This window comes from Gossypium hirsutum, chromosome D06 (genome assembly GCF_007990345.1).
Source record: "Gossypium hirsutum isolate 1008001.06 chromosome D06, Gossypium_hirsutum_v2.1, whole genome shotgun sequence".
In the NCBI taxonomy this organism is placed as follows: Eukaryota; Viridiplantae; Streptophyta; class Magnoliopsida; order Malvales; family Malvaceae; genus Gossypium; species Gossypium hirsutum.
This window is the reverse complement of record NC_053442.1, coordinates 9,953,596-10,025,014: the sequence shown is the minus strand read 5'-3', so window position 1 is coordinate 10,025,014 and position 71,419 is coordinate 9,953,596. Positions and strand designations below refer to the sequence as shown.

Here is a 71,419-nt window from a genome sequence, read left to right as displayed (position 1 = left end):
GTTTGATAATGAATAATGAAAGATATGTTTTAGATTAATATATTTTGTATTGGAATTTTTAGTGAAATTGAGTAATTAGGGCTAAATTGCAAAAATAATATTTTTAGGGACTAGAATGTGAAATAAATAAAATGTGTGAACTTAGATGGACTATAGGAAGATTCGGCATAGATATGGTATACACAAATTTTGTGTATTTTGTGTTTTATGCAAAAAGGATTAAATTGCAAAAAGTGTAAAATATTAGGGGCAAAATGGTAATTTGCCCATTTATGTGTTTTTGGATTAAATTGAATGTGTTAATAAATAAATTATCTTATTTTGAATATATTTAGATCGAGAACCAAAGAAATCGGAGTTAGATCGGGGAAAAGCCAAGTTAGTCGAATAATCGTCCGATTTCGATTTTCCATCGTCCGAGGTAAGTCTATTAGCTATTTAATTTTATTAAATCAGCATATGAGTATGTATATCAATGGTATGTGTGTTGAGTTGAATTTAAAAGTATAAAAATTGGAATTGAAAGTATAAAATTATGTATATACATATATATATATGTTAGATTCGAATGACTATGAATATGCAAATATGCATATGAATGTCCTTGAAATAAATTTAGGTATGAACATATATGTACAAATTATATTCGAATATACATGTATATACATGTATAATTTGTTGTATTGAAATTAGGTATGAAATTACAAAGGTATGAGTATATAGGTATATGTTCTTGTTTCGAATATAAGTATAGAGTAATATATGTTTGTTAGATTCGAATATGCATATATGTACATGTATAAGGTCCTGTATTCAGATGGTATATGAAATTGTATGGGTATATATGGAATTCAAATGTTAAAGGTACCTAGTATATTATAAGTTTAATTTTATGATATTAGAAGTGGAATCTAAAGTATGAGGTTATATATACATAAATGTGTTTCGGTTGAATTATTGAGTTATTTAAGTTAGATTTGATGATTGGGATTTATATTTATCCATGTTTTTTTTAAGATATAAGTTATGAATATTGAGCTGAATTTTGTGTGGATTTTATATAAAAATAAGAGATACAACTTCTGTGAATTGAGATTCTTTTGTTAAAGCTCAGTATCAATCGGATTTATTGCCAGTGAAATTATTCAGGCTATAAGCCTAGCAGGCTAAGTGCCGGTGAACTGAATCAGGCTATAAGCCTAGCAGGCTAAGTGCCGGTGAATTAAATCAAGCTATAAGCCTAGCAGGCTAAGTGCCGGTGAACTGAATCAGGCTATAAGCCTAGCAGGCTAAGTGCCAGTGAACTAAATTAGACTTTAAATCTAGCAGATGAAGTGCTAGTGAATCTGTTTAAATTAAGTGATTATATGCATTGGGTATAAAAATATATATATGCTTTTGATTATATGTAATGGACAAATATATGAACATTTGTTTCAATGTGTTTGATGAGTGTATAAACGTTTGAATCTTTGTGATTATTGAGTATGTACATATATTGGTTGTCATGAAATTGTTGGATATATATATATGAACGCATTCGACATATGTGGATTATAAGTGTATATGTGTATTCGGCACTTGTAATTGATAAGTATAAAAATATGCTATTGGTATATGTATTTGGAAAATTATATATAAATGGATCCGATGAAGTGCGAGCGAAAAATACACTAGAAATCAGTATATGCAGTTAATGATTATGTTAGTAACTTGATTATATGCATATAATGCCTATACATATGTCTGTTTATGTGTATTAGTTAAATATACATTCTTTTATATGTATTTTAGATATGCTATAGACTTACTAAGCTATGAAAGCTTACTATGATTGTTTTTGTCCATTTGTTTCATAGATTTTGGAGACGCGTTACGAGCTCGGGGATCATCAGCATAGTCTATCACACTATCGACTTCTTTTGGTATTTTGTTAAAATTTTGAACTCGACCTTATGGCATGTATAGGTTTGAATATGATTTTGGTTAGATTTGGATTGTAAAATATAAATAGCCATGAGAAAATGGTTTAATTTCCATGTTTGCGATCAGTTTGGTTTTTTAAAAAAATGGTTGTGTTTGTTTGGTTATGCCACGTAACCCTAATTCGACGACTGATACGGGTTAGGGGTGTTACAATTCTTCATCATCAAGGTTTCAAAATCATGTCGTAATGATTGCAATTTCACCACTATAACCTTTGAATCACCTTGATACTCTTTCTGCAAAATTGACCATGCTTCATTCGATGTGGTTGCTGCAGCAATTCGTGAGAAAATAGAGTCATGAACCGCTCTTGTTGGATAATGAACAATGCCTTAGCATCATTTTTCTTGGTTTCTTTCAATCTCTTTTCTTCTTATTTATCAGGTTCAAGTATGTTAGCAAACTCATACTCAACCAAGTCCCATAGCTCTTGTGATCTGAGCAATGTCTTCACCTTGATGTTCCACCACTCATATTTCTCACCATTGAAAATGGGTATGAGTGGTTGAGAGGAAGAAAAACCAGCTGATGCCAATCCAAGAACACACACTCTCTTCTCTCATGTTTCCCAAAGACCCAAAAAGGTGTTTCTCTCAAATACCCAGTGGACCAAACCTAACTTTCACTCAATTGCCTAAAAGATCAAACCTTGCTCTGATGCCAAATTTGTTGAAGAAGGAAACGTGAAAGAGACAATTACAATATGCATCAAAGTTTATTCTATTACTGATGAACACTGAATTGATAAAACAAAACATAAATGTCTATATTTATAGGCTTACAAAAAAATTACTACCTTAACAAAAAAATAACTAACAACTTATTCAATTAAACTAAAAGTCTGAAACTAACAAAGATTCTACCGAGATACTTGGTCAACTAAAACCCACTACTTTGAATTAATCCTCAACACTACCAAATCTTTTCTATCATTTATTTAGCCAAAAACTTATATTATTACTCTTTTTTTTTAATTATTACTATCCCCACCAATAAAACTCCTGTAATGTAATTTTTAAAATATAAATATTATTATATACTCAATCATATTTAATATTTCTTTTTAAAATTAAAAAAAATAAAAATATAGGCATAATGACTTATTTGACATTCTAACTTTAAAAAATATTATTTCAGTTATTCATTTAATTTTTAAATTAACGTTTGTTTATTTTACTAATGTAATATAGACGTGGATTGCCACATGGATGACATATCAACATTTAATTAATTTTTAAAATTTAAAAATAATTTTACATATTTTTTAATTTTTTAATGGTGACAGGAGAACCAAATCAATCTTCACGGAATTTTGTCTTGGACCGTTTTACCTCCTTATATTCTTGTTCAAGAACAGCAGACTGCTTGGTTGGAAAAGGTTTAATAAGGGGTTTTTAATTTGCTATTTGAAGATTTTTTAAGATTTTTTTGAGAATTTTCGAATTATTTTTGGGATTTTTTCGAAGAATTTTCGGAGTTTTTTTTTGGAGTGAGGAGTTGTGTAAAGGGGCAATTTACACAAAAAAGCCCTTTTTTTAAAAAAATTTGCCGAAATGGGCCCATTATTTAATTATTTACCAGAATTGTCCATTTTCCGACAAATCGCGTCCACATCAACGCGATGTCAGGGGACGCGCCAGCAAGTCGCGGCCACGTCAAGCGCTTTGCTGACGAGGCCGCGATTTCATGCCACGTAGCGCGTTCCGAGGGACGCGATTTTGCCGTTTTTCCCATGTTAGGTTTTTTTGGCTTTTAGGGTTTAGGGTTCAAGCTTTTTAGGGTTTTTAGGTCTTGGAAGAAATAATTTTGAGTTGACGTTTGTGATCAAATAGTATAAAATCGCTTCTAGTAGGATGTTATTTGAGAAGAATGGTAAATAAATTATATTTATTTGTAATTGTAGCAGGATGCTATTTGTAGCCGTTGGTACAAATAGTTGAATGTAATTGTAAATAAATTATATTTTTTCAATTATTTATTGATAATTGTATTAATTGTTAGTAACAGTTAAAACATTTTTTCAAATCTAACATTATGTGAATGTAAAAATATTAAGTGATAATTGTATTAATGGTTAGTAGAATTCTCAAATAATATCGAATAATATCAAAATAACTCAAAAAAATTTCTATTTTATTACATCAAATAAACTTCTATTTTATTACATCAAATAATATCAAAATAACTCAAAAAAATTTCTATTTTATTATATAAAATAATATCAAAATATTCAAAATATTTGTACAAATAAATTTAAATACGGCAATCAATGTCTATGCCCGGGGGATTCAGTGCCACATGGCGGCCGTCGACGGTTATGCGCTGGATTCCTCCTTTCTCTAGCTTCCGGTGGTGGTTGTTATTCCTCCGGCGGGGATTCTGGTTCTTCCGGTACGGCATCTGGTTGTCGGACTTGGGACGATGATCCACCTTCAAAAAATAGTGTATGTGGAGGTGTTTGCATCACGAACGGTGATGATGTTTGAAACCCATACGTTGGTGGGGATTGGTAAAAAGGAGAGCTCCCCGATAGCCCCTTTTGTGATCCCTCGTGCGCCGCTAGCCTATACATCGGCGGTCCACTCGGCATAACAAGAAATGGAGCTGAACCGGGCATTTGGCTCCAACCTGCCATAGGACTCGGAAAAGGATACATATAAGGGTTACGATTTATATAAAGGGCTAAGAAACGCACCTGGCATCATCTGAAAAGGCGGTTGCGTGGGTATCATCGGTTGAACTGTTGCGTCGGGTGACTGTGTCGGTGCTCTCGTTGGGCCTCGTGATTGCATGGCCGCTGATGATGAGCCGGGTGAATGTCTAGGCCTCGTTGAGGGGCTGCCTTCGTCGTCTTGTCGTCTTGGATTTAGAGGCCCGTGCCTTTCCCTTTCGGCACGTATTTGCCACTGCCTCTCCTCTGGCGTCAGTAAATACGACTTGCCATGGATCCTAAACCATGGCATGTATTCTGGAACGCACGCTAACTCCGGAACGATGATTGGTTCCCGAGTAGGTATATATTCATACCGATCTTCCCACATTTCCATGTACTCAGACCAGTATCTCGGCCAATCTGTATTCAATTGCCGAAGGTCAACTTTGTGTTAATCGTCAAACACCTTAGGATCCGCGAGAATCAATTGTCTACATGCAAACTGTCGTAGCACTCTGTCTGACTGGTGCGGCTCCACGATTGCGTAGTTGATCAACACGACTTTCACGTGCCAAGCTTGTGGATTTTGTAAGAACTATTCTGGAATTACTGCTCGAATTATCGGATCCTCGTATGGTGTCCATTGAAACTATATGAACATGATTGAAATATTAGTTATATGCATAATTAATTGTATGGAAATATCTATTTTATTTAATACTTACTTGTGCTTCCGCCCGTTGGTCCAATAGAAGTCGAATACTTCAAGAGAGGTAGGTAATCGAGCATGACTTACCGGATGGTTCCACCTAATTAAATAAATTTTTAGCATACTTTTATTTTTAAAAATCTACATAATAATTGTAAAATCTAATATAAAATTTACCTCGTTATGGTGGGAATGTATATGGGTGGTCCACTCGAGGACGTAGAAATGGAAAGCGAAACCGTGCCCATGACTGCAGTAGTAACAGGCAACCTCCAATTTTTGCATTCCTCGGTCGCGTCGCCCCGCACATCTCCCGATATAACATTGCCAAAACGGCAGACCCCCAACTCAATTCACCGGCTGCTCTAAAATCAACGAGTTTCAGCAGCCATCTTAGATGTACGCGGCTCCGTGACGTGTCGGGCATCAGATAACCTCCAATTAATTGAAGAATGTATGGCTGAGCATATCGGATTCTTTCAATTTCTGTTGAATCTTCATCCAGATCAAGGAATGTGTCACGTAACCAGCCCATCTCGATCTTACCTCCCTCCATTTTCTCCGAAATAACGCCCAAAAGCTCGTAGCACACTGCCCCCCAATCGCTAGATTGGGCAGACCCGGTGACTAGGTACCCGTCCACCGGCAATCCCAATTGCAGACTGACATCTTCTAGAGTGATAGTGCACTCTCCACATGGAAGATAGAATGTTTGCGTCTCGGGTCTCCACCTCTCGATCAACGTACTGATTAGTTTCGGGTCCACCTTGCATCCCCGGCCTACCGTCGCCATGTGCCAAAAACCCGCTCCCGCAGGTAGTTCTCTACCAACGGTGATAGAGGACCATGCATATTCCGGATATTGCATTCTAATACCCGATCTACAGACTTTTATAACAAATAATAAATTAATAATTATCTAAAAATGTATAAATAAAAAATTCTTAAATAATATTTAAAAATTAAATTTAATACTTACCATTTTCATTTGCACCACCGATATGTGATGCTTATTAAGACGTGTCAATTCTCCGGCCATTGTTGAAATTGTACAAATTTTTATAGTTTAAAAAAATTTAAAAAAAAATTTTAAAATTATTTAAAAAAAGGGAGTTAAGAGAAATTTAAGAGGAACTTGATAGAAAATTGAAATTAAATATGGATTTGAGAGAATTTTAGAAGGAAATTGAAAGGAAATTTGAGTGAGAATTAGTTTTTGAAAAAAAAAAGGTGGGGGTATTTATAGTTTTTTTTTTACCGTTGGGGGGCAACGGTCAAATTTTTGACCTTTGCAGCACTGTTCATGCGCGGGACAAATCACGGCCACGTCAGCAAAGTGCGTTGACGTGGCCGCGATTTGTCGGAAAATGGACCATTTCAATAAATAATTAAATAATTGGCCTATTTCGGTAATTTTTAAAAAAAATAATTTTTTTGTGTAAATTGTCCGTATAAGGGGTTTAGGGTTGGCGGTTTATATAGTGGTTTAGGATGGGGGGTTATTAATTAGGGTTAGCTTGGGCTCCCCAGGGCCTATGCACCCCTGCTCCCTTACCCACTGGCCCATCAACAATTTGTAGGCCAACATTACCACCAACAAATCAGAATTGGGTCGTAAAAAAGTCCAACCCATATTATTTTAATAAAATGTAATGAAATGCTTATATTAGGGCCTTAAGGGATGGGATAGCCTCACGTTGTGCGTCACTCCTGTCTTAACCTTAGCCCAGCGAAAATCTTTTAGGTTCCCCAAAACCCAAAGAACACAATAAAGCCTGCCTTACTACAATCCAAATTCCAATGCAACGTCACCTCACATGCCCACAGTGTAACCACTGATTATTGTTATTATTTTATGATTCTAATCAGAAAAGGCAAGAGGAAACAAAGGAAAACACCAGATTCCATCAGCCTGTCTGTCGATGCCACTGCTCATTGATTTCAGCTACGTCCAAATCCCCATTATAGTAGTACCCAGTCATCAAAATTGTCGTGCTACACACTATCAACCAAACGCCCTCCCCACTGCCCGCTACATCGCTTTCAGGCTTCAACGTTGGAATTGGATAACAACTGCAGTGCCTGCCTCTTTTGGAAAACGCCCAAACTCTGTTTAGATTATGGTAACGCTCTCCAAGAGTAAAGAGATAGGATGAGATTTTTAGTCACTCTCAAGCCCATGCACTGCCTCATCCCCTTTGCCAATCCAAAAAGCTTATTTACGTGGGTTAGATTCCAGTCAAGACCTTCAACATCTCAAAGCTTCAACCTTGTTGAAAATTCTATGCTACTATCATTTTACCAATTGATATGTCCCTTTCGTATTTGGTTGTGAATATGGAATAACTGATCATAGATGTAACTAAACCCCAGATCTTTCCAGTACCATGGTTAAGAATAAAAAAAAACAAACAAAGGTGAAATTACACAAAGGGGAACGACCCACTTGGTTTATCCATCCATTGGCTTCTTTGTACCCTATCCAAAGAGTGACAACATTTGAGTTTTGCCTTAAGTTACACATCTTGTCCTATATAACCAAGGCCTCATCGCTTCTTCACGTTTGCCCCTTCAACCTGCTTTTTCTCCTTTATTATTATATTCTCTCTCATTTTGCAATGGCCTCCCATGGAAACATAACAGTAATAAGCACCTCCCCCAAAGGATCAGAAGCAGAAGTGGCACCCAATTCAGGCAAAGGAGGGCAATGTTTGTGCTCACCAACAACTCACCAGGGCTCGTTTCGATGCAGGTTTCATCGATCTAAGTCATCAGCCTGGATGATGAAACGGTCCAAATCTATGCCTGCCAATAATTCTCCCACCGCTTCTTTTTCTCCCAAGTCTGTTGAATCTACGTAATCCCTGAAAAATATCACCAAATCCTCACTCTCCCCTCTATATGTGAACTATATAATATGCACATAGAGGTATGCTGGGGTCTCTGTATTTGCTTGGGATGTGATTATCTAAATATCTGCAACTGCTTTAAATCAGACACCTTATCACCAAGAGCTTTCCTTCCCTTCATTTTTCTTTTTCTGGTAAAGCTCTTTCTGTTTCAGGCTACTGCGATTTTCGTACTATTAATTCAACACATGTCATATATATATGTGTGTGTGTAATCGATGTTCCAAGTTGAAACAAATTCAACACTTTGTTGTTAACTCTGATTCGATGAAGAAAAGGCTCTCCTTTATCCAGAAACTGACATGTTCAAAATCAAATTAAAGGTAATATGATTACTGAGCTGTACCTACCCTTTCATGGTTTCCAGCTGTTTATTGCAAAATATCACTTCAGCTACAGATCAGGAACATTCTAAAGAAATTAAAATTATTTCATCAATATCTACTTTTTGACTCTTTCTTCTTCCCTTAAAAGATAAGTGATGATCTCGATCCACATAAAACTGTGTTATTTATTTCTTCTTTTACCTGGACTGAAATGCAATGAGGTATTTTTATGAATAATAATAATAACTTAAAGCATATTAGATAATCTTAAAAACTCATTCAATAATAATAATCTGATTCACAATGTGGATCCTATTTTAATTTATTCAATCTAAAATTTGATTTGCTCATGAATATTAAATTTAATAATACTTTTACCTTCAAATAATAATCTGAATTTTAACCCAATCAATATTTTAATTCAATTACTTTTTATTTTTTTATTTAGAAAAAACTAAAAGATTTATTAATATCAAAATTTTCTTCCTTTTTTTGTTTTTTAGAAAATTAAAGATAAAAAATAAATATTTTTAAGCCAGAAACACATGAAAATTTCTTAAAATATAAAAAAAAATTACATATTCTAATCTGTTTTTTTTTTTTACTTGAGTGAATCAAGGCTGGAGTTGCCTCTTCACTTTATTGATATAGTTTTAATGTGCTATTGTTAATTCTACTTAACCATGGTTCGTGAGTGGGAGGATATTTTTGGTCCATTTCTTTTTTTACCAAAATTTTAATCTTCAAATCAAAATTATAGGGACCAAGAAGCAAATAGAATAATTTTTAGCATTATCATAAATTTTAGCTAAATTTGAATTAAAACAGTGAAATTAAAAAAAAATCTTGGACTAAAATTAGTATATGGTACATATGGATTTATGTTTAAAAATGTAATATTTTATTTAATATTTCTATTAAAAAATTAACAATTCGATTATTTTTAAAAAGTTAATAGTCAAATTTAACTCTTTTTAAAAAGTTGATGGTCAAAATTAGCTCGAAAAAAATATAAAAGTCAAATTAACAAAAAAAATATAAATGTTAAGGGCTAAATTTATCACAATGCTATTTTTGTTTATAAGATTGACAATTTTATGTTTAAATTTGACAATTTTGTATTCTCGTAAATTTAAAATGTTGTTAAATTTAAAAGATTTTCTTTTAATACTATACAATTAAATGGTTGGAGTACTCACACATAAGAGAGGGACATACCTACACAGTATGTCAAAAGGGATTTACTTAAATAAAGACTTGCCAATTGCTCCTTCAAAAGCTGGATTCCATGATAAACATAATTGTTAAAATTAATATGATTAACATACCCATCTAAACTCTTTGAAAAACTATGACATGACTATTTTAAATAAAATCTTAAATGACATCAGTTTTTTAACATCATTCTAATAAAAATAAGGCTAAATCACATTGGTAGCCACTCAATTATTAGTAAAAAATATATATATCACTCAACTTTTTAATTTTGTCTTTTTTTTGTTACTATTTGACTAAAGTGACAACTTTTAAAATTGGCATAATAGCAACTTTAACTTTTAAATTTTATAAATTATATCAATTTAGTCTTAATTCTAAAAAAATTAACTCTCAACATTTATACATTGTGTAATTTGACTCTCTCTTCTTCTTTTTTTTTTTTTACAGTTTATAACTAATCAAAACTAAATTGAGTACTATAAAAGCAAAAGTGTAAAAAAAATTAAAACGATATGTAAATATGGAGGGTTAAATTTTTTAATATCAAGACTAAATTAACACAATGCATAAATATTAAAGATTAAAGCGGGTATCATGTGAGTTTTAAATATTATAACTTTTCAACGAAATAATAATAGTGAAAAATAAGTTTGATGCCAAAAATGCAGTGGGCCTTTGATAAAGACAGTGGATGAGTATTTTCTACAATGGGAGCTTGATTGGAGGTTACATGCCTTATTTATTACTCTTCTATTTTATATTAGAAAAACTAAAGAATGTCATTTTATTGACAATTTATATGTTCGAATATTTTATAATATAGAAATTTTTTAATAATTTAATGCTTTTTGTTCTTATCTATAATCTATCTATTTATAATATATATGAGTTTGAAATTGTTTTATTTTTCATCATATTATTAAACTTACATTTTAAAATTTTAAAATTGACATAAAATAAAAGTTGTAATAACTATATATTTAGAATAATTATAATTTAATAGAATTTATTATAATTATTACACATTTAAAAATTTAAAATAGAGTTATTCAACATAAAATATAGGGAAAAAATAGTACTATTCAAGATTCACTACAATTAAATAGGGCTGTAATAGTAGTTTAGTTAGATGAATAAATATTATAATAGCATAAAAAAAATTCTAAAACTTTAAAGCCCAAAATCTAAAAAATTCACCTTTTAATATTTTTTATAAAATATAAAATAATAAAATATTTATTTATTTATTTTTATTTAAACCAGTAACCCTTCCTAGTCCACCAAATATTGTTGTTTAAGTTATATATTTTTACAAGATTTAAATGGGTTCAATCTTAAATTTGTACAACTGCAATATATTTATTTTGGGGAAGGGATTACACCATGCGGCAATATGGTAAACCAAAAACGGGTCAACTCCTTACTTTTGTCCACTTCTAATTGACAACCTCCGCCAAAGGCACCACCAAACCCACCGACGACGAGGACAACAAAAATGTCGAAACAGGATTTACGACACTCCTCCGCTCCCTACTCCCGTCTCTCTCCAAACCCTAACCATCAAAACGTCGTCGTTTTACCCGTCTATTACCCCCGCCATAACGATAACTACCGTTGCCTCCGCCACTGCCTCGCCTTCACCTCCGCCATCCTCCTCTCCGCAGCCCTATTCTTGCTTTATCCTTCCGATCCAACTCTCGAACTTGCCCGACTCCAACTCAACCACGTAGGAGTCAACACGTCGCCCAAACTCACACTCGACCTCTCATTTTCTTTGACCATCAGGGTCCGTAACAGGGACTTTTTTTCTTTGGACTATGATAAGCTTGTCGTTTCGGTTGGGTATAGAGGGAGGGAACTGGGACTGGTGAGTTCGGAAGGTGGGCGCGTCCGAGCCAGAGGGAGCTCGTACGTGAACGCCACACTTGATTTGGATGGATTTGAGGTTGTTCATGATGTGATTTATTTACTTTCGGATTGGGCTAAAGGGGTTATTCCCTTTGATACTAATACTAAGGTTGATGGAGATCTTGGTCTTTTTCTCTTCAAAATTCCCCTCAAGGTCATCCCTTTCTCTCTCTTTTTCTCCCTTGAATTTGATTCTGTAATCAATTCGATGGTTTATTTTGTTTGGAGCGTATATTTTGTAATTTCAACTTTTCTTACCATTTCTAGTGTTTGGGTTTTATTCTTCTTCATCAATTAGTCTATGAGTTTATTAGGTAATGATGCATAACTGTTTGAAAGAAACCCTGGGCAAATCCCTCAAAAAAAAAACTAATGTTTCATGATTAGATTGAACATGATTGTTGTTTAATAACCTTATTTGTGGATCCACCAGCATCATGGGGCATATTGTTTCTTAGTTACAGGCATGTTCTGAATTCCGTCACATCTTACTAATGGATGTTTAGAGAAAAAGATAATGCGTGTTACTGCACTACACTTTGGATGGGGTTGAGTTTTCAACTTTGTTGTTCCATTTCTAATGACTTGGTTTTGATGCTGTTTCTTTGATTTGAATGGATATATGCTGTTTTGAGCTCAATAAAGTTGTTTTACTGTAACTAATATCTCTAGAAAAGAGCAGTAATTACTTTTTACAAGAAGCTGAAGCCAGGATTGCATAGGTGGATGGTAAAATAAGTAGGTACATGTAACCATCAAGAGAGAAAGTATCTTCCTAATGAATTTAGTTGGTCAGTAAAGATTAAAAGAATTGGATGGTTGTTGTAGTTGTTAGAGCTATGTCACTAGAGGTATAAGCATGATTATGGAGTGTATAAAATCTAGGTTATATAGATTGATGCTTGTTTGTGGTAAAAAAGAGTGAAGAGACCTCTGCAATTCCCATACTCGATTGAGTTTAAGCATAAATATATAAAGGCACTTATGTTTTGTTTAACAACAGAACAAGCAGAAATTCTGTGAAGTAAAAGCTTTTTCCTTCCTTTTAGTAGGAGGCAGTGGCTCCGTAGGTGGGTTATTGAGATGGCTTGTTGTAGACAGCTATGCTTAGCCGATGCATGATGGTATTGAAACTGATTGAGATGGGGAACTAAGTTCAATAATTTAATGACTATAAGTAGTTAAAATTTTGGGTGCGATAGAATCACTAAGCTAGCCTATTTTGGCCCAGATTGCTAGGATATGGTGAACAAGTTGGTTGATAAATTGTCCAGAAGTAACACTAAAGATTAGCGCTTCCATGCTTCCGATTCTTCTTTATTATTGATGTCTATTCTATGACCCATTAGCATCAGTCTATAGATAAATTGATGTTTATAATATCACAATCCTGACTGGTACTCTTATCGGAAATCTTTTCATGAGTGTTATACATATAACTTTAGTATGCCTTGAGTATTTAGTTGCAAATACAAAGTTTGTAAGCATCCAAAAATGACTATTAGTAGTGAATGGAGGTGGTCCATAACCCCCCTTCACTTTTTCCTTTTGCTGTTCTGAGGATTGCAGTTTGGCAGTTTTGCATGCGATAGTTAATGTTTGCTTATTTTCACAAATTCTTCAGTCTTCACTTTGCACAATGAATGCAGATGCTCAGTGCTTCAACCATGTTTGATTTTGAATGTATGATGTTTCAGGCAAAAGTGTCCTGTGAGGTGTACATGGATAGAAATAATCAGTCAATTGTTCGTCAAGACTGCTATGCTGAGGTGAGGAATCAACTTTTTGTTATTCCTTGTGCACTACAATTATGTCTCGTTTAGATACTAGTGTAAAAACATGAGGAATAAGCTTATTTTATACAAATATATTACAATAATTAGACATACAATAAAGAATAGTCAGTACAATTTTAAGCTTGAAATTAGAAGGATGAATAAAAATTTTGTAAAAAAAATAAGACATTCAAAATAAGCAAAAACATTTCTTCCTCTTTTCCAAAAACAAGTCATGTGAGTGACTAAAAATTGCCAATTGAAGTTAGTTTATTGCTAACTCATACATTAAAATCTGGTGAAAAAATAATACTCTGATCAAAAGTAGCATTAATCTCCTAGAGGTGTAAACCAGAGTGCTAGGAGATAATAACTCGAAGGATATATGGTACTGCTTGATAAACTTGTATGCACTAAACTTGCAATTATGTACCGTGAGACATGTTATCGTTCTGATTTTGAAGTTCCCTGCTCTTTGACATTAAATGCCAACATAAACTATAATCTGTTGTCCTAATCAATATTGTCTTGATTAGCTGGATTAAGTTTTGCTGTTGTATCATTGGCTCAGCGATTAGCATTGTGCAGGAAGAGTTTCAAATCATTTTCCTTTTTTCTGTTTGCATAGAGGGGAAAAAGAGGTAGGGAACAGCGTTGATCCTTGGTTTTTAGTTTTTGTATGAAATAAAATTGTATAATATGGAATAACAAGGCTTCTTACCCTTCTTTTTCATATGTACCTTGCTAAGACTAGTTTTAGTTTGCTTGTGATCTATATGAAAAGTCTTCCTTCAATACCTGAATGCCTACTTTTTCTATGAAAGATACATTGACTGATAATCCTATGATGGCTTGTGGTTTGCAGTAATGTGGTGGACAGTGCTCCAATAGATGTACTAGAAGTGGGAAACAGATTCGGATTCTGCTGTGATTTGGTTCCTCTTTGATGATACTGTACATGTAATGTAAATGAACATAGTTTAGTTCAGGCCACAAAGTACACTTATGTGCATTCCACTAGTAAGTACATATAACTAGCAGTTGTAAAAGCATGATTGGATGAAAATGGTATATTTAGCTAAGTTTTCTGCAGCTTACCTTATGATTATATAAATATTGAGATGCAATTGAATTTAGAATTTGGATTTGAGCTTTGCACGGATAGGCTAATACTATTCTGTAGTTGGTTTCCTCCATGCTGAATAAGAACATAATAGATGTCTTGCAGTTGTAGTTCTTTAAATATAAATTCTCGTGTGAAGAGGCTTGGAGGGTATCAATTGTTTAATATTTTTGTTGAATTGGATAGACCTACAGCCAGAAGAAATTACTACGATGTTCAAAGATAAGGGTGATAATTGTTAGATCAAATCAGAAAAGTATTAGATTACAGAGATTTCTACAGTTTTCCTTCGTTTCATTGAATTCTTATATCAAGAAAAGGGTTGGGAGTTGAAGCGCAGGTATCATGGGAAATAGCAATAGTGGGCCAAGAAACAGATTTCACAAGGAAAAAAAAAACAAAAAGAAATATCTAGGAAGGAGAAGCCGTAGATGTGATGAAATAGTTGAAACCATTTGTTACATTATATACTACCAGTCACCCCTCTCCCACACAAGTTCTAGGAATAGTGGTGCAGTCATTTCTCGGTGATGAATCGACCACCCCACACATAATCTGCATGGTGGTGCCTACATCGAAAAGACCCCGGGTGTTTTGTAGGTGAACACATACACCACTTCATGGAACCAGTGGATCCACCAGTGTCTCTAGCCACCCTGGGTGAATGATGGTCGTTAGCCACCATAGATGCCTGCAAAAGGAACCAGCTGCGTTGCACCAGCAAGGCCGGCTTGCCACCACAAGGAATGTTTGCATGGCACATTTTTGTTTCCTTTCTCTCCCTTGAGCCTTTCACTCTGGGTATTATTATGATGATGTTGGTGTTGGTGTGTGAACAGAGGTTGTAAAGCAAAGTATGGGTGTGGGTGTGAGAGTTTTTTATACGAGGGAAACGATTAAGCAAAGGAAGGAATAAGGAGAGGTGGGGAAGTAAAGGTTGGGGCATAAAGCAGTGTTTTGATAGATTCCAGAAAGCTTTTGCTTTTACGTTGAAAGCTTCTTCGAGTGTTAGAGAGTGGTCCAAAAGCATCAGCTGACTCATATCATACGCCCACTTAACCTAATAAACGATACTTTCCCTACCATGATTCCACTTCATAATGAGGTGCTGCCACGTCCTTTTATGTTAAAGCCTATCAACATCTCTTTCATTCTGTTCCCAACAGGAAGGCTAGTGTAGATAAATTTATAAATTTTGATTATGATTAGGTATACGTATTTAGAAAATAAAGTTAGTTATTCTCGGATAAATATAATTGTTGACAAATAACTCTAAAATGGTGTAAATTTAGCAACTTTGTTAGTGGTGTGTAAGGAAATGTCACATTTTAATTGGATGTTATTCTTAAATTTTTTTAAAAAATTAAATCTTTTGAAATGTGAACAACTATAGGCTTAAAATAATAAGATTGTAAAGATATGTGAACAAATAAAGGAGTTAAATTATGAAAAAGTGTGTTTTGGTATTCGGGAACTATTTTAATTGTAAAAGACAACATGTTTAGGGTTTTAGATGAAAAGCAAGTTTGAAGTGATGACTGAGTATATAGCTTATATTAGACGCTGTGTTAACATTGGCATGGGTTGGGAGATGAGGGAGCCTCCTCAACAATTGCCATCAATATTGCGCCTCTTTAGGTTTTTTATTACTGTTTTCAGTTTTTCTTTTTTGTCGTACCAGATTTATCCAAAACATAAGTAATTTGAATTTAAATGAGAATAAATTAGGTGAATTTTACACATTAACCCGAAATGCAATTTTAAAAATATATACACGATGATACTCCAAAAGTTCTTTTCTTTTTGAAAAAAAGGTATCAGTTAGATTTGACAGCATTATTGGCTTAGGTTTAGGGTTTAGGAGTACTTAAAAAAGTATTTATGATTTTAAAAGTATTTTTGAAAGAAAACCTATGTTAAATAAGTTATTTTTGACTGAAATTTTTTGTTTTTCTTCTCCCAAAAATACTTTTGGTACTTAATTATTTTCTTACCCCTCCAATAACATACTACTTTCTCTTCTTTTTTTCTTGGTGCTTAATTACAAATATGTTAAAATCATTAATTAAAAATAAAAAAAATATTTTTTTAAAATACTAATTACAAATATTTAATGGTTATATTTAAATATTTAAAATATAGTTTATATATTTTAATTAAATTTTATAAATAATTAATATTTATTGCTTAAAAATATTTTAAATTTATATTTCATATATTAAAATATTAACAACAAATTATAATAATTTTTTTATATTCTTACTAAAATATAATAATATTAACTAATTTAAATATTATTTAAATCTATATTTGTTACTTGATAATAACATGTCTAAAATGAACATTTTATTTCTCAAAAGCACTTTTTAATAGTAATGCTAAACATTTAAATTTTAAACCAAACTTTTCAGAAACACTCTTCAGAACTATTTTTTCACAACACTTTTACAAAAGTATTGCCAAACTAACTCTAAGAGTGTCTAAACCCCACTCACACGTTGGGTCATTTTCCAAAAAGGGAAGTTATGTATTAAGAATTAGATTATATTTTTTAATTAAAAAATAAGTAAATTAATTTTTACATGTTAGGCTTTATGTTCAAATTTTTATCTATTTGTAATGTTAAAAACTGACGTGACTAATGAAATAGCTAAATGATAATATGTGACGTGTCATATGTACCTTATATTGACATACATGGACTAATTTTAAACGGTAGATATGGATAGAATTTCTATCAAAAAGACCAATTTAATTTTTAATGTAACATATAATGACTAATTTACTCATTTTTTAAGTAAAGAGTGCAAAATGCAATTACCTCTCAATTGTGTCCTTTGTTGTGGCTTGATCTGGGATTCACAATTATTGTAAAATTCATCACATGCATAAATATTTTAATTTTCTTAGAATTAGATTTTGTCACAATGAAAAAATTAATATTAAAAAATATATTTATAAAAATTATTTAACAATTGAATTATAAATAGCATAGTGAAATATATATAAATAAACTCTCATTAAATTTAAGTTCAATCCTTATATATTTATTTATTTTAGTTGTTTTAATTAAACATTTCATACAAACTAGTAAAAGAAAAAATATTATTATATTTATATTTAATACTTTATTAAAATTAATTTTTAATAATTTTATTAATCAAATAAGTGTCGAGTTTATATAGTATAAATAATAATAATAAATAATATTAATTAAAATATTACTATTGTAACAGTATGCATTACAAAATGAATTGCAGTAAGAATTGGTTTAGAAAAACAATGAAAGAAATGTAAAGGGCAGGGTGATGGGGCTAGGCTTAGCCCAAAGACACATTTTTAGAAACATCAAAGGCAAGCCACCCTTGGAAGGTTAGTCAATCTTTTGTTCTTTAACGTAGCAGCAGCCAAGACCAAGCCAACCTGAATCAAAATTTTCCGATGTCCACCATGCGTTCGCAGAAAGGTCACCATCAGTTTCATCTTTTTACGCCTCTCGCTTTCCAGGAAATTGCCGTCCCACCCACTATAAATACCATCAAATTCCTCAAAATTTCACCAACACGCCCACAAAACTCCCCCCTTGTTTTTGTATCTTTCAATTTAAAAACAAAAAAAAAAAACTTTATTTTAAAGATGGGTTCAATGAAGTTTCATGTTGTTCCAGCGGCCATCGGGTTCCTGTTATTTGCACTTGTGCAACTCAGTTACGGCCAAACCATGGGTTCTTCGCCTGCACCTGCACCTGCACCTACCCCTTCCAGCGATGGTACTGCCATTGATCAAGGAATTGCTTACATTCTCCTTCTACTTGCCCTAGCTATTACCTACCTCATCCATTGATTTTTATTCTTCTTCTTTCACATTTAATTATTCTTTTTCCTCCTTGGATTCCGCCACTGAAATTGCACCCCTTTTGTATATTTTTGTCTTTCCATCTATGTATTGTAAATCTTATCCTACAAATAAATTCAACTCACATCTCACCCATTCCATAGAACAAATCCTTTCTACTTTTTTTTTTCCAGATCAGTTGAAGAATATTAATATGATCAGAAAAGAAAATTGTTAAAATGTTGGTAGAAATATCTATTGAAGTAATAAAAAGTAGAGAAAAAAATACTTTTTCAGGTCCGTTTACGGGTGATGGGCCAAAATCGTGGAATTCACAAGGCCCGCCTGTGGCAAATATCGATAACTCAAAGGCCTCATGAGTCATGATCACGTCTAAATCAACCCCCCCTCGTTGCAACACCATGGTCACAAACTCCCTTCAAGATGGCAAACCCGTGGCCAGATTCATCTTCCTTATCCAGGGTTGTCTCATTTTGATTGAGTAGGACTATGACAAACTTTTGTTGTTAAAATTTAGGAATCAGCATTAAGCACTATGTTTGTAATATTTTACACTCATACTAAGTTTCATATAAGATGCCATTAATTAGAATGCTTAATCGGTTTTTGATTTGAATGGAGTGGACATAGATATGAAAGCAAAAGTTGTTTTAATGGACTGGTATTACTATTGTCTATCTTTAGCATGTTTACCTTCAAATGTGCTCACTACAATAAAAATGGTTATTTTCAATGTTCAAAGTAGTTACTAAAGACTGTATTATTGTTGTTAAAATTATTGTAAACACCAAAAATTATTTCAGGGTCGTTGCGTATACTTTCCATAATTATATGTATTACAATGAATTTTTCCATTTTCAAATATAATATTTTTTAAGCAATGCTTTAATTTATTTGTGTAAAAAATACTTAAGTTGCAATAAAATTATTTTAAATTATTACGCAACAGCAAAATAGAATTTCTAACCACATAAATTCAGATGTTAAATCTTTTACGTGATTATAATACGATGGTTGTCAAATATTAATTTGTAACAACATTTTAGTTGGCTGTGTATTACATTACGCAACGACTAAATGACATTTTCCAAAAAATTGTTTTAACAGCTATAATATATGGTTGCCATATGGTTTACATAACAATAATACTATTAGCTAACAAATATTATTTGCAATTGTGTATTACATTACGCAATGACTATATGTCATTGTCAAAAATTATTTTAACAACCATAAAATGTGGTTGTGAAATACTTTATATTATAATAATATGGTTGTTAATACTTTTATATAGCCATATTTGTATAGCTTCGAAATATTAATTTGAAGCTGTCGAAATCATTTTTTTGAAAACAAAAATTTAGTTATCGACTTTTAAAAATAAAAATTGGAGTCGCCACCGATCCTTTATTGAGGTGTGATCGGCTCACCTTAAAAACGATTTTGGTCTGCGAATTTTGAGAAAACAAGTTCGGGAGTCAGTTACGCACAAGGAAGGGTTAGCACCCTCGTAACGCCCAAAATAGGTACCAAATTGATTGTTTAATGTCTAGGTGTCGAAAATTTGACACGATTTCAAAATAAAACTTTTTATCTCATGAATGAATCAAAATAATAAAACATTCTTATCTCAAAGAAATAAAACACCACACCCAGTAAGTTAGGGCACAATATTTTTAAATCTTCAGAATACCGAATATTGCTTTTTGTTTTAGAAATTCTTATTTCGAGATGACAAAATGTCACGACCAGTAAGTTAGGACCCGACATTTTGAATTCCCGAGAATAAGCCTTTATTTGAAATTTGTGAATTTATTGCAAACTGAACACTTGGCTTTCTAAATTCGTCGAAAAATAATCGCAATCCAGTAAGTTAGGACACGATCTTTCTCGAGAATCATGAATGCCAAATATTTTGAAAATTTACAAAATATGATGATTTTAAATGCTTTGATGCAACCAAAATAAATATTTTCTAGAAGGTATGTTAAAAAGTTAATGTATAACATGAAGCAAACACTTTAATTTAAAATGCATATGTATATGTATTTACAAAATATAAGCACAAAATACAAGTAAATTTGTAAATATGTGTATGCATATATTTAACACACATATACAAGTATACAAAAAAAGAATGGAATACATCAAACAAAAAAACTATTAAAAATGCATGTATATATGTATATGAAAATCGTGAAAATAAAATAAAAGTATAAAAAGTATGCATATGTGTATATATTTACAAAAATAAAAATGTATTATTGTATTGGTAAATCATGAAAATTCGCATTCGTATATATTTAAATACGTAAATATGTACAATATGTATATAAAATAATAGAATATGTAACTAATAAAAATATTTACAATGATTTTTAAAAACGTGTACATAAATATATTTAAAAAAATGTATGTGTATTTTAAATTATAAAATGTGGAAAGTGTATATGTTATAAAACGTTTATGTATATAGATAAAATATAAAGTATATAAAAATTAGGGAAGTAAAATAAAAATATATATAAAAGAGTATGTATGTAAAAAATATATGCATATTTATGAAGGCTTAAAAGTATATATTAAAGACATGCACATATATTGTATATGAAATATGCGTATGTATATGTATAGTAAATACAATAGTAATAATGATAGCAAATAATGTAATAATAATAATAATAATGATGATGGTATAATGATAATATCATAAAAAATAATAATAAAAATAACTAAAAATGGACTAAATTGAATTAAAACGAAAAAAGGGGCAGATTTGAAATAAAATTGAAGATAGGACTAAATTGAATGCGCGCACAACAGTGGAGAACCAAAAGGGAAATTATTCCCGCCTTCCAAAAACGCTACGCAGCGAGGGACAAAATTGAAATAAAAATAAAATATGCGGCCCAATTTTTTAAAAAAAATGAGTTTGATTGAAACGCGTCACAAACAGGAGGGCCTAAATGCGTAATTTCCCCATTTAGGCTATAACGCGCGGATCCTCCCCTCCGGGTCGGGTCACCGCGCGGGTCATGCCTGGGTAAACCGGCGCCGTTTTGCTCAGTTATTTAAAACAAATTTCTTCCTCTAAAATCATTTGCAACCTAATGAAAGAAAAAGAATAAAAAATGCCCTCTTTTGCTCTGCTACGGTTTCGTCCCTAGCATCCTTGCGCCGCCGTTCGCCTGTGCCAACGCTCCAATCGTGACGGAGTTGGCAACAATCCGGCGTCCTTGACGAAGAACGGTAAGATTCCCCTTCTCCCTTTTTTTTATACTTTAAATAAAATAAACTAAAAGAAAATATAAAAAAATATATGTAAACATAAACAATGCGCCAAGTAAAAAAAGAAAAGATCACCTTTGAAAAAATAAATTTTATATTTCTATTTTCTCTGTATTCTCTCTGTTTTAGTATCTCTTTTTTTTCTTTTACAGATTCAAAGTGGCTTTTTATAGCCCAAAAAAGAAAATAAACAAAAAATGCTATTGCTTGTTGTTTTTCTCCTTTGGACTCATTGAGTCTGTTTTTGCAGGTGTTCGTAGAGAGTTTGGCGCGCGAGGAGAAGTCGGCCCCGAGACGTGCGGCGCTTGGGGAGTCTGCTGGAGGCGGGGGCTTGCTGCGGCGCTACTTGCTGCTATTAGGGTTTTTTCTTAGAGTTTTTTTATTTAATTGTTGGGCTATATTTTGTTTTGGGTTTAGCCTGTAAATGGGTAATTGGGTTAGTTTAATTTTGGGCCTTAATGTTTTGTGGGCCCGGGCAGAAAAATTGGTATTACAAAAACATCATAATAATTGGATACGTTTTATGTTACACAACATCATTTAGTCATTATGTAAAGTTAATTTTAACAACCATAATATTTGATTTCAAAAGTTTATACGTAACGATGTTATTATGATTGTTTAATTTTATTTTGCAATAAAATATATTCCAATGGTAATAACAATAGGCAACAAAAATATTAAAGATATATTTATTTATTTATTTAAAAACAATATTATTTAGTTGTAATTAAAATAAAATAAAAATCTAACAAAATTAAAGAAATTTATAATAAATATTGTAATAAAAAATCATTTCACAACTAAAATTTAAATACCCATAAAATTCAAACTTTGAAAATCATAAACTCATATATAACGTTAATAAAATCATTACCAAGCAACGTATTAATAAAGACTGATGGCAAGAAAAATAAAGGTTTACATGGGCAATTTAACAAAAAAAAGCCGTTTTTTTCAAAATTTACCGAAATGGGCCGATTTTTTTATTATTTACAGGAATGGGCCATTTTCCGGGAAATCGCGTCCACGTAGCGCGTTCCTGGGGACGCGATTTTGACGTTTTTTCACGTTTAGTTTTTTTGGCTTTTAGAATTTAGGGTTCAGGCTTTTTAGGGTTTTTAGGTCCCGGAATAAATTATTTCGAGTTGACGTTTCTGGTCAAATAGTATAAAATCGCTTCTACCAAGATGCTATTTGAGAAAAAATTGTGAAATCGCGCCCTCGTAGACGCGATTTTGTTACAGTAGGTCATGTAAGAAATAATTTTTTTGACGTTTCTGAGCAAATAGTATAAAATCGCTTCTACCAGGATGCTATTTGAGAAGAAATTGTGAAATCGCGCCCTCGTGGACGCGATTTTGCTACAGTAGCAAGTTTGGGCTGAGTCTATAAATTAGACAGAAAATGTTCTTAGAATGCATAAGTCATAGCAGAAACAATTTAGAGAGGCTAAGAAAGTTAAAGTTTCAAAATGAGTGAACGTATTAGTACTGTTATTTACTACGATAGTGAGGTTTGCCACACCGAGAATGGTGTTGTTTTTTTTTCGGAGAATACGGTGCGACTGTCATTTAACCAGAACATAGATTTGACAGAACTTCGTCAAAGAATTAGGCGTAAAATCTTCAGAACAACGCCAATGAAAGTTTTGTCAATCACGTATTGATTTTGTTCTTGTGTTGATTCGGTGACATATGACTCGTTCGACATAAAAGGTGATCGTAGCTTGGAGGCAATGGTGCAGACTCATCTTGCTAGTGGTGCAACTTATATTGAGTTATATGTACAATTTACGTCGCCAACTGATGTACTTCCGTCCGGTGTTCGAGATGTATACACGACCCCTGGCCGACACTCGATTAGTAGGTTACAAAATACAGAACAGCCCATGTTCGGTAGCGGTGTCGATTACACATCCCCGGTAAGACACTCTGTCAGTGGATTGGACATGTACGTCGGTGGTTCGACGTTTGATGCTGGAAATACGTACTGGGGAACTGCATCAAGTTCTAGTGGATGACAATCTACATCCAATTGGGGAAGTTATCAAATGCCTATAAGAAGGGATGACGTACTACCTAAGACGTCAACCGGTGAGGGGACGTCGTACGCTGCAGATGATTGTGGGTTAGAAGATGACTCCGATGTGGATCTACCTCGAGAGCCCGGGCCGGATGGTATAGAAGTGGGATTATTTTCTGAACCGGAACCGATTCCAACAGAAGGTGAAGATGTTGAAAGGAGTTCAGATGAAGAAGAAAATCCACGATTCAGAGTATACTCACCTCCAGCCCACATGCATAATGTCGATCTGTCAGCGGATGATGCGTTAGAGTTTCCAGATCTACCACACCGGTTGCGCGATCGTACAAGTTCGGGGGTAGATTTCGGTGAACTTGATGTTGGTAATCAGTTTACCAACAAGGATAGTTTTATTGGTGCTTTGAAACAGCATAGCATCAAAAACGGCATTAATTACCATGACGTTAAATCAAAATCTGATAAGTTTGAGGCGAAGTGTGCGGTGCAAGACGGCACATGTTCGGTAGGTATACTCATCGGCTATTGGTTGCAGTGGCACAGGACAACAGTGGGAGAATTCTTCCAATTGCATTTGCAATAACACCGGGGGAGTCGTCTGATTACTGGGATTTCTTTCTCTCGAGGTTAAGGAGGCATGTGTGCCCCCAACCTGATATCTGTGTTATTTCAGATCGAGGCACCGGTATACTAGCTGCATTTGATCGAGAGGGAAGCTTGTGGCAGCGCACACACCATAGATATTGCCTAAGGCACGTTGCTTCGAACTACTACAGGCAATATCCATCTAAGAGCGAACGACTACAAGTGACCAACATGGGTATTTAGTCTATAACTGTATTATTTCGTTTGTCAATTTGAATTAATTTTATTGGTAGAAGTGGTATAAAATATTCGCTATGATCTTATATTGGCAGGGTATGAAATAAATAAAGATCGTTTTACCGAGATGTTGGCAATTTTACGATCCCAAAACGGAGAAGGGGCGGACTACTTTTGTAACATACGTTTCGAACAGTGGGCACAAGCATACGACCGAGGCCTACGATATGGCCATATGACGTCGAACCTGGCAGAATGTATAAATTCTATTCTTAAAGGAACGCGCCATCTACCGATAACATCGGTTGTGCGAGAGACATATTTCTGTTTGGCGGCGCTATTTCCAAAGCGAAAAGCAACTTATGCAGGCCAGATGTAAGGTGGCCATGTATGGTGCAATAAGGTAGTTCAAGAAATTAACAAGGCGGAGGCGAGGGAAAACATCATGCACACAGTGTGTCACGATCGAGACAATTTATGGTTTCGCGTGACGGAGTTTGACAGACCGCACCAAGGTGTTGTTGGCGGGCAATATCATGTACACTTGCGAAACAGGACTTGTGACTGTGGGAAGTTTGATGCACTTCGTTATCCATGCGCTCATGTTATTGCAGCTTGTCAGAAACTCCGTCTGGATCTGATGAGTTATGTGGACGAAGTGTACAAATTAGAAAACATGTACAACGTATGGAGACACGTTTTCCCACCGGTCCCAGATGAACGTAAGTGGTCGCCCGTATCTCTTGCTCCTTTTAAGCTGTTACCGGATAGAGAATTGCGTCGCAAACCAGAGGGTCGACCTTGCTCCACTAGAATACGGAACAATATGGATATCCGAGAAACAACCAGTCAACAGAAGTTGTGCGGATGGTGTAGGAACTCAGGCCATACAAGTCGATCATGCCCTAATCGCAATAGTTGAATGTAATTTTAGAAAAAAATTATTTTATTCAATTATTAATTGATAATTGTATTAATTATTAGTAAAATTATCAAATTAGTTTAATTTCTTAATTGTTAGTACCAGTCAAAACATTTTACCAAATCTAACATTATGTAAAATTATTAAGTCCTAAAATTTTGTTAATGGTTAGTAAAATTATCAAATTATGTAAAATTATTAAGTCCAACAATTGTGTTAATGGTTAGTAAAATTATCAAATTATGTAAAATTAGGTTAGGGTTAGGGTTTTCAATTAAGTTACGTTAAGGTTAGGGTTTTTAATTAAGTTAGGTTAGGGTTAGGGTTTTTAATTAAGTTAGGGTTTTAATTAAGTTAGGTTAGGGTTAGGGTTTTTAATTAAGTTAGGGTTTTTAATTAAATTAGGTTAGGGTTAGGGTTTTTAATTAAGTTAGGGTTTTTAATTAAATTAGGTTAGGGTTAGGGTTTTTAATTAAATTAAGTTAGGGTTAGGGTTAGGGTTTTTAATTAAACTAGGTTAGAGTTAGGGTTTTTAATTAAATTAGGTTAGGGTTAGGGTTTTTAATTAAGTTAGGGTTTTTAATTAAATTAGGGTTTTTATTACATCAAATAGAACTTCTATTTTATTATATTAAATAAACTTCTATTTTATTACATCAGATAAAAAAATTAAATACGGCAATCAATGTCTATGCCCAGGGTATTCGGTTCCACATGGCGGCCGTCGACGGTTACGCGCTGGATTCTTCCTTCCTCTAGCTTCCGGCCGCGATTGTTCTTCCTCCGGTGGTGATTGTGGTTCTTCCGGTTCAACATCTGGTTGTCGGACTTAGGACTATGATCCACCTTCAAAGAGTAGTGTATGTGGAGGTGTTTGCATCATGAACGGCGATGGTGTTTGAAAGCCATACGTTGGTGGCGAGTGGTAAAAATGAGAGCTCCCCGACGGCCCCCCTTGCGATCCCTCCTGCGCCGCTGGCCTAGATATCGGCGGTCCGCTCGGCATAACAGGAAATGGAGCTGAACCGGGCATTTGGCTCCAACATGCCATAGGATTCGGAAAAGGATACATGTAAGGGTTAGGGTACATATAAGGGCTAGGAAACACACCTGGCATCATAAGGAAAGGCGGTTGCGTGGGTATCATCTGTTGAATTGCTGCGTCAGGTGGCTGCGTCGGTGCTCTCGTTTGGGACGTGATTGCATGGCCGCTGATGATGAGCCGGGTGACTATCTGGGCCTCGTTGAGGGGCTGCCTTCGTAGTCTTTTCGTCTTGGATTTAGAGGCCCGCGCATTTTCCTTCCGACACGTATTTGCCGCTACCTCTCCTCTGGCGTAAGTAAATACGGCTTGCCATGGATCCTAAACCATGGCATGTATTCTGGAACGCACGCTAACTCCGGAACGATGATTTGTTCCTGAGTAGGTAGATATTCATGCCGATTTTCCTACATTTTCGTGTACTCGAACCTGTATCTAGACCAATCCGTACCTAATAGCCGAAGGTCGATTTTGTGGTGATCGTCAAACACCTCAGGGTTCGCAGGAATCGGTTGTCTACATCCAAACTGTCGTAGCACTCTGTCTGTCTGGTGGGGCTCCACGGTTGCATAGTTGATCAACACCACTTTCGCGTGCCAAGCGTTCGGATTTTGTAAAAACTCTTCCGGGATTACTGCCCGAATTGCCAGATCCTCGTATGGTGTCCATTGAAATTATATGAACATGATAGAAATATTAGTTATATACATAATACTAAATACTAAATACTAAATATCAATCGACTAGCGAATGTATGGAAATATCTATTTGCAATAATACTTACTTCTGCTTCTGACTGTTGCTCCAATATCTTCAAGTTCAGACGGTAATCCACGATAACTTGCCGGATGGTTCCACCTAATTAAATAAATTTTTAGCATACTTTTATTCTTACAAAATCTACATAATAATTCCAAAATCTAATATAAAATTTACCTCGTTACGAGTGGAAATGTATATGGGTGGTTCACTCGAGGACGTAGAAATAGAAAGCGAAACCGTGCCCATGATTGCAGTAGTGACAGGCAACCTCCGATGTTTGCTCTCCTCGGTCGCGTCGCCCCGCACATCTCCCGATATAATGTTCCCAAGACGGCAAACCCCCAACTAAATTCACCGGCTCCTCTAAAATCAACGAGTTTTAGCAGCCACCTTAGATGAACACGGCTCTGTGACGTATCGGGCATCAGATAACCTCCAATTATTTGAAGAATGCATGATCGAGCATATCGGATTCTTTCAATTTTGGTTGAATTTGCATTCGGATCGGGGAAGGTGGCACGTAACCAGCCCATCTCGACCTTACCTCCATCCATTCTATCCGGAATAGCGCTCAAAAGCTCGTAGCATACCGCCTTCCAATTGCTAGATTGGGCAGACCCGGTGACTGGGTGCCCGTCCACTGGCAATCCCAACTGGAGATTGACATCTTCTAGAGTGATAGTGCACTCTCCACATGGAAGATGGAATGTGTGCGTCTCGGGTCTCCACCTCTCGATCAACGCACTGATCAGTTTCGGGTCCAACTTGCATCATCGGCCTACCGTCGCCACGTGCCAAAAACCCGCTTCCCGCAAGTAGTTCTCTACTAATGGTGATGGAAGAGCATGCATATTCCGGATATTGCATTCCAATACCCGATCTTCAGACTTTTATAACAAATAATAAATTAATAATTATCTAAAAATGTATAAATAAAAAAATCTTAAATAATATTTAAAAATTAAATTTAATACTTACCATTTTCATTTGCTCCACCGATATGTGATTCCTATCAAGACGAATTAATGATCCGGCCATTGATGAAAATATAAAAAAATTTAAAATTATTTTAAAAAAATATAAAAAAAAATTAAAATTATTTTAAAAAATGAAATTGAGGGGAAATTGAAATTAAATATGGATTTGAGAGAATTTTGGAAGGAAATTGAGAGGAATTTGAAATTAAATATGGGTTTGAGAGAATTTTGGAAGGAAATTGAGAGAATTTTGGAAGGAAATTGAGAGGATTAGAGAGGAAATATTAGATAGGATTTGTTTGTGAAAAAAAATAAAGGGGTGGGGGTATTTATAGTTTTTTTTTACCGTTGGGGGGGCAACGGTCAAAATTTTGACCGTTGGGGTACTGTTCACGCGCGGCCTACATCACGTCCACGTCAGCAGGTCACGCTAACGTGGACGCGATGTCCTGACACGTACACTGACATCACGCTGACGTGGACGCGATTTCCCGAAAAATGACCCATTCCGGTAAATAATCAAAAAATCGGTCCATTTTGGTAAATTTTGAAAAAAACAGACTTTTTTTGGTAATTTGCTCGGTTTACATGACCTAAATAATAATGAAGTTGAAAATTTGAACCAATGCACATGCAAATAGCTTTATCCAGCCCTTGTATACGAACGTTAGGGGTGAGTATTCGATCGAGTCGAGTCGAATCGAGTAAAAAAATTTCGAGTTAGTCAAGTTGACAAATCCTAGTTTAGCAACCAAACTCAATTTGAATTTTTTTTAATCGAATCGAATCGAGTCAAAAAATTTCAAGTCAAGTTAACGAATCCTATTATTTATACTCAATGTTGCGTTTACATGGACTGATTATTTAACTAGTAGACGAAGTACAAAATTATTTATCTACAAAAACAATATAATGGTTTTGCCTTTTAACTTAATGAGTAAACATGTATCAAAACAACGTAGTTTTTCCTTTTAACTTAATAGTTTTGTCTTTTAACTTTAGAAAAGGTAAACAATTATCAAAACGACGTAGTTTTGCCTTTTCTTATTCAGATCTTCTGATAACTTGAATTGTGCAATTCATATTCGAGTTAAACTGAAAAACTTAATTTTTTATTCGAGTTGATCCGAATAACTTGATTAACTCAAATAACCCGAACTATTTAATTCAAAATTTGAACTTTTATCAAGTTTTTTAAACCGAATTGGATTTTGCTCACTCTTAACGAACTTCACATGGTCACAAGCACATAGTCTTCGAATATCTTCTCATTTTCGGGATATTCAAACCTACACTACTGTAAACATTTATCAAATCAATATTCATTGTTAGTATGTTAAACTTTTTAACAATAGGTACTTATCAAATTCAAATCTCATAATTCACATCAAAATCTTAATAAAAATCCTTGAATAGTAAAAATTATACTTTCCCCTTTTCTTGGCAAAAATAAAAAATTTACCATTTAATCTCGTACTTTCAAATATTTTTCAATATGATCCCAAAAGTGGTTTTCATCATACCAATACACATGACAATTTTATTCTCATGTAAAAAAATCAATAATAAATTATATTTCTCTTTTTATTCAAATTTACACTTTAGTCCTCTAACTTTTCTGAGTTTACAATTTAATCTTTTTTTGCCACATTTCTCATCCAAAATACTTTTCATTGAATTTCATCTATAATATTAATTTTCCTTCTGTAAAATTTTTTTATCTAAATTTTCATTTTTTTTATCTCGAAATCTCATTGTTTCCAGTCCTAGAGTAATGTCTCCCAACAAGTTTGATGTCATGGTCCAATCCATCTCTTGCTGCCTCATTAACCCTACTGGATGTTGATGAACCATGGCACCATAGGAGCTGTCATTCCCTCCTCAAAACTCCAGATTTGAGGGTGGTAAGGTTTCTAAAGTTCTTAGATTTGTCAATATCAGAGCAGCTCCTTAGATACATCAAATTACCCCAAAAAATGGCTAAGAATGTTATTAAACCGAAGGAGGGAAAGAGGAGAATGAAGATGATCTCAATGAGGAAGGAGGCCAAGTTGCCATCAGCAGGAGGTCAGTTGCCCGGGGAAAGCAAGATTAAGGAGTTAATAATGATGCTCGAAAGGTTTTGTTAAGATAGATGATAAAATTTTGTAGTATTTTATATTTAAAAATTATTGAAAAATATTATGTTTACATTTATATAAACTTGATTTAGTGTCAATTTATTGATTAAACTTAAAAGTTAAAAACCTTTGTTTACAGCTTTTTTGTAATTTTGCAACATATTTTTAATGAAAATATTTTTAAAAATTCTCACATGTTTTATTTTAGCCAAATTTTAAGAATATATCAGTTTAAAAAAATTAGGGTTTTCGGCTAATTTCTACTATATTTAGATAAATAGGCCAATTCTGGAGAGAGAAACAAAAAATGCGCCCTACTGAACGTGTTTTCAGCCAAAAGCGTGTCATGTAGGACGCATTTTCTGAAAAACCTGCTTACAGAACGCGTTTTTCTACATGTAAACTCTTTTAGTTAAATGATTAAATGTTAGTGGTTTTATCCTTGAACCTCAAGTTCAATTCCTCTCATACTTACATTTGTATTTTTTATTTTATGTTGTTTCAAGTTTTTGTTTTATTTTTAATTAATATTTTAACACATTAATTCTTTTAGTTAGATGGTTAAATAATAGTGATTTCATCTTAAGTTTCAATTTTAATTCTTCTTTTAAGATAGTCAAACGGTTTGATAAAAAAAACTCACTTATTTGAATTTAAATACAAGGATGATTCATAGCTAAGTTAAAAATTGTAGAAGTCTTCCCGTACTGGCACATTCTCTTTAAAATTTCGTTTACTAGTAAGGCATGTTTTAAGTAGGACTCTAATTTTTTTACGATTTTGGTGCTTGATTCTATTATGTTGATAGGCAGAAAAAGAGTAAATTGATCAAGAAATTACTTTTATTGGCCGAAAGTTTTGGTTTGATTATGGAAGACGGTATAGCGGGCTTGAAAATAGATGATAGAGAGGAGAATGCGTGGGCAGTGGAAGAGGGATTGAAGGAGGAGGAATCGCGTCAGGCTTTTTGCTTGGTGGGGTTTTTTTGACAGCAAGTATGGTGCACTTTTCAACCATGACGAATACCTCGGCTAATTTATGGCATCCTATTGGTGGAATGGTAATTACAATTCTAGGGGAGAAGAGGTTCATGTTCAAGTTCTATCATGAGGTGGATATCTATAGGGTGATTAATGATGCTCCGCGGACTTTTAATAATCATATGTTCGTTTTTCGTAGGCCATTGGTAAATGAGGACCCAATGGAAGTACATTTGATATATTCCTTTTTCTAGGTTCAAATTCATGATTTACCATCGGGTATGATGTCGGAAGCAGTTGCTAAACAATTTGGAGCATTTTTTTGGGTCTTTTGTTGAATATGATGCGGAGCAAATTAGCAAGGGTTATCAAAGCTATATGAGAGTGCGAGTTCTTGCGGATGTGAGGGTCCCATTAAAAAAGAGGAAAAAACTGATAACATTGACTTTAAACAATTATATGCTAGGTTTCAGTATGAAAAATTGACTCTCTTCTATTTTTTGTATAATCGTCTTGGACATGGAGATAGTTTTTACCTTTTGGCGGTGACGACTAAAGGTTAAGAAATTAAATTGGGTTGGGATTTGTCTTTGAGGGCGCCAGGGAAAAGGGCAATTACAACTACTAGTGTTTGGTTGAAGGAAGATGATGGGAGAGATCCTTTTGAGAACAGGATTGGTGGGAATGATCAAAGTAGTGAAGTAAAGGATGATGAGCAAAAATTTTCACAACCCCGAGAGAGGCAACAGGTGAATCGTATTCTGGGATTTAATTTGGAAGGGAAATCAAAAGGGGTATGGGGGTAGATGAGGGGCATTGGGACAAATCGATGCCAAGACTGCTTGAAAAAGGGGGAAGGTTCGAGAATATATTTTGACTGAGAAATAGTATCATCAATAGATGGGTCTTGGGGACTGCATTGGACGATAAATTATCTGAAGAAGAGGAAGGGGCTCGTCTTTTGGAGGTTGGGCATTGGGGACATCAAAATGGGGCCTGGTTGGGCTTTTAGGATGTTATTGTTTTCTTAGGCTAAGTATATGTAGGTGTCACGGGCTGCAGTTCAAAGCCCGTGACCATCGCACCAAATGCATCCAATAGAGGTCTATTGTTTAGATGGGGATCATTTAGCCCACGAGAACTGGCCTGATTCAAAGAGCTGTTGGAGAAGCCTGTTAGATTGAAGCCGGGTTGGCCCGATAATGAAGATATGGCAACTTAGGCTAATTTGGTAACTAATCTTAGAAGATTGAGGGAATCATATCTTGTAAATATTAGATTAGATTTGATATGGCATGTCTTGTAAATCTCTAAAATAAAGGGATATGTTAATCTCGTCCGTCGATGTAAATGTATCTTGACCGTCGGTTTTGGAGGAGCTCAACTATAAATAGAGAGCCTCCCCCCTCATTTGTACTAATTCTATTCATTATTTCATTAATATTTGTGAATAAGAGAATTGAGAGCATTTACTCAAACACTTTGTGTGCGCTCTTTTTGTTGTTCTTTATGGTTCTTCTTTTGGCATAAATTGCTTCCGCTCTTCAATTTGGTGCCTTTGAGGAGTTCCTAAGGAATCCTCACTTAAGTAAAAGCTGACTTAGGTGTTTTTGAGTAAAGAATCCACCTAATGCCGCATGGATCGCAAGACGAAAGGTCTAGCCCCGTGACATAGGCTTCTGGTTTTTTTTTTTAGAGTTTAGATTAGTTTGCTGCTCTTTTAAAGTTTTTGTACAACTCAACTGGTTTTGGCCCTAATTTTAATAAAAAGTCCCAATTTTTTTTTAAATTCTTCTTTTAAGCACATTTGTATTTTTTATTCCATGTTTCAAAATTTTTTATTTTAAATTAATAACTTTTTATTTATAAAATCAAATAATAAATAAGTAATTATATAATAAAAATATATATTATATATATCATTATGTTAAAAATATTTGAAATTAATAATTCTTTTATTTATATATATAAATTAGCAATTACATTATAAATATATATTTTTTATATTTATCATTATGTTAAATGTCTTTTATTTAAAAAAAACATCAAAAAATTTGTGTGATATATTTTTGTAATATTTATATGTCAAAAATTTATTTTCTTCACATATATTGTGGCTATGGTGATTTCTAATTTTATAAAATCAAATAATTATTTTAAATATAATTATTATTTTTATATGTAAAATATTTCAAAATCATTATTTTTCATCTACATTGTGGGTATGGTATTTCAAATATCATTATGTTTACATGTGAAATATTTCAAATACACATAAAAAAATATATAACACTAAAATTTATTACACTTATGATATGGATTGAAAAATAAATATTACACATATAAAAATTATATTTACCAAAAATAATGATATTTGAAATAATTATTTAATTTTATAAATAAAAGAGTTATTAATTAAAAATATGAATTAAAAATAAAAACTTGAAAACACTATATTTATTAATTAAAAACATGAAATAGAAAAAACTTGAAATAAAAAAAATACAAATGTACTTAGAAAAGGAATCAAACTTGGGATTTAAAGATGAAACCACTATCATTTAACCATCTAACCGGATGAGTTAATATGTTAAAAACATGAAATAAAAATAAAATAAAAGCTTGAAACAACATGAAATAAAAATTTATATATATATAAATGTGAGAATGAGAGGATTTGAATTTAAGAATCAAGAGTTAAACCATCTAACTAAAGGAATTAATATATATTTTTAAAAAACACATCCTGCAAAAAGTGTTTGCAACTAAAAACGTGTCTAACAAGATACTTTTTTTTTATTTCTCTTTTCAAAATAAATTTATTTCTTTAAATATTAAAGAAATCGACTCAAAACCTTATTTTTTTTAAAAACTAGCACGTTCTTAAAATTTGGCCTTTTATTATCATTTTGAAAACCACTTTTTAGTTTTTCAACTAAATTCATCACTATTGGTCAATCCATGTGTGCATTAATTCAACTATTCAATTTGCGCAAATAAGAAGCTTTTGACAAGTCTCCCTTTTTTTCTAAAAATAAAAAATCCGAAAATAGTTAATAAAAAGTTTTCAAAATGTTTGTGTTTAGCCAACAAAAGAACTTTCCACAAAATTTTCTTGGAATGAGCACGTCCAGATCCAAGCTGCCATGACGTGGTGTGCTGGCGGCTTAGTTCATTTTAATGAGTTACGGTCTATTTTATTCTTTATAGTTGATATTTTTTTGGTAATCTACTAACATCATTCAATTGTATTTTCACATTTTGCCCACTAATTATCCAATACAGACAAATCTAGATATCTACTTGTCCAAATTCATTCTTAATTTTTCATTTTTTTTGTAATTTTTGTTTCCAGATAATGCTTGTGTGTGTACCAATTAAAATAATTTATAAAAAGAACTTATAAAATATCTAAAACTATAAAAAATCCAATATTTTAAAATTAAAAAAAATCTAAAAATCATATATTTATGAAATTCAACAATTAAAACATACGCTAGTTGAAATTAGTAAACAAATAATATATTTTTCATTGAACATATTATTTGCAGTCACATTGGGAATTTAGGAAAAGGAAATAAGGATTACTTAGAAAAACAAAAAATTAAAAACTTAGTTTATTAGGATAAGTTTTTATCTCTAATTGATTTATGTTAAATGTTATGAGCATATTTGAGATTTTATGAATTTTATTATTTAAATGACACCCTAAACTAAAGAGAAATTAAAATTGGTCAAATTTGGAATAAGAGATTTTGAAGTTAGGAAATAGAAGCCAAGTTGGAATTCAGATCAGGAAATCTTTTCTTTTCTACAGATTCGTCATTTCTTCCATTACCCATTTTAAAATAATTTTATTTCTCATGCTCTATTTTTTTTATCATTATAAAATTGAATCCTACTTTTCGCCAAAGGAGTTCAACGAGGCCGGACTAGCACCCTTGCAATCTTTTCACTTTTATTTATCTGTATAATCATTTTTTTATCCTTTAATTTTATAAACAATTTATTTTAGTCTTTTATTTAAGTTTTCGTCTCTTTTAGTCTTTGATTTACATTTTTTGTCAAATCAACCCACAATAGATGGGAAAATTAACATCTATTAACGTGACATACATGTGGGTGCCAGATAGATGACACATCAATATTTAATTAATTTTTAAAAGCAATTTATATAATTCTTTTTAATTTTTTAAGAAATGAATTAAATGTTGATGTGTCATTCACGTGTATGCAATGCCAACAAAGCAAAAAAAAAATTAACTTTTCCATTCAATTTGGAATGATTCAACAAAAAAACGGAAGTTCAAAAGCTAAGAAGGTAAAAAAAATTAAACGAAATGATAAAAAGACATTACGTGTATTTAATTTTATGTTAATAATGTATTTATGGCACATTGATTTTTCCTTTTGTTGAAGGGTTGAATATTGAAAAGGGGATGTTGAGAAAATGACTTTATAATGACTTAAATAATATGGTGCTTATTTCTTCCAAATAAAGTTGAATAATATTCATAGACCTTTAAAAATGCATTGTCCAATGACATAAGAATAAAATAAAATAAAACCTATACAGACGGCATACAAATATATTTAATTATTCCTAAGATAATAACTATAACTCCATTTTTTAAGCTAATTGGCATTAAACAAAGATGAAGGACCTTGGGCCTGGGGCAACTTGTAAGGATAAAAGGGGGCTTCTCTTCTTCTTTTACGTAATAAACTAGAATAGCAGAGACAGAGAGAAACAGAGATAAGTTAGAAAATGGGCAGTCACTGCGAGTCTTCTGTCAAGATTCCACCGATAAAATTCACCAAGCTCTTTATCAATGGCAACTTTGTGGATTCTATTTCAGGTATCTTTCCATTTAACATGATGGGGAGGGGGGTGTTCTGTTTTTGCGTCTCATGTTGTCTGGGATTATTGCTAATCGAGGAATGAATGAATAATTATGAACAGGGAAAACGTTTGATACAATTGATCCAAGAACAGGGGAGGTGATAACAAAAGTTTCGCTAGGCGATAGGGAGGATGTTGATTTGGCTGTTAAGGCTGCACGTCATGCTTTCGACTATGGCCCCTGGCCTCGCATGTCCGGCTCTGTATGTTCCTCTTTTCTTCCTACTCATATTCGATAATTACTTTATTTTAAATATTATCATCATTTATTTTTTCTGTTTATAAACTCAAACCCAATATTACTTAAAAATTAAAATATTTGCTAATAGAATTCAGTTTAAGTCCTTCATTGAATGAATATCATCCTTTCACTATTTTTTTTATGATTTTTAGAGAATTAAATCATATTTTTATTATTCTTTAAAGGACCAAAGTATAATTTTACCATTACTAATTTATAATTTTATAAATTATAAAAAAACCTAACTAAAATTTTATCCATTTTAAGCGCAAATATCATACAAAGCACTTTTCACGTTGTAAATTGACCACTCCTTCAAATATAAGAGAAAATACGACTATCAACTTTCTAAAAGATTTGTCAGCTCCCAACCACACTGTTTTTTATTTCATGGAGTGGAGCTCCCTTAACAAAAGCCATAATATTTTTTTTTTAAATCTTTAAGCTGAAATTTAGTGTTCAATGAATATAGCTTGACGTTTTCAAAGTACGGGAAGTGGACAAACATACAGGGTGGTGTTGGTATTTCAAGAATTCACATGCTATTATCTGGCTCATATACCGACGCCACCTGTGGACAAAATTGCACTACCCCGAATAATTGAAGTCAGATGCAATTGTCTCCTTCATTTATTTACAAAATTCTACCTATATACCTAAACTTTTCAAGTTTTTATTAAAAATTCTCATTAAATTCTAAAAACTTTGGAAAATTTTACTCAAGACTAACTCTGGATTAAATATAAGGTCGTAAATATATGAAGCCAATTCTAATTCCATCAGAAACTTTTAACAATAAAGACGAATAGCTCTGTTTCCAAAATCGTAATTAACAAAGTGCAACAAATATAAAAGAAATATAATTCGGTACCGTAAAGAAACTGCGAATTTGGGACTATGTCAGTCTTCATTCATCCTTTTAAATATGATGTTAGGAGCGAGGAAGGATGATGATGAAGTTGGCAGACTTAATTGAAGAAAATGTAGAAGAAATAGCGGCATTAGATGCCGTAAACGGGGGCAAGCTATTTACTCTTTGCAAGGCCATCGACATCCCAGGAGCAGCAAGGACTCTGCGTTACTATGCGGGTGCAGCCGATAAAATTCATGGAACAGTGTTAAAAATGTCAAAGGGACTTCAAGGCTACACTCTCAGAGAACCTATTGGCGTTGTGGGAAGTATAATCCCTTGGAATTTCCCCACTACCATGTTCTTCATGAAGGCTGCCCCAGCATTAGCAGCTGGCTGCACCTTGGTCGTCAAGCCTGCTGAGCAGACTCCTCTGTCAGCCCTTTATTATGCTCATCTTGCCAAGCTGGCTGGTATCCCTGATGGAGTGCTCAATGTAGTGAATGGATTCGGAGAGACTGCTGGAGCTGCCATTAGTGCTCATATGGACATTGATAAAGTGACTTTCACAGGGTCTACGGAAGTTGGGCGTAAGATAATGGCAGCAGCGGCAGCAAGTAATCTAAAGCCAGTGTCACTGGAGTTGGGAGGCAAATCGCCTCTCTTAATATTTGATGATGCTGATATTGACCAGGCTGCAGATATTGCTTTCAGAGGCATGTTTTACAACAAAGTAGGTGATTTTTTATTTTTGCTTTTTACAATTGAACAAATCTTACATGTACTCAACTGTTGTCTATCTTGTAAATTTGTAGGGAGAAATTTGTGTGGCGAGTTCTCGTGTTTATGTTCAAGAAGGTATTTATGAAAAACTTGTGAAGAAATTGGTAGAGAAGGCAAAAGCAACTGTTGTTGGGGACCCTTTCGACCCTCAAGTTAATCAAGGACCCCAAGTAAGCCGAGTCATAATTTTTATGTAGTTACCTTTGCTTGAAGCCTGGAATTTTATAATTTAACGGACTATGTTTGGTGTTTAGACTGATAAGAAGCAATTCGAGAAAATTCTATCTTATATTGAGCATGGAAAGAGAGAAGGAGCTACTTTGCTAACAGGGGGCAAGCATGTCGGCCAGAAAGGATACTACATCGAGCCTACCATATTTACTGATGTTAATGTAAGACAACCATAAAGCTATCACGTCTTAATAGGTTTGGTTTAAGATATCTAAACCATAGTGATTTGTATTGTTGTAACAGGAAGACATGATCATAACAAAAGAAGAAATTTTTGGCCCGGTGATGTCGTTGATGAAATTCAAGTAAGTAGTTTCTAAACTTCAAAACTGTTGTTCTTTTTTTTTTCCCTTTCTCGATGAAGTATGGTCATTGAAATGGGGTTTTTCAGAACAATGGAAGAAGCAATCAAGAGAGCAAACAACACAACTTATGGCCTGGCATCTGGGATTATAACAAAGAACTTGAACGTGGCTAACACCGTGTCGAGATCAATCCGTGCCGGCGTGGTTTGGATCAATTGTTACACTGCATTTGACGTGGATTGCCCCTACGGTGGATACAAGATGAGTGGATTCGGAAGGGATTTTGGACTGGATGCCCTTAATCAGTATCTTCAAATCAAGTCTGTCGTAACTCCCATTCATGATTCTCCGTGGCACTAAGCCATATTCATCTATTACCTGTAACCGGATCTTATCCGACAAAACATAGTTATTATAACAGCATAGTTAGTCTTCAAATCTATATCCATTCGATTTCATAGTAATGTATTGTTTTCTCAATTTAAAGCTTAAATTTTTGGAATAGACAGCATCCTTGTTTATTGGAGTAAATTTGAGATTTTTTAAAAGGGCTGCAACTTTGTAACACCATGAAAGCACAAATCAAAGTAGAATTTTTCGTTTTCATGATATCAAATCAGTACAATTCGGCTCCTTTCATGAGATCCAAACAACAACCACAAACAAATATGTTCAACAACACTAAAAACATCAGCACCCTGTTTTACAATAACGGCGTTACGGGATCATTTCCCTGACTTGCCTCTCAATTTCACGCCGAGAACCCTTTCCATCTTGGCCAACACAGCTTGGTTAGGCACTGCCTTAACGTTTTCGTACTCTTGAACCACCTTGAGCTGCTCGTTTATCAGCTTAGCTAGCTCAGCCTGACTCAACTTCTTCTCCAGCCGGGCCTTTTGTATGGTTTGCCTAACATCCGTAGGAACCCGGTCTAAAGCTGCCGGTTCCGTCCCTTCGTCAAGCTTCCTAGCGTTCACCACTGGTCCCGCCGTTTTCTTGTTCGATCCAGCATCGAATTTCTTGATGGTCTGAACCGGTGCACCCGACCGCAGCGCTTGGTTCACGGCCTTGGGATCGCGTAGGTCCTGAGCCTTGGGTTTAGACTTGTGAAGCACAACGGGCTCCCAGTCCTGAGTCACGGCTCCACCAAATCGGGTCGGCATTGTTGAAGACGAATGTAAATGAGAAGTAGAGCTTTGATCAAACAAACTAAAACAACTGGTGATAGTGAAGATATATGGGAGATTATATAGAAGCTCAAGGGTCGGGAAAGTTCCTGGGCTTCTTAATATCTGGAAGGTTCTTTGCAAGTTTTACGTATTTAACATGATGACATTGCAATCGTGGATGTTGCTGACTTGGAGAATGGAAACACCGTAATTAGCGTGATGCCCAAGCCAAAATCTAAAGAACTGGATTTTTCATTGGTATAATATATACGCCTACTGTTTCCACAATACTTATCTATAAAATATTTAAAATATGTTAAATTTTTAACTATAATAACTCACATATAATTCATGTATATTTTAAGTTTTTTTAAATTTTTTATAATATTTTTATAATTTTTAAATTATTTGTAGATATGACATAAAATATAAATAATGACATGTAAACATGAAATAAACATAAACTACCACGCAGGTTACTATACTATTGTCATTAAAATTAATATTTCAATTAGCATTTTCGTTAAATAAGTAATTTGACTTTTTTCGAATGACTAATAGCTAATTTAGTTTGAAAAATAATAAAAATCAATTTGATAAAAAAATGTAAATATTAAGAGCTAAATTTACCATTATATTTGTATTTAAGCTTTTGAATTGAATTGACATCATATGTTGATGGGCACTAAAAACAATTAAAATTATGTGAAATAAAATATATTATCAAGAAAGGATTTTTTTACATAAAATTAATAAAAATTCAAATATGATGAATTATATAAGTTTACCATTTTAACTGGTTTTTATATAATTTTTAATAAATATAACTACTACATAATTATTTTTCACGATGTCATAATTTAATATTTTAAATGTTTTCATGTAGAATATATAAATATAAGTATACCTTTGCTTTTTTTACGAAATAATACAAAAATAAATTATTTACCGAAATAATATGAGAGATGCATGAAACCTCAAGTCAGCAAAGCAATTGATGATTTGGGTTGAAATCGATGTATTAAGTGTGTCAAAAATGGACAGGGCATCTCGGAAATCAATAATGAAAGACGACATATCAATTTGATTTCTAATGGCTTGTCATGTTGGTGCAGGTGTAGTACAATTGTCCTATCGATTTAGACTTCCTAAAAATAAAATAATTAATTATAAAATAAATTATAATTAAAAAATAAAATATTTTTTAAAAAAAAACCTTTTTTAGGATTGTAAAAGTAAAATGGATTTTTTTGGGAATTGATTTAGGGTTTATAAAAGTAACTTAGGTTTAGGGTTTGAAGTACTTTGTGAGGAAGTGATTTCGATTTTTTTTATGACTATGTTTGGAAAAGTGAGTTGGGTTGCTTTGAGCAAATTACTTTTCATCATGTTAAGAGAGAAGCGAATAACACGGCTCATCATGTTAAGAGATAAGCGAATAACACGGCTCATACCTTAGGCTTCAGTTTCAATTAAGTGAGAGAGATTTTGGGAGTATAGAGGAGCGTCTAGGGTATTTCACTAATTTTAGAACTTCAATTTTAGTCAATTAGCCTAAAATGAACACCACCAAGTCATTCACTGTTTGCCTTGTACCCTAATGGATTAATTTGTTTCATGCAAACCAAATGGACCAAATAGACAGAGTCACCAGTTTTCTATTTCTGTCACCTGTTGTTTGAAAGGCCTCTACTAACCATGATTTATAATCTAGATGTTTTGACATATGGGGCACATCAAGACGCAAAGAAACCAAAACTTGCCCCATTACTGGGCGAAAGTGCAACAAATGGTCAACAAATTCCAAATCTGTATGACATAACGGGCAAAGAGCAAGAGTAGGAATATGTCGTTTGTTTAAATTTGCATATGTAGGCATAAAATCGTTGTATACTTTCCACATTATGATATTGATCTTCTCTTGAAGTTGTAATGCCCATAAGACCGAGAAAAAATTTTGTATAGAGGTAGACATAGGAATAGATGAATCTGTTTGTATTTTTTGAATTTCCACGAGCAAGCAACTTGTCACCACTCTTCATAATATACATCTTCGATCCATCCAGCCTTCATATCCTAGAATCGGGTAGTTTTGTCCTGGCCAAAGGTATAGACAGTATGACTTGCACTTGATCCCCATTAGCAATCTCACGAATGGTTGCGTTATTCTAGTACTACTTTATTGATTAAGTAATTATCATAATCGAACGCCTAAGGATCTTCCCGGAAAGCATCTTCCTCTTCATCAGTGAGACGCAGATTCGTTATCTCATCCTCTATGCTCCGGAAAACCGCTCAAAACCGAACTAGAACCGCAAGAAACTAAAGAAACAAACCTGTCAATGATGACAGACGAAAACCCATGCTAGAGAGTAGTATATTTTTTTTTTGAATAATATGACTGGGCTATTATAAATTAAAGAATCAAACCAAAATAATACCCAATATGTTTGGGCTTAGTTCCTACTGTCTACAAACATAAAACAAAAATTGGGCTACAAAGTTTGCCCAATAAAATTGATCCTAAAAAGTAAAATCGGAAAATGAAAAGAAAAAGCCAGTAATTAATACCCAGTCAAATCTAACAGCTGGATGCAATTAAATTCCACCTTTTCATGCTGAATCGTCACATATGTTCAGAGGATAACAGTTACCAAAAAAAAATTTCTTTAATCTGTTATCATTTTATCACGGGGCATACTTCCTTTCTTCTCAAAGCCATACATGATTTCATTGAAATCCCCACATACTAACCATGGATTATTCTCTCCATTATAGAGATTTTTCAAGACAGCCCATGAATCTTGTCTCGTGCGTACGGAGTTTCGTAAAAGCATGTAAATTGCCGCATAACCTCCCTCTCATTATCATGTACTAGCACATCAATATGTCTTTTAGAGTAACTTTTCAAAGAAATATTGACGTCATTCCTCCAAGCCAAACATAGCCCTCCTCTAGTTCCCTCTGGATCCACCTCTATGCCATTCACAAAATCACATCTCCTTCGAACTCTTTCCATTTGAATTCTGTCAAGTTTCGTCTCCATAAAGAAGACCATGTGGGGGTCATTAGTCTTCAGCGAAGTCGAAGTCTTCTAAATGTCCGTGGACTCCCCAATCCACGGACATTCCAACTTATTACTTTCATAACGCACGGTCGGCTTGCCTCTTGGCAGTCGCCAATGTCAAGTGATTAAGGTCTATCAATCTCCTACTTCTTACCGGAGAGATAATCCCCTCATTCTTTAATGCATCATCATTCTACATTCTAGATCTTTTTTTACCTTCTTCTCCCGCTAAAGCCACATCCTCCAAATCATTATCCATCACATAATGGGCTTGATCCATCAATGAGCTAACCTACTTTGCACCATCACATAAGAAACCACCTTCCAAATTAAAGCCAAGAACTGGATCAACTGCCTTCCCATAACTCTTCATGTGCTCCATTCTCTGTGGTCTCCTTGCAAATCCCCTGTTTCCCTCATGAATTCCACCTGTAACCCCCTCCCCATCTTCTCGTAGCCAGACACTATTCATAGTCAGAGCTCTTCGGGATTGTGCTGTTATTGATAAATCCCAACCCATTTCTGCGATTTCCACTCCAATCAACATCTTTGCCACACAAAAAGAATCATTATGACCCAATTTTCCACAATAGAAACAAAAAAAGTGTCAATCTTTCATATCTAAAACAAACATATGACTTCCTCCCCCGAAATTCGATTAGCTTCTTTCTTTTCAAAGGATGTCTGATATCGACTTGGACCTTAATCCTCATAAAATTCCTGTTTTCTTTTCCTATATTTGACACATCATATTCCATAAAATTTCCTAGAAAATTCCCCAGATTAACTGCTAAGTTTTCAGAAAACAAACCAATAGACACGTTATGTATCTGAACCCAGAAAAGGGTTAACACTAAAGGGACCTGCATAGGATCCTCCTCCCACCTCAGTTTATAAAGTATCAACAAATGATTATTAAATGTCCATGGGGAGCCTTTCAAAACCCTCTCCAGATCCATATAATGAAAAAATTGAAATAAAAACCTTTTTTCCCCATATCTTAGATTCTAACTCCTCGAACAGGGTGCCATAGATTTACCATAGTACCTTTCATGGCTGGAAAATGAATTATACTTGCTGTAAAAAAACACCCCACCAATTGAAGAAACTCCTATTTTCTTTCCGTTCCATGATGTTATTGAATTTTAATAACAACATCCTCCTCTTCATTAATTGTTAATTGGGCTAATTCATTCTCCATAATTTTCCAGGGACAGAAACGCAAGAAATCAAGAAGAAAAAGACAGACAAAACAAGAAAACCTAAAAAACTTGCCAGAGGCGGTAGACACAAACGTGCTAGGGTACCAGACTTTTCCCTGAATAGTAGTAGACTATTTTTAATTCATGTAATTTTGTTTAAAGTTATTTTAAAATTTTATTTATACGCATTTTACAACAAAAAAAAACATTATAACATTTTGAATTTTATAGAAACATGATAGAGCAAGTTGAAAAACAATTAGAATGCATTTAATACTATTTGCCATTCAACTCATAATTTAAATTAATTGATTTTATTATTAATTTTAAATCATATGTTTTATTATTTATATATATTTTGATTTTTATATGAACTTGTTTATTTTAAAATATAATTTCTGCACATATACACGTGTGATAGGTATACTAATATTATATTTAAGTGACTTACTTTGATGTCACTCATGACGAAGTCTCAAATTCAGTTGTAAAATTACCAAAAATCCCTTATTTTTTTAATAAACAATAGATATTATTTTAAGATTAATTTTATAAATCTAAAGAAAAACACTTACACATGGTGAAAGTCAAACTTAAAACATTGTAAAATTTTAACATTTAATATTACTATTTTAATAATTAATTGAATTTTAACTCAATTGACATGAGTATTATTACCAACACAAATGATATGGGTTCGACTACATTGAAACATATTATATCTTTGAGTTAAAAAAAAAATTATCATTTCAACAAAATCCAATTATAGTTGCGGGGTTGGTATTTTGGCCCAATAGTGAAATATTGGCTTCGTCACCTGCTAATCCGGTATGGGTACAATACAAATCGTTAATAGCTAAAACACATCAAAATGGTACATAGCAAAGGTATTAAGGTCTCGCTTTAGATCATATTTCAGAAATCTGACGCTCTATATTTTTGCTAAAACACTGTAAAAGGAGGGGGGGCAAAAGTTGGCGCCAAAATTTTGCTTCTTAAGGTGCTTTTTACCGCTATCGCAACGTCTTCTCTCTCTCCCTCCCACGTTCTGAAAATGCAGCGCCAAAAATCGATACTCTCGTTATGGCAAAAACCTTCGCCGGCGAGCCAAAACGGCGCTGTCGGTGAGGTAAAAGGTCAAGGAGCTTCTCTGTTTCCTTCTAAACAGAACCTGAATGGCGACGTTTGTGGCTCCTCTTTAGAAGTCACAGGCACTGATACTCCACCGGAGAAGGTGCCTCGTAAGGTTTTACCGGTAAACTTCGCATCGAATGCCGAGGCTAGGGGTTCCTCTTCTCTGTTTTCTAGTATCATGCACAAGTTTGTGAAGGCTGACGACAGAGAAAATGGAAGTCAGAGGTATTTTTTGGGTTAATTTTAGGCGTACAAATCAATTCGTTGTATTTCTAAAAACGATTTGGACGTACCTTTACGGTTTAAAGTTTGTTAGGGTTTAATAATCAGACACAGGATGGAATTTATCTCTTTTATTCCTCTACTTTTTTTTAGAAAACTTTACATAATCTTTAACGAGTAAGGACAAAAGAAAATGGTAGTCCATTGAAATAAATTTCTTCAGAAAATTAATTTCCAATTTCTAGCTATCAAGCATCGGAGTATAACCTTCGTCAATAATTTGTGTTTAATTTGCAGGAACCAGGCAGCTGACAAATCTTCTGATGTGGAGGAATTGCCTAGAGTTGAGCTAATTGCTAAACCATCTGAAAAGACTAATGTTCTAAACGTCGAGAATGATGATGATCTCAGACCTGAAACACCTGCTACACGACCTGGTGTTTCCCGTTTCAAGCGAATTCAAGATTATTTCCCTACTTTTGGGGATAAGGACAATTCTTTATTAGACTCCAGTAAAAGAATAAAGCTTCTCCAGGAATCTATTGTTGGGAACAATAATCACAAGAATGATAGTGATGTTGCTAGCAAATTTGAGTGGCTTGATCCTTCTCGCATAAGGGATGCTAATGGAAGAAGGCCTAGTGACCCCCTTTACGACAAGAAGACTCTTTTTATACCTCCCGATGTTCTCAAGAATATGTCAGCATCTCAAAAACAATATTGGGGTGTCAAATGTCAATATATGGATATTGTTCTCTTCTTTAAAGTGGTTAGTTATTGTTGCGCCACATTCTAGTTTCATTTTGTCACTAGCTATTACCAACATTGGATTATATGTTAGTCATATGAAATGAACCTTTAACTGGATAACTTATATGGGGGAGTGGAAAAGAGTATTTAATTTTGTGATGTGGATAATATCACTATTTAGATTTTTTATTCTTCAACCTAATGGTCTCTTATATTCTGTGAGACCTCCCTTCATCTATAAGTTGGATTTTAATTGAATGATGCATGTTATGAGTTTTGTATTTATTTTCCTTAGTCGTGGTTACCTAATTCAACCATATGATTTTCTCTAAAAGGGAAAATTCTATGAGCTTTATGAGATAGATGCTGAAATTGGCCACAAGGAGCTTGATTGGAAGATGACAGTAAGCGGAGTAGGCAAATGCCGCCAGGTAAATTGTCTAGTTTTCATTCTTGTATTGGTCTATTGGAATATTATCTCTATATATGGCCTTTGCAGTGGTGGTGTAGATGCAATACCCATGGTATCTTTCTTTATGTACAGGTTGGTATACCAGAAAGTGGAATTGATGATGCTGTTCAAAAGCTAGTTGCTCGCGGGTAAGAATGATGAAGGGATTTGTGATTGCCTTCATCCTCATCTGTGTATACTTTGTCTTAGAATCCTTTACAATAAGCTGTCAACAAGAATGTTGTTTTTTAATCATTCTGGAATGGGGAGGAAGACTAGGTTTGATGGTCGAAAGTGCAAAAGAGGGAATGATGATTTATGTCCTTGGTCATCTTTTTGAGAGTGCAATGTTGAATTCTAGATGGGGCATCTTTCTTTAATTTAGCATATTCTTATTCACATTTTCTGTTTTTTTCTGAAGATACAAAGTGGGACGTATGGAGCAGTTAGAGACATCTCAGCAAGCAAAAGCTAGGGGTGCAAATTCTGTAAGTTTTTAATTTTGCATGTTTGGAGATGCAATTTTGAATCTAATTTTTTTAAAAATATTATTGTTATATTATTGTTACTCTTTGGTATGCCATCCTTTATGTGCCTTGATATTGTATTTCTTTAAGGCTAACAAGCAAGAGTCATGTTTTGAAGAGAAATGTTTTGAAAATTTCCTACTTCAAAAATGCTTGATGTGTCTAAGACTACAATACTTTTTGGTTTCATCAAATTGGATTCTCCAACAAAGCTCCCTGTACATGCTTCTTGAATAAATATTCTGCTACTTATGTTGACTTTCTTTGGTGGTTTCATGTCTTTAATTTTACACCATGGCTGGGCTCAGTAGCTTGTCTAAATAGTTTGACTAACTACATTGGATTATTATCAGGTCATTCAAAGAAAGTTAGTTCAAGTGATCACCCCATCAACAGCAGTTGATGGTAACATTGGACCTGATGCTGTTCATCTACTTGCTATAAAGGAGGTTGGTTATGCTTATATATTTATACATTCCAATAATTAGTTCTTCTGTGTCTGCTGAATGAATATATCTAGTTCAACTGTAATATGAATTTCTCTGGCTCAAATTTTCGGATGCTTTCCTGAAACTTATCATACTGAATTTGGATGTATTTTACTATGTTGTTGACTCCTTGAGGCTTGAAGTAATCCCCCCTCTCTCTATTTAAAATATTTTTGTTTATTTATTTAGATATGGGTTTGGAAGGTGTTATCTATCGGATGAACATATTGCTTATCTATCATACCATATTTTCGTGGTCGAATTTTTTGCTGTTTTCTTGAAGTTTATATATTACTTGTTCTCATTTTTTTGAATTCTTGAAGTGATATTATCTTTCTCCTTTTCTCTGTTCCTCTTTTCTTTTATTTTCCTTTTCTTTAACGGGTTAGGTAGGTGGGATTGTCAGGGTCTGGGTCAGGGTGTCAAGTATATGCATATTGTTGAAATATTTATGTAATCATGCATGCTTCCTTTTCCGCATGAGCTGATTTGATAGTTGTTTTCCTAGTGTTGCACCATTTATTTTGGATCTTCACAGTTCTTAGGCATAAGTTATTGCAGTTTGTTTTTCCATTTTAAAGTGCATTACTTTTCTATTTGTAATTTGAATATTTATTGGAATATACATATTGTGATTACATACTGCTTTTTTACTTAGGGCAACTATGGAGTTGAGAATGGTTCAACTACATATGGGTTTGCTTTTGTTGATTGTGCTGCTCTAAAATTTTGGGTTGGTTCTATTAGTGATGATGCTACTTGTTCTGCTCTGGGAGCTTTATTGATGCAGGTAGGTTCTTGTATTTACGTATGATGGATTTTTATGTTTGGAAAATAAGCTCTAATGTATTGGTTGGAATCTGATGTAGGTGTCTCCTAAGGAAGTCATATATGAACATAGAGGTGAACTTTTCTTTCAATTTTTCTTCTTTTGAGTTCTAGTTTTATAAAAGTTTTGCCTCTTAATTTGAAGTATATGTTCAAGTATTTCAGGGCTGTCCAGAGAAGCTCATAAAGCACTAAAGAAGTACTCATTTAGTGGTGAGCATTTTATCAACTCTTTTATCTGCAAGTTGAACAATACCTCTCTCTATGTGTATGAATCTGTATGTCTAGCTTTATTTGAGTACTTTCTATCCCTAAGAGAAAGTATATTGTAAAGCTGAATTGAGATTCTTGTATTTGAAAACTGTTTCATCTTCTGCTTTCCTATTGGGTTCTTAATTATGTTATGTAAGTCTTGTTTAAATTACGAAAACAGTAATTCAATATGGTAAAGATGAATTTGTCCATGTGCATTTAAGGTTAAAAAGCCTTCTACTCTCTGGACAATCTGCACCTGTATAATTGAAAATTGTCATAAATCAGCCCTTCCTTTTTATCATTTTTAATTAGATTCTTTATCTTGAAGATTTATGTAGTTTTAAATGCTGAGAAACTATGTTAATCATGGTTAGTCAAACTGCATATTGATTTTCGTTTATCTTGCAGGAACTACAGCAGTTCAACTGAGTCCTGGATTCTCTACTGATTTTCTGGATGCTTCTGAAGTTAGAAATATGATTCAGTCAAAAGGGTACTTTAAGGGGTCGCCTAATTCATATTTTAATGCTTTTGATGGTGTGGTGCACCATGATGTTGCAGTGTGTGCTCTTGGTGGATTAGTCAGTCATATGTCACGATTGATGGTAAGCCTGCGGACTAGCATTTATATAAGCATGTCAGTATACACATTAGATATCTAATTAGTTCTATTTCATACAGCTGAAGGACATTTTACAGAGTGGAGATGTCTTACCCTACCATGTTTATCAAGGTTGCCTCAGAATTGATGGGCAGACAATAGTAAATCTTGAGATTTTCAGTAATAGTGCTGATGGTGGTTCTTCAGGCAAGTGGTGAATGTTGTTAGCTTAGCAATATTTTTTGCTGGCTGTTGCTTTTTTTAGCTTTTTAGTCCTTAAAATTATCTTATTTTCAGGTACATTGTATAAGTATCTTGATAACTGTGTGACATCATCTGGTAAGCGCCTCTTAAGGAACTGGATTTGTCATCCACTGAAAGATGTTGACAGCATTAATAAAAGGCTAGATGTGGTTGAAGAACTCATGTCACATTCAGAAATTATGTTAATCATTGGTCAATATCTTCGCAAACTTCCAGACTTAGAAAGGTTACTTGGACGTGTTAAGGCTAGCATACAATCATCAGCTTCTCTCGCTCTTCCCATGATAGGCAAAAAAGTACTCAAACAACTGGTAGGTCTCCTACATCTGTATCTTCACCCCCCCCATTTGGTACTCCTGTAGCTTTGTCTGGGTAAAATAACTTGGAAAGTAAATACTAAATGAATCATTGGTTGCATGTTGTGGAAACTAGTGTTTGGAAAGCATCTTGTTCGCTGTTAATATTTTTACAACTGCATGGTTGACCTAAAAATATTTATTCCTCAAATTTTTTGGCAACAACAATCCATGTTCTTTTATTTTGTTTCACTGATAGGTTCCATGTAAAAAAGGAAGATATTGGACTCATAAGTTAAACATGTTGCTTTTGTGGTCTTTTGGCCAGGGACACTTCCTTTCTAAACATCTTGATATATAACGTTTCCTATTGTGGGGCAGGTAAAGGCTTTTGGTACACTTGTCAAAGGTCTCTGGAGTGGAATGGATTTGTTAAGGCTATTACAAAAGGATGCAGATATGGTATCTCTATTATCAAAAGTTTTTAAGTTTCCAATTCTAAGTGGTGCTAATGGGCTTGATGAATTCCTCACTCAATTTGAAGCAGCCATAGAGAGCGACTTCCCAAATTACCAGGTCTGCTTTCTTATTATGTATCAATGGGAGTATTTTTTGTATTAAGCTTTCACAAATATCCTATTAGTTCTGATTTTTCCTGGATATTGCCTCTAAGCAGGCAATCCTGAGGCTGAGTATGTAGCTATGGATTTATGTTTTGATATTTTCTCGTAGAAATTATGCATTTTATATTCTAAATTCAAATTAGATCTAAGATATAATAGAGTTGATAATGGTGGAAAAGGCCCATCTTTAGCTTGTCATTTAGGCAGTGCTAGCTGACCAATTTCAATGTGGTATGCATGTTGATTGTCTAGAAACTGATTGCTTTCTAGTAACAGATTTGGTTTCAGCAGTGACTTAAGTTAGTTTTTTTGCTTTCTGGGTACCTAACTGACACGATATCTGCCAGAACCATGATTTAACAGATTCGGATGCTGAAACACTTTCCATACTGATCGAGTTATTTATTGAAAAAGCTTCTCAATGGTCTCAAGTTATTCATGCCCTAAACTGCATCGATGTACTAAGATCTTTTGCAGTAACTGCAAGTTTTTCATCTGGGACTATGGCAAGGCCTGTTGTATTGCCCCAATCAAAAACCATGACCTCTAATCAAGGAGGACCAATACTTAAAATTACAGGGCTTTGGCATCCATTTGCCCTTGGGGAGAATGGTGTACTGCCTGTCCCAAATGACATTTTCCTTGGTGAAGGTGTAAATGACTATACTCCTCGTGCTTTGCTATTGACTGGACCGAACATGGGTGGAAAGTCAACTCTCTTGCGTGCCACTTGTCTGGCTGTTATGCTGGCCCAGGTTTGTTTCTCTTGGTCCCTAAGAGCTGCCATTAATTAAACACCTGCTTCCACAGGCTTCTGGTGATCAGCATGTTTTGTTATTAGTCTCACCTGTTGCTGCAGTGTTTCATACATTAATCTTTTTACATGCAGTTGGGAAGTTTTGTGCCCTGTGAGACATGTGTTATCTCACTTGTGGATACAATCTTTACAAGGCTTGGTGCTACTGACCGGATCATGACTGGCGAGAGTAAGTACAACAGTTTCCTAACATACTTTTCTCGTGGTCCAACACTATCTGTTCCAAATGAATATGCTTTGCTTTTCTGAATGTATTGTCAAATATATCCAAATTGAAGTGGGAGTTGCATCACCTGTGTACTTTTCTGATCCTTATACATACAGTTAACTGTTGGAATTTTCAAAATTGCCTTTCCAGATTGTGCTTAATAAATAGTTCTATTGTTGAGTATCTCAATTAAGTCGACATGTTTTTCGGGGTTTTTTCAAACAGTTAAAAACATGTTTCCTCAATCTGTCTATAGCCTTTCATAAGGGTATGTGCTGCATGACTACATTCACGTTTTCTGTTGCAAAGTCTGATTGTGCAACCTACTTTTGTAGGTACCTTCCTTGTGGAGTGCACTGAAACGGCATCAGTTCTTCAAAATGCCACCCAAGATTCTCTTGTTCTTCTCGATGAGCTGGGTCGAGGAACAAGCACTTTTGATGGATATGCTATTGCATATGCTGTGAGATTTCAAACTTCAATAATCTATTACAACTTTACGTATTCCCCCTAAAGTAGGAGAACCGATATGCTACATTGCTAGATATTGACCCTTAGTCTCTTTACAAAACAAAAACATATGGTATAATAAGGAAATATTTATGTTTTATGTGCTCCAATTGATGATGAGAATAAATATTGCATTTCTTTTAGACTGAAAAAATCTAGTGCCACCATGAATCATGTTTGTGAAAGGCAGGCACAAATGGTTTCACCATTGTATTTATGATGTTGCAAATCTTTGAGAAATGAAGTTTGCTTATGCTCATAGTATAGAGGAATATTACTTGATAGCTTCAGAGAAACATCTTAGCCAAATCTAACTGAGAATGATCTGGATTTCTCTGTTCTGCACTTCTTAATTATTACGTATTCTAGAATTTGAATACTCATGCCCCTTTCAAACAACCTACTTTGATGTTTGTGTAGGTGTTCCGCCATCTTGTTGAAAAGGTTCATTGTCGGCTGTTATTTGCAACACATTACCATCCACTCACAAAGGAATTTGCATCTCATCCACATGTTATACTGCAACACATGGCTTGCTCTTTTAAGGTGAAGTCTGAAGGTTGTTCTAAAGGTGAGCAAGAGCCAAGTTTCCTATATCGGCTTACTAATGGAGCATGCCCGGAGAGTTATGGTTTGCAAGTTGCAATCATGGCTGGGATCCCAGAAAAGGTAGTTGAAGCTGCCTCAAAGGCTGGACAAGTAATGAAAATAAGTGTTGGGGAAAGTTTTAAGTCAAGTGAACAGAGATCAGAGTTCTCAACTCTCCATGAAGAGTGGTTAAGGAGCCTAGTAAGTGTCTCACAGGTTGAAAATTGTAACTTCGATGATGGCGATTATGACACAGTATTTTGCTTGTGGCATGAGCTAAAAAATTCATATGGGGCCAGCAACTAAATACAAGAATAGCATTTGGTTGTCAGATTGCATTGCAGAAACCATGTTTTCTAAGGGTCCTAGGTGCATATTCAGCTGCAGCCACTAAAACTCCATTGTACAGTTTCTTTTCTTTGCTAAGAGTTGTACTAAACTCTTGTCTATGTATTTTGTTGGTTTTTAGTTTTAATATTCATCATGTCAGCTATCCTTGATATGCATTCGGTTACTTTGAAGAAGAAACAATCATCTGCAATTTGCAGATGATTTTATAGCCGTACATTTCTGCTCTATTTTAGTTCCTTCTTGGAGAGCAGACAGTATATTTTGACACGGGATAAAACGGTAAGGGGATAGCCAGATCACCTTGCCTCGGTCACTAGTTTGTCTGCCTCCAATTCAAGTGTTGGTAAACGCCCTAAAAGTTTGCTATATCTCCTTGATCTTCGATCCAACATAATTTTATTGTCTTTACATTCGGGGGTGGGATAAACACGTAGCCTCGAAACGGCAAGGTCTCTTTCTCTTGTTTTACAATTCTGTAATCAGAATGTACGATTGGAAGGGTTGCAACTGCTGCCTGTCGGTAGTTTTCTTTGGAGCCATGAACCATCTATCGAGGCAAATCCCCATATCACCTCTTCACCATCCCTACTACTAGTCCAAGTGAAGAAGTTGCCCTTAGTCCAGGCTCTGTTTTAGTTCCGCATTTTCTTTTACCTCACCAACATATAGGGGAAAACTTATCAAAAGCAAAAGGAATCTGGTTAAAATCCCCAAGCTGTATGCATGAAAAGAGCTAACACATGCATGATTGACATATGATCAGATTTGCATATCTAATACAAATTGGGATAGCTCTTCAGTGGCTAGTAACTTTTCATTTTTAACATTTTCCAACTTTTTGACATTAATCGTTTAGCTTTGGCGTTGGGTCCTCAATTGGCCCCCACGCTCTCACATGTCTAATTTGCCTTTGCTTTCAAGTTAATCCCCCCCAAGTTGGTATTAAAATTTTCTCTCCCTTTTGCTATATTTCAGGCATCAGCTCCCTCCCACAATCATTACACAACCTCATTACAACAAGGCAAAATTATCACCTTAACCTTTCTCTTTGACCCCACAATTATCTTCTTTCTTGCTCTCGAACGAGCATACTCATCTACTTAAGGACAAACCAATGGTTTACTAGGCAACTACCAGCCATAACATACGCCCCCTTTAAGGCTCCAAAACAACAGCTATAGATTCAACTATCTATATATTGAGAAAATATCAAGATTCCAACACGTTACCTCTCATTCATATGATTAAAACCATTTAAAAAAAAACAACCAACTTTTACACGACCGACCTACAAACCTATTCAATCATGATGAATTTGCACGCAAGCAATCAGCAATCTGATCTTATTATACTCTCCTTGTCACTGGTTAACCCCTATACTAATTCTCACATTCACTCAGCTATCTATGTTTCTTTCTTGCTTCTAATATTATTACATAGAATATGGCAAGAAGAACAACACAAGTTCTTGACTCCATCTATCTGATGAATACTGTTGAGATTTTTAGAGAATCCATCAGGGTAATCCTTCTTCACCCTACTCATTTCCATTCCATCTCCGTTTTCCTCTTCTCGCCGCTCCCAGTTTCTCTTTTCTTGTCGCATTTTCTCCTTCACCATTTCCCCCAAATACCTTCCTCAGCTATAACAATCACAGATAATTTATTCATATACGGGCTGCCAAATTTCCCGTCCAAAACACTAGTTCACATCATCGTATGCACCCCTTCTTCCATTACGTTCTCTCTTCTTGGAAGAGCAGCCACCATCCAAGCAGTTTCAGATAGTTACAATGGCATACACCTTGATGGAAGAAGGCTATTCATGAGAAGCGGTTTGGCTTGGATTAAGCTTCTCCACACAAGGTCTTGGGAGCTCCTCGTTATACTAGGCCTGTTTGGAGCAATGGTGGTTGGTTTAGCAGTGGCACCAAAGATGCTTTACACATTTGGAATCAGCTCAGTTGGAATGGGGTTTTGGGGTGTTGTGGGGTTGCTAGGGATACCTTTTTGCGTGATGTTCGCACATGTAATGGTGGTGGGGAACATGGCAAACGTGATAGCAGTATTGGAGAGTGAATGTGACGGACTTGGTTCACTATGGAAAGCTAAAAAGCTTATGGAAGGAAGACGACAAACAGGCTTAATGATGGCATTGTTGAGCAACATAGGGTTGAGGGTAGTTGAGTGTGTATTTGAGTTGAGAATATGCAGGGGAATCTGTATGTGGGAAATCCCTGTATTGATATCAATGTATTCTTCGGTTCTTGTTCTTGAAACAGTCATGAATGTTGTATTATATTACGCATGTAAATCTTGACAGAACAAAATCGAATATAATATATATATATTTTAAGGGGCATTTGGTCGTTGCGTAGCTTCAATTTTAAATGAAGTTCAGCCTTCTCAATGAACACTGCAAAGGTTGCTTTCGACTCCTATCCTCTATGCTTTCCATCTTTAGTGTTTTCTGTTGAGAAGTTTTAAATTTTCAATGAGTAGGGTAAAACTTCAACGTGTTTCGGATTCGAGTCGCTGCCCACCATGTTTTAATTTTGTTTTGTTTTTGAAATAAATCTCAAAATTATACATTAACTTTGATTTATTCTACAATTTGAGACACGAACTTTGATTTGGTTCAATGATACACATGAAATTTTGATTGTGGTTCAAATGTATACATGAAAATTTAATTTTAATTCAATTATACACATTTTAAAGAAATAAATACATCAGTTTATTTTTATATTTGATAAATATAATTATATATGCATGTAATATATAAACATAAAATGATGCTAAATCAATAATTGTGTTAATAATTTGTGAGAATTGCATCAAATCAAATTTTCATGTATAAAATTGCACAAAATCAAAGTCTATGTATAAAATTGCACATTAGACCAAAGTTCATGTATAATTTTGAGATTTATCCCTTTGTTTTTTTAGTAAACTATACACTCATCCAAAGAATTTTTTTAGTAAACTTACAATTTAAGCATCCACGGTACATAGTTCAATTAACGTATAGTTCAATTAACGTGGCAGTTAAAAAAATTGGTATAATAACAAATTTAACCCTCAACTTTTACATATTATATTGATTTAGTCATAATTTTAAAAAATTAACTCTCAAAAATTACAAATATTGTTGACTTAATCCTAATTTAAAAAAAAACTCAAGGAAATATATAAAAATATATAAACAATTTCAAAAAATATAAATGTCCTCTTTTTTTATTTAGTATATTGGCAATGAAAAATTATTAAGAACGCAAACAAAATTGAGTTTTTGTCATATGTCCTCTTTATTTATTATTTATTTTTTAAAATACAACTTCTTTAGTCGACTCAACTATCTCTCCTAATTGAGAAAAGATAATTACTATGTTACAGCACCCTAAAAGAAAGGCTTGAAAAAAGCCCTTTTTTTACTTTGTTATATATAGATTATTATTTGTTTATATAGAGTATTATGACCAATTGACTAGGAAAAGCCCATTTCTAAAAAAAATTACGAAAAGAGACCGCTTTTTTAAAAAATAACAGGAATGGTCCGATTTTACTAAAACGTGTTGAGCTGGCATCGTTTTCAAGGAAAAGTTAGAAAAGCATGTTCAGCTCAACACTTTTTTCCCCTCTGACCTGTAAAACGCATCCAGGTCAGCGCGTTTTGTTAAAGCGCTTCTAAGTCAGCACTCTTTTGCCCGTGTTCCAATGACTAAATTTCCTAAAAAGGCATTTTTTTTAAAATTACAAAAATAGGCCAATTTTTTTGAAATTTTACAAGAATGAGCCTTTATATAGACACAAAGTGGCAACACTATTTTTCTTTTAAGTTTTTGGTGCCATCAATTAACGTGGAAATAAAACTTACAAAACAAAACTTTATATAGATCCAATGTCTCATTTCTTTTGTTTTCTTAAGCAATGTGAGATGTGAGATATGTGTATATATAAACTCATGAATAAGTTTGCAGCTTGTTCCTAGATAATGTGAGATTCCTTCTTCTTTTAACTAACAACATAAGATTAAACGTTACACTATATTTAATAATTTTTTTACAAAACAATTTCTATTTTTTTATATTTTGTTAACTTTTTCTCATATTATAAAATTACCTTTTGGGATCTTTAATCGTGTTGCATTTTAGAATTGTTAGCATATACAAAACGACCATAATAAAAAAAGAAAAAGAATAACAAACTGCACATATGAAACTTGTACATGCACATAAGAAACGCGTTGACCTGGACGCGTTTTACAGGTCAAAAGGGAAAAAAAGCGTGGACCTGTACGCATTTTTCTGACTTTCCCTTGAAAAAGACGCCAGCTTAGTGCATTTTAGAAAAATTGGACCATTCTCGTTATTTTTGAAAAAATGGCCCATTTCCGTATTTTTTTGGAAATGGACTTTTTTGGACAATTGGTCGAGTATTACTAATCCATAGATATATAGATTCTAAATATTATTATTATTATTATATAGATATAGATATAGATTGATTATATAGATACATCCAACTTTTCTATAGAGATATAGAACCTTTATTAGTAATTTCATTTCATTTATATTATATTCTATATCATTTATATTTTTAAATAAAACAAAGGCGCTAAAGAAATATCTCAAATAAAAAAAGGGAAGAATATCGCTTTGATTTCGCGCAAAAGGGGACTTTTCTATTTCCAATTTTCACAGACCGGCGGCCTGTTTAGTATCCGACTGGGCTCATTTTTTTATTTTCAACTCAAATAATTTATTTTTTATATGATTCTGCGATCTAATTTGTTGTAACAAAAAAATCTTGTTATTGTATTGAATCAACAATCAAAAGCAAAAGTCCTATTTCCGTTCCTATGATATAGAATCCAAATATTATTTCTATTCTTTTTCTTTCTTCCTATATCTTTTTATTTCCATGTAATTTATATTTTATTAGAATAACTAGAATAAATAAATAAAAAACTATGGATTTTTGCACAATCCATTTTTATGTTATTTATGTTATGACTAATACCTTTTGTCGAATCTATAACACATGAAAAGATCTTAATATTTCCGCTGCATGTGTGTCAAATAATTATCCTTACCTAATTATACATTTTAAAAATAAATGGTATCATCTTAGACCCACTTGTGGATTTTTTTTTTTACTCCATTAACTAAGTATAAGATAATAATCCTTAAAAGATAGGACACATAACAATGTTTGAATATATTACCAGTTTTTTTACAAAGCAATAAATATTATTTTGATGATATTTATATATATTTTTTTATATTTTGGTAAATCTATAAAAATACATACACATAATTAAAGTAGTTATAAAAAAAATTTAATGTAACGAATAAATTAGGTTTTGGTTAAAATGGTAAAGTTTAAATATTTAAGATTATGGTGTTTTAGGTTTAAATTTCATCATGTACATTCTTTTTTATATTTTATATAAAATATAAAATCAAAAAATATTTGTTACTTTATAATAGGAATGATTTTTCGATAATCCGATTGATGGGTAACACCAACTCAGACAATATTTTAAATAATAATATAGAAGTATATATAAGTACTAATAATTTATCACATGCGTAAATATATGGACACAATATATTTAAAAGACAAGAACATTGAATAAAAAATAAAAGATATGGTTTGAAACTAATGTACCATATTAAAATAAAATAATTATTACATTTTATTATTTATTGTATGTTATTCTTAAACACAAATATATATTCTAAATATATGGTTTTTACGCGTATAAATGTTTAACCGAGTAAAAAGGTAAACAAGTTTCTACCCAATATTTTGTGGCTTAAATTTGTCCGTAAGTGTGAAGAAAAGTTACGGACCGTGAGAAAATATTTTTCCATAAATTATATTATTGCAATGGTCCATTTGTCATTTTATATTTTTAATAAAACTAATAAATAATTTACATACGATGAGATTTGAATTTATGCCACTAACATCTTTAAAAAGATAATTTCCATTTCAATAAAAATTTTTATTTTAATATTATTTATACATTATTACACAAACTGTTTTTACTCTCATTGTTTGTATATATATACTTACTATTATTTAAATCATTAATTGATTTGTGTCACGAGTCAACCGAACACTAACTCAATTGAAAAAATTACTAAAATGCACTTTCATATATAAAATAAGTTATATTAATTACGATGGTATTTTTGTCTTTTTATATTTCAAATAAAACCAAAAACAAATTTACATATCGTGATATTTTAATTCATACTACCAACATTTTAATATTATTAAACAAACCTTTTCACCCACATCGTTTGTATCTATACTAAGATTTTAACCACCTAACTCGGTTAGGTTATTATAATGTCCATTCATATTTAAAATAAGATATATTATTACAATGGTACTTTCATCTTTATATTAAATAAAACCCATAAAAATATTAGATATGACAAGATTTGAACCTATGCCACCAACATTTACAATACCTTAAATTTACTACTTCAACTAAAGCTTTATTTTAATAGTACAAGCTAGAAAACAATTAGAGTGTGTTTAATATTCTTAATTACATGTATTTACCTATTTAATTTTATAGTGTTGTCATCAATTATGAGTTAGTGTCGAAGTGACTTATGATATCAACTCAATTGGTAAAATTATCTATATACACAAATTTGATGAGAGAAAATATTTTATGTTAAAAATTATTTTCTTTAAAGTTTACTTAAGAATCATTACCGGTGGTGGTAAAAAAAGTATTTATAAATTTATTAAACACAAGTTCAATCCTCTAGCTATGTTAATTTTAGTTCTTTTATTTAAAAATCATTAAAAATATGAAAAAATAAAAACGTCACCAAAATAATAATAATAGTCATTTAATAAAATGGTATATTAATTATTTCCTAACCGAGTTAATACCCAATTAACTCGTAACACTAATTCAATCACTGGTTTTGTTAATAGCATATATTTACATTTATGAAATAAAGGTGAATAGAAGCGAAATGGATATAAGAGATTGCGGTAAATAGGAGAATAAACATCACAAATACATATTAGGCCATACAAAGGGAAATTCCAAGGGGAGTATACACCCTATAGGGTTCGGATTTTTCGGGCGGAGGAGGAGATGAACCTGAATCGGACGATCATTGGAGGCTTTCAATTAAGTTTAGGAACAAAAGCTAATCATGGACCGATTCTTTCTAAGTTGCTAAAGCTGCTTATTTTGTAATGTGAGCAGTCAAAATGAAGATGAATATTTGCATTGCATCTTCATTTATGGGGTTTCCCATTTAATTTAAAATCATGCATGCATGGTATGCCAACTTTTGGAGGTTGGGTAATGGGTAGAACGTGATTCTCGACAAATGGTGGCTTTGAATGCAAACACCAATATCAAATCACATAAAAGTGGAACATTGTTTTAAAGCTAGCCAGCGGTGAAGCAATTAATCCATCTCAGCTTCCAAACTATGGTTATCATTTTTTTAAAAAATTTTGTAGAGAGAAGAAATAGCTTTATAAACATATGGCGAGCTCAGCTGGTATGGCCGTGAAAGAGGAGAGCGTTGCATTGCATTGAAATATGGGTTGGAATAAGTTAAGTTGGGTTGGGTTGTGGGTTTGTTTGATGGTAGTGGTGGGATATGAGAGTGTTGGTAGGAAGGTAGAGGCGGAGAAGAAGAAGCCAGAATGGTTTTTTGATGGTAACCCCAGTTGGAGAATTGGCGGAGGTGGTTGTAGAGGGGGGAACAGCTTTGGTTTTGGACATTCCTTTAGCTTCGGCAAGGGTGTAGGCTTCACCTTTGGTTTTGGACGTCCTGGTTATGTTCAGAATAATGGTGGTGGTGGTGCCTTTGGAAAGCATTATAAGGAAAATGATAAAGGACACTACTATGGTGGGGGAGGAGGAGGAGGTGGTGGTGGAGGCGGGATAGGAGGAGGTTTTGGGAGCTGTGCTGGTTTCGGTGGAGGAGGATTTGGCGGCGGCGGCTGCGGCCGGGCAGGAAATGTAGGCAGCCAGGGCAACCGTGTAGAATTAATTACTTGTTCAATCCAATTCACACTTTTATTATTTCAATTTCCGACCACATTTGCTTCAAAAAATAAATTTTAGTTAGTTACTAATGTCCTTATTTTGCCTTCACTTTTAATAATATTTCCACACAACAACAAATGTTTAGTTGTAATTAAATTATGGGTTATTATTTTGGTATATTTATAATGTATTTTTATTTTATTTTATAAGTGATTTTAAAAATGGATAAATTATTAAATTAGTCATTTTTATTTGTCTCAGATTACATTTTAGTCACTTATATATGTTTGAAATGTTACGTTTTAGTCACTTACGTTATCGTGTTATAACATTTTAGTCACTGAGCTATTAATTTCTGTCAACGATGTAATGGTAAACTAACGTGTCACGTTAAATCATCATTTCAAAAGAAAATTTAAGGTTAAATTCTACAATTGGTCCCTATATTTTTTCATTTTGAGTAATTTAATTTTTTTCTTTATATTCTTTTAACTTTTTTTTTCCATTCTCTTTTGCTTCTCCCTCTGTTTTTCTACTTTTTTTCATTTATTTTAACATAGTTTTTTTTTATATTTTCCATTTGCAAAAACTAGTCCACAAACTCGCCTCACTCAAAAAAATTAAATTGTTCAAAAAATAAAAAGTATAGAGACTAGTTTTAACAAATGAAAAACATAGAAAAACTACGTTAAATAAAATGGAGAAGGGAGGAAAATAGAGTAAGAAACAAAAGAGAATAGAAAAAAAAAGAAAAAAAAAGAAAGTTAAAAAAATAAAAGAAAAAAATACTCAAAACGAAAAAATATAGAGATCGAGTGTCTAAATTAACCTAAAATTTTTGTTTGAAATGATAACTTAACGTGTCACGTCAGCTTACGGTTACACCGTTAACAATAATTAACGACTTAGTGACTAAAATATTACAACGCGATAACTTGACTAAAATATAACCGGAGGCAAACAAAAGTGATTATTTTGATAGTTTATCCTTTAAAAATTTAATGTGTTTTTATTAAATATTTACTTTTTAATATCTTATTATATTTTTATTGAGTATTTTATCAATCCTCTAATCTTATTTGTGAAATCTAAAAACATCACTCACAGTATATAAAAAAAATTTCTTAAATTAATGATAACAGCAAAATTAGGTCATAACTAAATTTGGATTTCGGAACGATAGATTTACAATACCTTTACACCATGGATCAAGTTTTGATTTAATATAACAAAGATTTTAAATTCAAAAATATTGTATTTGTAATAAAGTTTTGATGTATTTTAATTTTTTATCTGATGTGTTTTGATTATTCAATTTACATTATTTATAATTTATACTTATAATTGTATATGGAAACTCAAAAAATATTATTAGTTTTAGAAAAATTTTCTTATCATTTAAAGCTTATGTAAAATTTATTTTTTACTATATTTTTTCCATAAATTATTAAATATGCAAAACTTTTCTATTACAAATTTTATTAAAATCATCAATACAAAAATTATTAAAAATTATAGATATTGTTTTCAACACAGGAGGGACATGAGTTTGAGTACAATGAAACACATTTTATTAAATTTGCTGACATGTATGCTATGTTTGCAATTAAGTAGTCTTATAAAATTTTTAAAAAATACCTTTCTAATTTTTGTGGATTTTTTAAACTTTAAAAAATAATTAATTTTTAACGTAACATCACTATGACAATATATCACATCAACAAAATTAACAAACACTAACTTTTCTAATATATTTTGAGAATATTTTGACAAACAACAGAAGTTTAAGTTTAAAGATTAAAAAAACAAAAATTAAATATTTTTAAAGTTGGAGGACAAATATTTATTACCTTTTTAAAGTTCAAAAAAAAAAAAACTTTGTTGATGAGTCTAATGGTACGGTTGATGCAGAAGACAAAAATGCCGATTGCAAGTTCTTAAAAATATTATTATTACATTACAAAGTTACAAATAGCAACTGCAAAATCATACAACACCGAGGAGGGGGGTGGGGGCATAAAATTTGTAGGCAAACACACAGATCACTTTGATCGCAATTAGAATAAAACATCATATCTGCACAAAAGAATTTAAAAAAGTAAAATAGATCCCCAAAAACTTAACTGCAGTACCATCGCTACATTTGAGCTTTGCACCTCGCTTTTCCGTTATGAGCTTCAAACTAACTATAAATTGCCAATACGGACATCAATTCCTTGAACCCCGAAATGAACAAGAGTGAAAAACTTATAGCAGCGCTTGGATGATTCCAACTAAAACCAAAACTTTCCATCAATTTTACAGGCAGCGAAAGGATGCTTAGCCAAACGGGTTACCCCCAACAGAAGAGAATGGCTGTGGGGCAGCTGGTGCTGCCAATCTACCAGCCACCTGTTGATCGGTATTCACAAAACCAAAACAGACTTCACTGCCGATACCGCCAATTTGATGGCTGCAAAGCATAGAATATTTCATAGATTAGGAACATAAACCTATAATTAACTTTTAACAGGTGGTGCTCGGCAACTTGAGGCACAGCCAGTAACCCAGATTGAAGCCACAACATAAAACAGAACAATAGTTTAAACATAAAATGGACATTGCGTGGGCTAGCACAGTAATGTCAGGAAACATTGGGCAGCGTACATGCAGAAACACCGAACACGTGCAATGAAGAGATAAGGAATGAATTACCTGGAAGGTGGCAAGCTATTAGGTAACTGTGCCCCTGGGTAAGGCCCTATAAGTTTTTGAAAAATTCAGCTTGTCAAAAAGATCAAAATAAAAATAAGTAAAAAGAAGAAAGGGGGGCAGGGGTAAAAAGCTGTACGTTGTGCCACTGATGATGCATAAGGTAAAGACTGAGGTGACATCCATGCTGATGATGGAGTACCAAGGCTAGAAGTACGCACTGGGCCGGAAGGAGGTGGCATATTTGGTAGTGCACCTTGTAAGGAAGCCATTGATGGAAACTGCACCAGAAGCAACATTTACATAAAGAAGATTGTCAAACACTATACATGAGCAAGTCCTGGGTAAGTTCAAGGAGAGATAGCTAGCTTTGTGTTCAAATTTCAAAAAGTAAAAGTAGGTTGGGAAGTGATTATTGGATGAATCGTCATGCATAAAAGATTTAACAATCAAAATCGCACTATGCATAAAAGAAATAACCTTGCTTTCTCTCTCTCTCTCTGAAACAATGAGATTTAAATTCTAAAAATAATGCAGAAGAGAAGCATTCCGGCATTACAAGTATGTCATAAAGTTATTACAGCATCCTTAAACCAACAAAAAAATGTCGGTCATGGCCAGAAGCAGTGGAATAGTTCAAAAGATGTGAATAACATACTGTTTGAGTTTGAACTGGAGGTGCCTCACTGCCAAGATCAAATGGGTTCATTGACCTTGATGACTGTGGCAATGAAGACATTGGCTGTAACAACAAAAAGCATGTAGAAATATAAGTGATGCATCAAGTAATTGGACATTCAGTTGAGTATGAAAGAATAAACTCATGAACGAATTTGCTCTTATGATGTAGGAGTACCACTGCAGTATTATATTGCATCATCAAACCCATCCCACGTGGTGGGCCAGTTTGCCACCCTGGTGCAGCAGCAGTATAGGAAGGATAGTTTGAAGCAAATAGATCCTGCAAAAACCACGAGGCCAACACAATAAATAATCCTCAAAACCAAGAACTTGGATGTCCTTGGCCTAAAGAGATATTACCGCAGGTAGTTCCTTTCTTCCACTTTCTTTTGTTTCTGTAGGAGGCTTTGATGCAACTGTAGAAGTGGCATCTTGGGTAGGTTTTGAGACAGCTTGAGGTATTTGTGCAACTGATGCACTCAAAGGCCCCAGCATATGCTGTGAAGGAGCAAAATTCCATGGCTGCCATAAAAAGTGCAAAGAGAAGTTAGATGAACAAAGAGTTGATTATCTATAAAATACCACAATACTAGAAAATACTTTCCACCTGATTGGTTGAAGCTCCATCAACAGGTGGAATAAATTGTTGGGTAGTAGACTGACCACCAGCTGCAGAGAAAAAAGAAGTCTGTTGCTGCTGCATATTAGGCTGTTGTCCAGCATTATAACCACCAACCTGGGGACTACCACCGTTGACAGGCATTAATCCAGGGGCAGCTGCCAAAGCACCAGTAGAAGGCAGTGTTGAGAAATTGCTAACTGGTGCAGCTGCAGGAGCAGCAGTACCAAAGGGTGACATTTCGATCTGCCCTGTGAATGCAATATTGGAGTTGATGCCAAGAGGTGTTCCATTCACATTGGCCATAGGGGCAGGTATTTGTCCACTGACACTGCTATAAACTCCTGATTGATCACCGGGTACAGATGCTGGAACTGACAATTGAGAAAGAACAGAGTCCAGGGTGTTCACATTTGAACGAGCCTGAGAAACATTTTTCTGAGAAGCAAAATCAAAAGAGGCCCAGTTTTGGTCATTGCTAGAACTTATTGTCTGTACAACAGATTGAGTCTCAGTTGTTTGTGGTGCCTGAGTAACTGTGGAAGCAACAGGAGGTTCTGGATCAGCATCAAAATCAATTAAGCTCCCAGTCATCTCCAGCTTAACTTCTGCTGGATTCCCGCCGGTAGATCCTAAGCTGCTAGAAGATGCAGTTCTCTGCAAAAGTAATATAATAGTGAGTCATACGGGTGTAAATGAGATCCTGCCGCTCGCAAGTTATTCGAGTTCGATTAAAAAAATACTTGAATTCGTTTTGGTAATTATTAACCCGCTCAAGCTGAATTCGAGCAGCGTAATACTCGATTCGAATGGCTCCTGAGCCTCATTGAGCTTTTCATTTTAATATATGTTTATTTATGAAATTACATTTTTATGAGTACAAAAACTAATAAGCAAGCTTAATCGAGCTTGAGCTCTAGTAGCTCAATTATGTCTCGAGCCGAGCTCAAGTCAAGTATTGAGCCCCGAATTTCGAGTCGAGCTCGAGCTTGGCACTATTTGTGTTCGGCTCAACTTAGCTTGATTACACCTCTAAGTCCATTTCCTTTCTCTGTACCATCACAAAAGTTGAGCAGAAGTACAGAAAAACAGGCAACATTTTTTTCCCTTCATGCAATACTAGGAGGAAAAAAATCTTAAAAAATGCAAAAAGTTCACAATAATGATTTTTGAACAGCGATAAACATTCATTTACTGATTTTTTGACTGCAAACAACTTAATTTAGCTTTGAGGTAGATATTATCATGACAAACATCATAAAAGTGATGATGCGGCAAAGAACCATGGTATCATAATCAAATTGACAATAATTCTGAATAACTTGGAAATTAATGAAAATCAGAGAGCATACATGGAATTCCAACAGGAAAAGAGCTACTAAGTCAAACTAAAAGTAGGACAAATACTCTAAATACACTTGCAGAAAGTGAGGAGAAAAAGTAAATTTCAAAGGAATAGAAACTGTGCCAAGTGGTTAATTGTGGTAAATGGCATCAAACAGAAACTACATACTTTTGGAAAAAAAAATGCATCAGGCTAAGACAAATAAAATTGCTTTAAGAGGATGAAGAATGAAAAACTTATCTTTTTGCAGGATAGGAATGACAGAAAAAAACAAAGAAAAGTTTTGTGAACATTGCAAACTAAATCAAAACAAAACCTTGACTATAACATTAAACTAATATTACAAGCACCAGCAGAAACTACCTGTGTTTGAGGGCCATCAATAGTTCTGCTGCCATTTGCTTTTGGAGGCTCGCTTATACGAAGGGGGACTACATTTTCACCCAAAATTTCTCTAACAGGACGAGCCACTGGGGGACTGGAAGACTCTAGATCTTTTGGTCGCTCAGGTGACCTACCTTCCAACTTTGGATCTCCATCAGATACTCTATGATCTTCAGGTTTCCTCCCATTAGCAAATCTATCTTCTCGGCGCCAGTCACTGACAACTTCATGGCGAGCAGGACTTCTGTAGTCACTATATTGTCGACTTTCTTGATCATATCCAGGGCTTCTCCTTTCATCATAACCATATCTAGAATTTCTGTCATCATTTCTTCCTCCTGGACTGGACCTTTCACTGAAACGGCGTTCATATGTATCTTCATATGGTGGACTTCTGGACCCTCCTTGATATCCATCTGTCCTCCTATTCTCATAAAAGTCTTCCTTGTCACCCTGCACAGTGCAAAATTCAAAAAACCATAACACTAATTGAAGATTCAACAGTATAAAAATTCCCTCCTCCAGAAGCAGGAACCTAACGTTTAAATTCAACGCCTATCATATCATATCCCAGACTTCATAACTGATTCACATTCAATTTAAAACAGGAACAGGGAAGGGCACCTTACCATCTTTCCTCTAGGAGGCTTGTCATAGTTTCTCCCACCACTATATCTTCTATCCACATAGACATGCTTAATGAAGTCACGGAGCCTCTCAACGTTGCTGATAACAAAACTTTGGCTTAGAAACATTGTAACTAATGAAGAAAGAACCAAAAGATTGGATTTTTAAGTGATAACCTGCTGTCAGGGACAGAATTACGCTGTGGATCCCATTCTTTAAAATAGATTTCTTTTGCACGCTGCAAATAAGTAAAAAAAAAAGAACAAGAATGAGAAAATGGATTAATAGAATAAAAAGAGAATTACATACATGAAAAATCTCTTCCTTTTACTCTTTATCAAGAGAGAGGGAGAGAGAAGGTTAATATTTACCTGATTTCCCCCTTCTTGAAGAGCACTAACTTCTTGAGAAGTAAATTTAGCCATAGATACTGATTTAACTCTGTGTGTGAACTCCCGACTGTAAACAATTTAAACCAGTAGCCAGTTTTAGAAAACCTAGGATGTCTGACAATCATCACAGAGGTACTAGTGTCTCAGATAAAAGCTAATCAGCAGGCAATATGTTGAGAAAACTTAATGTGCCAAAATAATTTGAACACTTACTGTATTCCACTGCAGGTGGTGCAAACAAATGTCCAGAAACTTGTGCAAACATATTGAGGCCCCTGCTCAGCTGACAAGTTAGCAAATAGCAACACTATGACAAAGTATAAGCACTTCCAAATTTACACATTATAAAGATATCACATTCAACTTAGCATAAGGAAAATGCTACAAAAACATATTTGAACTGCAAAAGCAACGTTTCGGGAGGATATTCAAACAAATATTTATGGAACAATTAGAAGTTCCCAAAAGGTTCAAGAGTGAAGATTCCAGAAATCATCAAAACTTATATAAGGCTTTAAATCATCAAAACTTATATCAGGCTTTCTGATGGTAACAAATCCATACAGTATTCAAACGTATATAGCTACTCTCACTAGTCATACGTAAGTACCAACCCCAGCAAACCCTGCATTTATTTTCCTTCAAAATTAATGGGTTAATTTTCCATTAATGCAGGGATATAAATATAGAAGTATCAATAATATACAATAAATCACAAACGGACCAGAAGCATTATTGATTTCATCAACATCACAGTTGCAAACGAGCAATCAATTCAAAGCCTATGTATACAAGCAAGTATATATCTGTAGCTAAATCGAAAGAGTTACTTGATGAACAACTCCTAGAGTTTTATTTCATCAATCTATAAGAAAACAAGAAATACATACCAAACTGTTGCAGTTAATACATCTACGATTCTCTGGTTGTTTGAGAAGAGCCCGAATTATTCGCTCATTTTTCTCATCTTCCTTTAGTCGACTCGCCATCTCACTCTTCCTATATCAAATAAGTAAAGACAAAAATAGAAATTAAATGTACATATATATATATTAAGTCCGCATGAATTTTCTCCAAATCATAATTAATCACCAGCAGACGCACAAAAAAAAAAAATTCACTAGATTCTAACCCAGTTAACTCCAAAGTTCCTTTTTCTACATTATTTTCATTTTTGGCTGAATCCTTCTATCTACATTATTACCAATTCCATAGAACTGATTAAACATTAACTTCTCTAAACTGCCAAGCAAAATCAAACAATCGAAACGACAAATCTCTTATTTTTCCTTACTAGACCAACATTTTGCTGGCAATATAAAAAAACCAAGAAAAAAGAATTCAACTAACCAAAACCAATGGATCTGACCAATCAAACCACCCTAAGAACAGAAAACAGCGCAAATAGATAAATAGTGACGTGTTTGGAACTCTAGAAAAGGAAAAAGAAAAGAAAGGACTGACCAGGAATCAAAGAGAAAAAGGAATTTTCTCAAGCTTTACGTGTGGTGGCTTCTTATTCAATAAATTCCGATCCAACTCCAAGAATATTATGTAAATAACGGAGCAATAAAAACGGGATTAAATATAAATATAAATATAATATAGAAACAAAGGAGAGAGAAAATATTGTAGATCTTCGAAAGAGGGTAGCTTTGCTAATTGCTACAGCTATGGCTGCTTTACCGCTTTATTATTTTTAAAGTTTTTTTCCTTAATAAAACATAGGTCAAATTCTCTATAAAATCCCTGTACTATGCATTTTGATGGATTTAGTCCCTCTATGCTCTATATGCTCATTTCTAATCCTCTCCTTTTCAAAATTTGTATTTTATAAAGTTAATTGGAGTCACATTTTAAAATTACAAAAAAAAATACAATGGACATGAATTTAATAAATGAATTTAATGGTGTTATCAACTCTTAAAATTTACATAATCATTTTAATCAAAATAAAATATTTGGGTTAACTAATGGCATTGTAAAAGTTAAGGTACTCAGTTATAGTAAAAAGATTAAAACTTAAATTGAAGCGTAGTATAGTGACTAAAATTGACATCCAACCATAATTAGTAGAAAAATACGGTGCCATGGCACTTTGTCACGTTCATGCTGTCTCTTTGCCAAAATGTTTTGACCTTTCAACTTTAAATAACCTTTTTATCCTTGGATGCTTGTTAGCATACAAAGGATGTGATGGTAAAATAATAAGATAACTATCACTTACAATGATGTACATTCTTTAAACTAACTAATGTCATTATAAAAGTAAAGAATTAAATTATGTTAAATTAAAAAATAAAGACTAAATGTGCAATATGAACATAGTAGTGAAATTGAAACTACAATTTTACCATTATTTTATAATGACTAAAAATGAAAAAAAAATCATGTCATTAGTCCAAATAATTAGCACTACTGTTAATAGTTTTGGTAGCTAATTTGAATTAAAAAAAATATTCCAACTCGTCATGCTAAAATAAATTTTTTATTAAAATGATATTTTAAAAAAAATCCACATTAATAATTTAATGAGAATAGTGAATAATATTAACAAGTTAGACTAAATATTATAAAAAAAACAAGGACCAAATTATTGTAAAAAATAAATCTTAATTTTAGATATAGGAGACTGTATATAAAAGGAAAATTAAAAAGAAAAGGAGGGGTGAAAACACGTGTGAAGAAAGAAAGTTCACCTTCCATTTATATGTAGGTTATAGGATTTAGAAAGAGAAAATCCAGGGATTTTCTAAATTTTCTTTTCATTTTTTTCTTGTATTACATGGCGACACAGCCGTTTTTATTTTTTCAATGGATTTCGTTTTCTCCTTTTTCAGCCATAGGAAAGATAGAAATAGATTGCTTTGGATTTTTAAACGATTCTTAGTTTTTAACTTCATCTTATCAAAATAACATTCATCTTTTTATATTATTTTAAAGTGTTTTAAAAAAAATATTTTTAACAATTTTTATATATAATCCAATTCAAATAATTAATTTTTCAATATTTTATCATAGGAAAAGAAGTACACATATGTAACTAAAATTAAGGTGTCATTTTCAATTGGTAAAGGCCGAGTCCTTAGATTTTGAGTATACAGTTTGAGGCCTACCATATGCTATTAGATGCGTAGGTTTTTGAGTCTCATCATTGTGCGAAAAATAAAAAAGGGAAAATTACATTTCATTAATTTTATTTTCTTATTTTCAGCGCTGGACAATGGAGACTTTTTTTTAATTGGATTTAACAAAGGAGACTTCTAGAATGTGAGATTGGTGGATTCCTTTTCATTTTTGGTTGGCACCAACGTGTTAAAAATGTTCACCTTGATTGCTTTTAATTTATTGATGTAACATGCAAAAACACACAACATTGTCTCAACTCCGATTAAAGGTTTTTGTTTGTTTACACCCAAAACTTTAATTTACAATTCTACAGGTAGTGATTTGTAATTGTAAATCATTTGGCTTGTAGGATTTGATCAAGTCAAACTTCTTTGACCAGGGGTCTTGCTGGGAACATTTCACTACAACCACCAAAATTACGAG

At 33.5% G+C, this 71,419-nt stretch overlaps 7 protein-coding genes and 1 long non-coding RNA gene across 10 annotated transcripts; 6 read left to right on the top strand and 2 right to left on the bottom strand.

Moving 5' to 3' along the window:
• Positions 1–11,092: 11,092 nt before the first annotated feature.
• Positions 11,093–14,576, top strand: LOC107901222 (uncharacterized). Its single transcript, XM_016827132.2, has 3 exons — positions 11,093–11,863; positions 13,407–13,478; positions 14,350–14,576. Exons 1-3 carry the CDS (start codon positions 11,297–11,299, stop codon positions 14,350–14,352), a joined length of 642 nt encoding a protein of 213 aa, XP_016682621.1. The 5' UTR covers positions 11,093–11,296; the 3' UTR covers positions 14,353–14,576.
• A 7,010-nt stretch (positions 14,577–21,586) lies between these two features.
• LOC121218285 (uncharacterized) lies at positions 21,587–22,323 on the top strand. Its single transcript, XR_005914484.1, has 2 exons — positions 21,587–21,711; positions 22,001–22,323. It is a non-coding gene; the product is annotated as an uncharacterized lncRNA (long non-coding RNA).
• A 13,747-nt stretch (positions 22,324–36,070) lies between these two features.
• On the top strand, positions 36,071–39,233 carry LOC107901219 (aldehyde dehydrogenase family 2 member C4). The gene is made up of 7 exons (XM_016827130.2): positions 36,071–36,277; positions 36,382–36,524; positions 37,498–38,145; positions 38,228–38,365; positions 38,450–38,587; positions 38,670–38,731; positions 38,818–39,233. Exons 1-7 carry the CDS (start codon positions 36,187–36,189, stop codon positions 39,089–39,091), a joined length of 1,494 nt encoding a protein of 497 aa, XP_016682619.1. The 5' UTR covers positions 36,071–36,186; the 3' UTR covers positions 39,092–39,233.
• Positions 39,234–39,305: 72 nt separating this feature from the next.
• On the bottom strand, positions 39,306–40,057 carry LOC107901220 (multiprotein-bridging factor 1c). The gene has a single exon (XM_016827131.2). The coding sequence runs from the start codon at positions 39,892–39,894 to the stop codon at positions 39,457–39,459; it is 438 nt and encodes a 145-aa protein (XP_016682620.2). The 5' UTR covers positions 39,895–40,057; the 3' UTR covers positions 39,306–39,456.
• A 4,932-nt stretch (positions 40,058–44,989) lies between these two features.
• LOC107901218 (DNA mismatch repair protein MSH7) lies at positions 44,990–53,206 on the top strand. Its single transcript, XM_016827128.2, has 17 exons — positions 44,990–45,528; positions 45,823–46,294; positions 46,611–46,706; positions 46,820–46,875; positions 47,148–47,214; positions 47,607–47,702; positions 48,400–48,531; positions 48,611–48,644; positions 48,735–48,782; positions 49,233–49,429; positions 49,506–49,632; positions 49,723–50,000; positions 50,367–50,561; positions 50,956–51,363; positions 51,498–51,594; positions 51,969–52,096; positions 52,564–53,206. The coding sequence occupies exons 1-17, from the start codon at positions 45,224–45,226 to the stop codon at positions 53,035–53,037; spliced, it is 3,210 nt and encodes a 1,069-aa protein (XP_016682617.2). The 5' UTR covers positions 44,990–45,223; the 3' UTR covers positions 53,038–53,206.
• A 131-nt stretch (positions 53,207–53,337) lies between these two features.
• LOC107901217 (uncharacterized) lies at positions 53,338–55,443 on the top strand. Its single transcript, XM_016827126.2, has one exon. The coding sequence runs from the start codon at positions 54,526–54,528 to the stop codon at positions 55,399–55,401; it is 876 nt and encodes a 291-aa protein (XP_016682615.1). The 5' UTR covers positions 53,338–54,525; the 3' UTR covers positions 55,402–55,443.
• A 5,175-nt stretch (positions 55,444–60,618) lies between these two features.
• LOC107899973 (glycine-rich protein 23) lies at positions 60,619–63,069 on the top strand. The gene is made up of 3 exons (XM_016825704.1): positions 60,619–60,634; positions 60,728–61,101; positions 63,040–63,069. Exons 1-3 carry the CDS (start codon positions 60,619–60,621, stop codon positions 63,067–63,069), a joined length of 420 nt encoding a protein of 139 aa, XP_016681193.1.
• Positions 63,050–69,542, bottom strand: LOC107899971 (probable ADP-ribosylation factor GTPase-activating protein AGD14). Of its 3 annotated transcripts, none has more exons than XM_041095267.1 (14): positions 69,332–69,542; positions 68,758–68,866; positions 68,081–68,142; positions 67,847–67,934; positions 67,652–67,713; positions 67,478–67,574; positions 66,828–67,301; positions 65,108–65,776; positions 64,861–65,022; positions 64,676–64,780; positions 64,478–64,561; positions 63,959–64,100; positions 63,823–63,868; positions 63,050–63,580 (listed from the first exon to the last, which is right to left on the bottom strand). In XM_041095267.1, the coding sequence occupies exons 2-14, from the start codon at positions 68,854–68,856 to the stop codon at positions 63,448–63,450; spliced, it is 2,223 nt and encodes a 740-aa protein (XP_040951201.1). In that variant the 5' UTR covers positions 68,857–68,866; positions 69,332–69,542; the 3' UTR covers positions 63,050–63,447. The 3 variants fall into 3 exon arrangements, with proteins under 3 accessions (XP_040951201.1, XP_040951199.1, XP_040951200.1); XM_041095265.1 differs by having other exon boundaries at positions 69,218–69,526; XM_041095266.1 differs by lacking the exon at positions 69,332–69,542 and adding an exon at positions 69,000–69,133.
• Between the last annotated feature and the right edge of the window lie 1,877 nt (positions 69,543–71,419).

What these genes read in the sequence shown, in the direction of transcription:
- LOC107901222 (XM_016827132.2), top strand. Translation starts at nt 11,297, where the DNA reads ATGTCGAAACAGGATTTACGACACTCCTCCGCTCCCTACTCCCGTCTC. An exon ending in TCTTCAAAATTCCCCTCAAG is followed by an intron (nt 11,864 to 13,406) that starts GTCATCCCTTTC and finishes ATGATGTTTCAG; the next exon opens with GCAAAAGTGTCCTGTGAGGT.
- LOC107901219 (XM_016827130.2), top strand. Translation starts at nt 36,187, where the DNA reads ATGGGCAGTCACTGCGAGTCTTCTGTCAAGATTCCACCGATAAAATTC. An exon ending in GGCCTCGCATGTCCGGCTCT is followed by an intron (nt 36,525 to 37,497) that starts GTATGTTCCTCT and finishes ATATGATGTTAG; the next exon opens with GAGCGAGGAAGGATGATGAT. An exon ending in GAGGCATGTTTTACAACAAA is followed by an intron (nt 38,146 to 38,227) that starts GTAGGTGATTTT and finishes GTAAATTTGTAG; the next exon opens with GGAGAAATTTGTGTGGCGAG.
- LOC107901220 (XM_016827131.2), bottom strand. Translation starts at nt 39,894, where the DNA reads ATGCCGACCCGATTTGGTGGAGCCGTGACTCAGGACTGGGAGCCCGTT.
- LOC107901218 (XM_016827128.2), top strand. Translation starts at nt 45,224, where the DNA reads ATGCAGCGCCAAAAATCGATACTCTCGTTATGGCAAAAACCTTCGCCG. An exon ending in GAGTAGGCAAATGCCGCCAG is followed by an intron (nt 46,707 to 46,819) that starts GTAAATTGTCTA and finishes CTTTATGTACAG; the next exon opens with GTTGGTATACCAGAAAGTGG. An exon ending in CCGGATCATGACTGGCGAGA is followed by an intron (nt 51,595 to 51,968) that starts GTAAGTACAACA and finishes CTACTTTTGTAG; the next exon opens with GTACCTTCCTTGTGGAGTGC.
- LOC107901217 (XM_016827126.2), top strand. Translation starts at nt 54,526, where the DNA reads ATGGCAAGAAGAACAACACAAGTTCTTGACTCCATCTATCTGATGAAT.
- LOC107899973 (XM_016825704.1), top strand. An exon ending in GCTGCGGCCGGGCAGGAAAT is followed by an intron (nt 61,102 to 63,039) that starts GTAGGCAGCCAG and finishes CGGTTGATGCAG; the next exon opens with AAGACAAAAATGCCGATTGC.
- LOC107899971 (XM_041095267.1), bottom strand. Translation starts at nt 68,856, where the DNA reads ATGGCGAGTCGACTAAAGGAAGATGAGAAAAATGAGCGAATAATTCGG. An exon ending in TGCAATATAATACTGCAGTG is followed by an intron (nt 64,562 to 64,675) that starts GTACTCCTACAT and finishes TTGTTGTTACAG; the next exon opens with CCAATGTCTTCATTGCCACA. An exon ending in CTCCAGTTCAAACTCAAACA is followed by an intron (nt 64,101 to 64,477) that starts GTATGTTATTCA and finishes CTTCTGGTGCAG; the next exon opens with TTTCCATCAATGGCTTCCTT.